The sequence below is a fragment of the Macrosteles quadrilineatus genome, unplaced genomic scaffold, assembly GCF_028750875.1.
Source record: "Macrosteles quadrilineatus isolate MER2022 unplaced genomic scaffold, UCM_ALF_1.0 Scaffold_1__1_contigs__length_201487025, whole genome shotgun sequence".
Taxonomy (NCBI): domain Eukaryota; kingdom Metazoa; phylum Arthropoda; class Insecta; order Hemiptera; family Cicadellidae; genus Macrosteles; species Macrosteles quadrilineatus.
The window spans coordinates 15,032,720-15,104,808 of record NW_026542594.1 but is presented as its reverse complement, the minus strand read 5'-3'; the positions used below and the strand labels follow the sequence as shown (position 1 = coordinate 15,104,808).

Here is a 72,089-nt window from a genome sequence, read left to right as displayed (position 1 = left end):
ATAATGTTACTTCAAAAATCTACCCTGCTTCAATGTTAAGATTAACATCTAAAAGTAGATTCCCAAAATTTACATTGAAATAATGAATTGTTTTCTATTCTAATATTCGGAAAAGTACTTGAGCTGACTGCTCTTAATGTTCTTTATTAATAGCATCGAACTTTATGGCAAAAATATGATATTATTGAACATATAGTGAGGGTATTTATTTTGAAAATTATATTTTAACGTTCCTTCCAGATTACATGATTTTATTTATCTCTTAGAATATGGACGACCAAGTTGATATACCTAAATAAGACTGTTTTCAAAGTGTTAGATTTCATTTTCCTATTTAAGGGATTTTACGGTCAGAAAATTGTTTGGTAAGGATAGATTCTGAACTAAATATTTTAAACAGAAAATGCACCAAGGTTTACTTTACAGATATGGAACATACAACAGATGCAGCTATATTTCCAGTAACAACACATAGCCTTGTATCACTATAATAGTGTTCATCTAGTTTGGCACCCTGATGATCTATCAAAGTCGACCAATTAACCAAACGTGCTTTTGATTGGCGGTAATTGGAAGCTTGAGGGTTGAGGATCATGATAGGCTGTTTGGCGTGGGAAGCATATTGCAATATATCCACTCCATCGTGACAAGAGGAGTCATTTCTAGGAGATTTCTTTTTGCAATTTCTCTTATTTTAAATCAAGTTTTAAAAACGAAACACAATTTAAGTTTAACAATTTTTGTCACTGGTTTTATATCAGAACAGTACAACACAAATCAGAAAACAACAAAAACAAGAAATCCATGTTTTCAACACTTGCATTAACGTCACCAAGCTTCTGATTTTAAAATAGGATTCAAAGTCAAAGATATCGTTTACTGGTACATTTGCTGGTATAACTGCTATTTACAGATTATAGCTGTACGTACAAGACAACATAACCGAATGGATTATCTATGTATATTTACATTCCATTATAATATATATTTTTTAAGCTTTAGTTAAGTACCTCTGATCTGGTGTAACTTTACCAAACTCTAGTGGTCTGGGTTTGAATATGAACCACAAATGGCTTTTAACACTGGAATAAAGCCATGAACTTGTGGTTTATACCCCATCTCAACCATGAGGTGAACTGACTATGTATTTCAAAAGTTTCTTCACTGTAAGTCCTAAGACTGATAAGATCATCATGACAAACAAATACGACAACAAACATAATTATATAATTTGAGAATTCAACATATACGGGATTCAACCAATATGAAAATGATAAATACAATAATTTATAACCTGTATGTATTTATTATTATTGTTATTTTTAAAATAATACAAAAACTTTTTTTATATTTTATCATCCCACCTAGGAAGCAAGGTTCGCTAGGCTCAAGAATGCAGATAACAATGCAACGAAAACTCTATAAAATGTACAAAATAAGCGTTGCCAAACTATTCCCTCTAAAGTACAAAATTTAAATTTCCGGCACAAAATGAAAACCATTCATAGTATCAAAATCATCTTATAGAAAGTTATATTGCCTGTGCTGAATTCGCGGATTGTCATTTTCATTTTAAACCTTTGAAGCTCACTCTGTTAAATTATAATGATTAGTTAGTAGAAAATTTACATTTAGGCAAAACCAGTTTTTCTCATTTGTGAATAAAATTAAATAAACACGATTAAATATACAATCGTGGTGAGGTTGATACAAGACTATATTTCGTCAATATTACGAAGAAAATGTTTGAAACTTAATCCTATCCTTTTAATAGAATACATATTCCTTGTAAATATCTACCACATTTGGAGCAAATAAAACCTTTGGGTAAAAGTAGCCAGGAAATAAATATATAAAACCCATTTTAGAACCATCTTAGGTAAGTTGTTGTATGTATAATAGAAAATAAACGCTATAAATTGGTTATAAAACCACTATAATTAATTTTGATTATGTCTAAGTAATAACGTAAAACAATTTTTTTTCATTCTAAAGGAACTACAGCTCTAGAACTGTCTGCTAGTTCTACCCTATGTATTTCAATATCCACCAAACGCCAATCCCTAAAACTCTAGCTTAAAATTACTGCCAATCAAACACACAGTAAAGTGGTTGACTTTGATGGATCATTAGGGTTTTTAATATGACAAAACATAATACATTAGTGATAAAGAAAACTACAAATAATAGTAAAAATAAAAGATAACTGATTCTGAAAAGCAAATACATAGAATATATTAACGCATGAATAAAACGTATACATCACCGTGATAATAAAAAAAATAAGTTATTTAAAAGCGAAATTAATTCTATTCTTAAACCCTTAAATGTTTGAAGGGATGCTGACACGTAAAGTAAACACTTTTAAGGTGTAATCCATAATTTCACTAGTATGTTAAGACTCTTAACACTCTATTAAATTTCATATGGTCTTAATTAGCAATTTATACAATTTCACAAAGAATAAAGACCACAAGTCTACTACTGATGTAGGCATATTTGTTATGATCAATTTAATACCTAATAAAAAAATGGAAAAAAACACTATGAAATACTTATTTCCCATGAATAAATTGCACTCTTTAAGTTGTTGATTATAAAATATACCTGAATGATTACCAAGTAAGTACATTTTTAAATGGGTACTGACTATTAAGTTTTTAATATATAATTTTTTTAACCACGATGAACTAAGATGTTTTACTGCTTTACTAAAAAAAGAACATTAATGTTCTACCCAGCTCGGAAATGACATATAATGGACTTTGTTCATGCTAAGGAGTCCTTAGTTTTTAATGCACAGCTTTGTTGTTGGATATAAATTACACATAGAAACAGATTTACGAAAAACAACAAACGACATATTAAGATCAAACCTTAAATATCAGCTAATTATTGTCATTTTGCATGGTTAAAAGTTCTGACCTATTTGGAATTGGCATGATAAAACGCTTGTTAAACGTAACAATGACACTAAAACTAAGAACTAAGAATACTTCCTTTTATCTCTATAAACATCTATTCCTATTTATTAATGGAGAGTGCTAAGGCCCAACCAATATAGATAAATCAATTGATCAAAAACAGAGAGTAACTGTTTTTTTTATGTAAACTTTTAAAGGTTTAATTTTGATAAAATGTATTCTATGCTATTTATTACTGTGTTTAATTAATTAATTATACTTTGATACTATTAGAGGTGTTGTCAGCAATGAGTATTATTTTAAACTGAGATAAATTAAATTATAAAGAAATATCTAAACCTAATTAATTTGAATTCACGTGACAAATAGCTGGTAGTTTATGCTTTCGTCCCTCTGGAGTAGGATGAAATAGACAATGTTATAGTCCAATGAAATGTTTTATTGTTTTAGCAAATGTTCAAAATATCAATTGCTTTATCGCGTAGAGTTGGTGTGATCTACAATCGTTGTGGTGATGTTGGTATTCAACATTGCGTAGGTAACTTGAGGTAACTTTTAATTGGGAAAGTTGGCAGGTGTGGTCAAATGTGAATTGTGAAACAGCTAGTGTTTCAATTAAGGGAAACAACTGATTTGAATTTTCATTTCGACGTTGCCTTCAAAGAGTTTTGTAATCTATGCTTAGTAAACTACATCCCTTCATCATTGATTTAAAAATATAAATATGATATAGAAAATACTGTATGTTTAACGGATTTCTTTATATTAAAACCTCAAGCGTTCGTCAGCATGGACCTTATCCCTAAATCGTCAATCGGAAAAAAATTATATCCCCGCCACAGAAAACCTGCAGGATACGCGAATTTCGGTTTGTATGATTATATTTTTAAATCAAATACTTCGATGTAGCTGTCATAATGTTTATCCACAGTTTCAATGCCTTTAGATTTAACGAATACCTAGGTTTGTTCAAACAACTTCATGTTTTCATTTTTTCTCAATCAGCTCAGCTCGGCACTGCTTATTGAACTGTTTGTTGCAGTGCAAACAAAGGGTTCAAACATGGTCTACGGACAATGAAAAACAAAGAGGATATAAGCAATCCAAATCGTATTCCGTAGATTATAAAGCAATTACTTATGTCATTACATTTAGATTTTGTAGTGTGCTACCAATTACTTTGTTTCAAGTTTAAGTACCTGAAACAAACCACCATAGATATAGTATATTTATAAATCTCTGTCCTATAAAAAAGTAAGAAAATTTAACATCTTGTATGTTAGCTTTATGCATCAATTGGACCTCGCCGACAAGTTTTTTTTTACTTAGTGAGACCAAGCTGTTGTAATTTATAATAAATATATTTCAATATTTGAATTTGTTTCTACGGAGAAGGAGCAAAGTGTGGGTAAAATAGATCAAATAAAGTGGATAGTTTGTTAAGGATTCAAGGCTAAAATATCCTCGCCCAACTTGATTTCAATTTTAATACGACCATTTTGTGTTTAGGAGTTTTGTTGAATTGGATTCATAAACACAATGTTTTTTTAATAAAATCGGCAATGTTAATATTACAAATTTACCGGTATTATGTGTACAAAATAACCGTTAAGTAGTTAATACACATGGATGAATGTAAAGAAAATACCGAACATGCTTTTTTACAGCATTATTACGGCGTTATTAGTTTCAGTTAATATAATTCTTTAAAAGGATGTTTCATTGTATATAACTATTGACAACAGTTGATTAAGCAACCGAATCTGTTAAGAGGGAGAATTTACTGCCAATTAACTAACTGTGGCTCATTGCTGCATCGTAGTTGTTTTGATTGTGGTTAATTGTTTCATCTGAGTCCAATTGACACAATAACCATGTTCTGGGGATTTACACCAGCTAAAATGGTGTATTTCCGTTTTACCTGATGTATTATATCTGTGATAAATCCAGGGTTACTTTAATTGATCAATCATCTGCTTTACGGTTAACATGTTTAGGCTTAATTTAATGAAACACAAATATCAAAGGTAAAAATGTGTTTAAATAAACTTATAAACCGCAATTGTCATCAAGCAGCAAAAAGGATGATTATGCTTCATTATTTATTATTATGATATTTACCTTTTGTGAAGTTGACCATTCCATATAAAACAGATAAAATGTTCATATATATAATGAAATATGTATAAACTATTTAGTGAATTGCAATTAAAAAGTGGTTCGAACTTTAAAGACACTAAGTTTGACTCCGACAGTTTTGACGGTTTACAAACTAATCCTCTCTATGGATCTTTCTGTAAGAATGATACGGGAACGTGGGAGTTACCGCCAAAGGGAATCACACCACAGTGATTACAAACTGACAAAGAGATACGAGGAAACTGTACATGCTGAAAATATTGCCAGTAACTAACTGTCGCGCCATAGTTGAGGAAACTGTACATGCTGAAAATATTGCCAGTAACGGTTGTGCCATAGTTGAGGAAACTGTACATGCTGAAAATATTGCCAGTAACGGTTGTGCCATAGTTGAGGAAACTGTACATGTTGAAAATATTGCCAGTAACGGTTGTGCCATAGTTGAGGAAACTTTACATGCTGAAAATATTGCCAGTAACGGTTGTGCCATAGTTGAGGAAACTGTACATGCTGAAAATATTGCCAGTAACGGTTGTACCATAGTTAAATACCCCCGCCGCAGAAAACCTGTAGACTAATCGAATTTCAACTTGTCTGATTACATTTTTACTAAATATTTCAATAAATAAGACATTTTTATTCCCAATTTAAATAACATTAGATTTAACGAGTGCTTAGGTTTTCTGCTACGGGGAAGGTAAAAAGTGTTTTTGACCATACATCAACAGCATAGGATGAAAAAAGTTTACCAAATTTATCAATATATATCCATAAACAAGTAAACTACAACAGTTTTCATTTACTCCATAAGAATAACATAGGAATTTTTAATTACAATATTTTTGAATTTTCTCCGTTACCATTAGACATACAACAGCGCTTAAATATACTAAATTGTTTCTTTTTTTAAGCCCTACAAAACGGTTTGAAAATAAATTGAACATATTTTCGTTTTTAGGGTCAAAAATGAGAAAACCAAATTTTTACCCCATAAAACCCCCTATAAACCCCCGTTCCCATAGTCCGATTATGCTGGTTCGCGAACTCGTTAAACGCAGGTTTACATGTTTGTACCAAATTTCATCAAAATCGGATCATTTTTGCTCGAGTTATCGCGCTAACGGTCACACATATAAATATAAATATATAAATTTGATTGGATGGTGTTTTTGGCCTCTAGGGACCTCAAAACGAAAAATTAAATCGGTCCCGGGTCCAGGTCTTACCATAAGTACTACGGTAATATTCACTAAAAACTACGTGTATTTTAGGAACTTTCTTATTACTTTTGATGAAATGAGGGAATAAAATACATTAAATACTTTATTAATAATTGATGTAAAAAGGAAAGATATTAAAACATTAACACTTCAAACTGTGAACATATTAGGACAACAACAAAATATAATCAAGCAGCTGATATTAAAAGACACATTAAAAAGATATTTGATTATATAGCATTAAGCAAAGCAATACTAAAACGCAATACTAAAGTAAAATCAAAACGTAAATGAGAGGTATAAGAAGATCAAAGTTTTTCATTAAAGCTATAAATTAATTTTATATTTAAGAGAATCTCAGGTTGTTATTATAAAAACAATATTATATATTTAATTAATTATGGAAATTGTATCAATAAGTTTGCGGAATACAATAAACCCATCAAAAATATCCATACCTATTTGTATTTGGTAAATCAACTAAGATTTCTATCAATGGTCTCGACAGACAGCCTTTGGATTACTCTGGCAGATCCAGGTAACATTATACCTTTTATAATCTAAAAACAGTAGGCCCTAATCCTGAGACAAGAAACAACCTGAAAAAAAAACAAAAAAAAATATTAAACATTGAATTTGACAATCAGCTTTTGGCCATGCTACAGCGTGGGGTTGCGTTTCACAAAATAGGAATCCATTAACTGAGGCTTTGTGTTATCAAATGTCGCTTCTTTCCGTTCCTCCAACCCCTAAAACAGGACGTTTAATATTTCTTTTATGTTCTTTTATATTATACTAGAGGACCCATGCTGCTCCACAGTTTAAAATAAATATAATATCCGAGAAATAATCAAATTTATGATTTTGTAATAGAGTAATACTGATTAACTCATGAGCTTAACTGATTTACACGATTGATAGCTCAAATTGAAGCCTATACTTTACTGATTATTTTGAGCCTAAAATATATAAAAAACATGAACGATACTGGAGCCATTGATTTTTAATCATAGAAAAACCATATGAAAAATAATTTTTATGTCGGTTGTTCACCTTGCGTTTGCTTGAAACTCGTCCAATTTGAATAACTAATAGCTTAAATGAAAGCTGGTATTTCACTGAAGGTTCTTACACCAAAATATGTATAATTATATATAACTGGTGAGATACATCTTAAAATTAAGTAAGAATTCGAAAATGAATCAAATTATGTTTTTTGGTCGAATAATACAATAGGTAAATATAAATTCCGATACTTGATGTGAAATCTATGCGTGAATGTCTTCAATTTGACACCTCAATCATAAAAATCGGTCGGGTAAAAGAGCCAAATGAACTCGGAAAAGAGAAACTAAATTCAACTCCCATAAGAAATACATGGAGAGCAAATTTCGTTTATGTATAAGCCGAGTGGGACTGTAGATAAATATATGCCAATGCTTGATGGCAAATCTCTGCGCGCATACCTTCAATTTGAGACCTCAATGATGAAAATCAGTCTGGTAGAAGAGCCAAACGAACTCGGAAAATAAAACCCAATTTTTTTTAAAGATTTTATTTATCTAATATGTAAATATTTTGTTTTTGTATTTGCAATATCATCATTATAACGGTTTCTTAAACTCTTTTGTTTTCACAACCACTTGTATATAGGCTACAATCGCTTAAACACGATGTCTTAAACACTTTTAAGACAAGTAGCGATTGCCATAAAGTTAAACAAGTCACTTTATTTTAGCATTTACATCATTAGATCATAAACTATTACGCATCAAAGATATATTTTAAATGCAGATAGTTTATTGTTTTACGTTGGTTGTTACCGCTTATAGTAAAAACCCCTATGTCTACTTCAGTATATCAATAGTCAATGGTATTAGTAAAATATGGGATATAAGAAAACTTATTGTACTAATGGTAAACATAAGCATTTTCAGTCCAAAGGAACCTAAAGTATAAATACTAAAAGCACTAAAAGACTAGTCAAACTTTTTACAGAAACCAAATTAAAATGTATATTTGACCGGAACTTATTTTTAAATGGCATTTTCATTATACTTTTCTAACTGCAGTTATAGTTGTCTACCTTAGATTTAAACCGGTTTCAAAACATAAAAGAGGAAATTGCCACTCAAGAGACGACATTCCTCTCCTGGCTGAATCTTATCAATTTCCGTTTGGAGTTCCTCGCATTTGTAGACAATTATACGGTTGAGTAAAATCTTTCAGAATTGTGCGATGGAGAGCTTTTTTAGAAACTAAATGTGTTGTTTGTATTGATGCCATTATTTTATGATAAATATATTGTTTCTTCCAGTTTAATTCTAGAGTAGCCAAATATATTGTGCATTTGCATAGTAGATACGAATACTTTCGTTTTAAAAGTTATGAGTACAAAATGTGGAATTTTTTGAAAGAATAGTTGATTTATAATCTACGTTTAACCATAAATATCCATCTACATCGATGGGTCTAACTGCATTAGAATTAAAGATAGAACATTCAGTTTTATAAATAATTATTGAAATCTAGTTCTCTCATATCATTTTGGTTTATACAGTGTTTTACTTTTCTTTAGGCTAACTAAGGTTTTATGATATTTTGTATACGTCATACGTACGAACATCGCTCAAATCAAGTGTATGACATTTTTGTCCTAGGATGCTAGGCACGAGCCCGGGATTGTTTTTTCACATTACTTCAGGCTAACATAGGGGTTGCGGCATTGCCAAATCCATTGGTGATTTGGCGGGATTTGAACCCGGGATCTCAGACACCGAAGTCCAACGCTCTAACCACTAGACCAGCTCGCTCCATCCAATCAAGTGTATGATAGAAACATGTTTGAAATTGTCGGAATATTTAAATAATTGCAACCCGTAATTATTTAAATCAATTCTCTTAGTTCTTAATTTCTGTTATACATTTTACTACATTCAATAAAAGCCAGTATCAATAAATAAAGTGTAGTTAATTTTAGTTCACCAACAGCATGTGCTGTAGTGAAATACAGATTTTGTTGCTTAAAATAAAACTGTTAATAGCACCAAACCAAAATTGCTACTAAATACATAAGGACACAGTTTTATATCCATATAAACTACTAATGAGCTAAATAAACACATACATTAGTTTAGACATAATTTAGTTTTTGGAGCTTCGCCAAATGCAATTTCCGTTTCACTGACGCAAAATCAATTCCTTCCTAATGAACAAACACAAATAGCTGAGCTTTGAGCTTTGTGGGAGATAATTGTGTTATTAAATAAACCACATGACCAATTTGTGTTTTACTTTTCACACATTTATACTTGTATTAAAGTTCGGTTGTGTAATTTATAACAAACATAGATTGTTACGATTAGAGGAAAGACCTACGATGTACTTAATAATACCTGACTCAACATATCATCTTTTTCTAACCACTGCATGGAAATTATTACGTTGCCACAGCTGCAAACAGTACACAAAATAGCTTATTTACGCTCTTGAACAGGAATGGATCAGTCCCCCTCGTTAATCAGCTGATTTCACTGTTGGCGTATCTACACCAATCACAGCACGGATCAAGTGCGTTAACAACCGGTTAACAAAGCAAATAACATAACAAAAAAGCAGCCATAACTTAAATAACTTATGAACGGCAATGACGTACTTTGCGCTCTTAATATATATAAAAAAAAAAACTTGTTTTTGGTTAGAAAACAAAGTTCTAGTTATGGCTTGCTAAATAAATTACTATCATCAATATTTTTGTAACATTGAAATTTGAGGAAAGTATTGTGCTATTTAAAATAATTATACTTTTTATTTGGTAACCATTTAGAAGTTCAGTTTGAAAATAAATTCAGTTTTCAGTTTTTACTCATAATCTTCCAGGTGTGTTCATCAAAGTTAACACTCTCTGTAAAGTAACCATAACACAACTTCGTAGCAGCATAGACAACGCTAAACTAGCATATCTTACAATACGTACGTACAAAGTCATAATCGAGACTCACTTAACCCATTCCGTTTGGTAACTAAATTATTTATTGTGTCAGTTATTTTTTTGAATTTAGTTGAAATGTCAAGGGCAGATGGATGTATCTGTCCTTTTAGGGTTTTAGAAAGGTGGAACGTTCATTTTAATTGGGTTAAAGACTATTGTAACACTAAATCAAAACACTGTTACCGGAAAATGATTAATTATAGACAGCATCGGAACCCAAGTCTTCATGAAAATCCTACCACTCTCTAAACCAGCCACTTCCTAGTAATTGATAATACATATATTAATTGAATAACATAAATTTATAACTATCTAAAACAATCCAACTAAAAAAATTTAAAGACATAAATAATACTGCACTTTTCATTAGTAGTTTCATTAGAGTTTCATTATTAGCTGATTTTCAATTGAGCGCAAACAAATACACAATATTCTTCCTTTGATGTTCTGCAAGAGATGGGTTAGGATTCAGATCACTGCTGGAGAGATAATCTAGTTTTTCTCGCATAACCAAACTCAATTTCCTTTTCATTGTCACGAAATCGGGTTTTCTTCCTGATAAACAGATACTACGTGCTGTGCTACATAGAAGGCCTGCTCAATTCCTCCAGATACTCTTTTTCCCAGTCAACTTTTATAATTTCACTAAAATGAGCTGTTCCAGATTTCATACTAATTAATTTAAATTCTAAGAAACTTATAGAGTGATTTCAAAGTTTAAACAGTGCTAGAATATTTGTTGTTTTATATAAACAATAAACCTCTGAAGATTGAGAACATAAGTAAAACTATTAAAAGCCAGTTATTCAGGCCTATGATACGACTTTTTACTCCGTAAATTGTTAGTTAACTTAATTTTTTAAATACTTTTTCCTCAATTAGTTTTGAAACAATATGAGAGCTCGAATTACATGATAGAACCACTTACAGAAAGATTTTGTTACGTTGAGCTAATTGGCTTTTGCTAAACAAATAGATATGGAATAAAAAATCAGGAACCAGAAATACAGTTTTTAACGTATTTTAATGTTCAACTTACGCTCATAAAATTTCAAATGGTATTTTTCAAATTAATGTTTGACATTATATAGAATTTTGATTTATATAACGGTAATAACATCTAACTGGATCAACATTATCAAAGATAATGGCAATGAATACTTTACATGGAAATAAAAAAAAAAAAATAAACTTTGTAGAATAAGTTTAAGACTGTAAAAAAGGAATTTGATTCCATTAAATTTGAATAAAGGAACGAATCTCACGTATCACATTGACTCGAAAAGACATTTTCCACTTGACATGAATATCAAGGAAGAAAAGACCGACTCAATTGACACCAGATTGATGGCTTCTTTTGTAAAGTTGACTTGAGTGCTCTTGGCTACTCCAGCTCCTTAGGCAAAACTTTTAAATATACTTGGACGTTCAGGTACGATGGATATAACCTTTTCTAGGTTGCACTTGGTGTAAATTTAGAGGACTATTTAAACCGCTAATTTGATTTCTTCGATGTTCAGCCAAGAATAAATATTATTGGAAGTGATCTATGTATAACAGCGAATTTCATAATGGTTTCAAATAGTAATATGAACAATTAGTATTGTTTATATTTGTGTAACAACTAGGTTTTCTGACGTCTATTAGTAATTTATTTAAGTTTCACTGTTCTTGTGTCAACTATCAGAGGGTGGAGAGAATTTCAAAGCTGTTTAAAGTCATGCTTTCTTCAGCCATTTGAAAACGGAACTATATTGGTGGTTTGGGCATGATTGAGGCTCAATTATCTTCATAGAAGGAAAATATATTTTGTAAAGCTGGGGTAGTAGATTCTGTTGTAGAAGATATGTGATAGGCCATATTTTAAATGTGCAAAGATTCAACGTAAGCATGCATACAATTTAAACGTAAAACAATACATAACGGGATAAATTTCGCGTACATACTGGGTCCCAGCATACATAATTCAAAAATTACCAAACAATCTTAAAGCATTTTGTAACCCACTGCCACAACCTTTACTACATAGTCATTGAATATTTACTGAAACGAATATCACTTCTCTTATAAAATAAAATGTGTAAGCTAAGAAATGGGCAAGCTAAGTGTCCACTTAATCACTCGAAGGAAATATATATTAGATAATTGTATCAGAGGGTAAATTCATATTTAAATCAACCATAGCATTTAAACATATATCCTTACAAAACACGCCAAACATAGGATTGGTAAAACAAACATAAACTCCGAGCAGTAAAAGCCAAACTAGCCGTGTTTCTGTACAACATAAAAGAGCATCAAAGTGCTGACTAAATTGAAAAGGACGACACCTTTCAACTGGCGCAGTGTAAAGAATCACGTAGAGCAAAGGTTGCGGAAATTCTCTCAATACGAGTCAACAGAGGTACAGACCGAGGGGCAAATGTGATTAAACGTGTGAGAGCTAGCAGCAGCATGTGGTGTTGGGTGGTTGAGGGTGTCGATGGGAGGGAAGGTGGTGGAGTGGTCAGAAACGCGGGACAGTTTGGTTACAGTTTGATGAGCGACGCCGCGAACGTTGGACGTGTTTTTACTTGACATACGTGAAAGAACGTTACGTGTAGCATTCCACCTGTGTTGTGAAACACGCCTATGCTCCGCTGTGGAGTGCTACAGGGTGAGTTGTTAAATCCGGTGTTATGTTGCTCACTGGCTTGGGTTGTAAAATGTTTGTTCCTGGATACAATGCATAGCTCTCTAAACAAGCACAGTATTAATTAACTAGCCGTTTATGATTTAAAATAATGTTTAATGTTTGCTAGTTTTCAAAGCCTTGAAGGTATCCAACATTATTATTTCTGTTTGTTGTATAATTTTCCAAATTAAGCTTTCAGACCTCTTAATTTTAAATTGTTATCATATTGCATTTTTACATTGCATTGTATTCATAACCCCGGAGTTATATGCATTCAGGTAAGGGATTTATTTGGATACCTGAGATTGTTCATTATTTACATATAGATGTTTATTTTTTATCTATCACCAAAAATCATCGTCTAACATTCGTATTTTTATTCTGTGCTACAACACATGTATATGGCCCTCACAAACAGTGTTTTAAAGATCTTTATAACACCGTTTGTTACCTTATAGAGCTACATTGCCATATCAATATAAGCAATGCATTATTTTTCGATTAAATTCAATAAATCGAGTATTATAATTACTATAGAATCACATAGCAGCAAAAATAAATCATTATACTTTCAATTATATTTTATAGTTTTTTTTTAGTTTCTTTAAGATTTGAACATAAACCTACATAACAGATTTGAACATAAAAGACGTAAAAGATTTGAAAAATAATAATAATAATAATTTGGAACTTCTGAGTTTGAACGCGTGCCCTTGTGAACAAATTGATTGAATATAATTTAAAATAGTTTTGCATTTTTGATGTATGATTATTAGATAAACCTTAAAATTAATTTAAAAATTATAACATGTAAACTAAATTTAAAGATTAAGAGTATTTTTTTCAGAACGGTAGATTTTTAATACCATCCCACCTTCACATCCAAGGACGCTATTTCTATTCCATGACTGTTTACACATTACTACAGGCTAGTCCTAGAGGGTTGTGACATTTTTACATCGATAAAATCCATTGGTGATTAGTGGGATTTGAACCGGCAACCTTGGACACCGAAGCGCTCCGTGCTCTATCCCTAGACCAGCACTAACCAGCACTAACCTTAGCAAAATTTATAATATTTTTTTAACAAAAGCTACCTCCAAACAATTGTCTTGCTGTTCCAAACTGTATGATAACCTTTTATTACGATATTTAAATATAAAAAAAAATCACAAATAGAGTACATAATACATATCATGTACATATAAGCGAATTTATATAAACACACGTATAGGAAACAGATGTTGTTCACCAATAACAAGTGTGGTTAGTTTCTTCTTCCTTTTCCTTGTTATTTTAGAGGAGAACTATATATTCAGAATACCATGTCTGTGATCGAAATGTCAACCTATTTGGTAGACTGTGACGTCGCCCCGGCTGTCGGAATGTGCAGACAGCACGCTAACTCCACCTTCCGTTATACGATTGTATAAAAATATCGTTATATGATCTTTCTTTTGACTTTTTTACACGAATAATAGAACGCACACAACTTATGAGGGATATTTCCATCTATGTTAGTAACATGGAAGTAGCAACAATCGTTTTAGTTGTACATAAGGCCTAACTCTTTATACAGACCCACGACACTTAAGTTTATTTACAAAACAAGTATTGATTCAGAATTTGTTACCTACTCTTTTTTTAATTTTGTTGAAAATAACTTTTAAATAGAGATACAAACATGTACGAAATTCCATTATTTATTCATTGTTATATAGAGTATCACATACTATACAACAGTGAATAACAGGCTACTTCTTTAAAGTAATTAGCTTTTTTAAATAATTAATCAAGTTAATACACATTTGGTATACACAAACGACTTTAAGTGAACACTGTTCTTAAATTAAATCTATCTGGCAAAATGATTAAAATGTATAAAGTTTAGGGTTTTAAGAGTATGCCTTATAAGTTTTAAAAAGTTTCGTATTCATTGTTTTGTCGTATAAATAATCATTGCATGTCTAATTCTTAAATGTGCAGTAGCGTATTATACGTACTACTTAATTTAAATGTTAAATAAGAATACAGTATGTATTTATCGTCACAAGACCCAACATTGGTTCTGGTATTTACGGAAATGTTAAAACTGCAACTTTATAAAAATTTTATCGTTACATAGTTTAAGTTATGGTCCATTATAAATAATAGAGAGATAAATTTCATCTTAAAATCAGATTTATTTAAAGTTTTAGAGGAAGTAATACAAAGAGGAAGTGACGTAAATAAAAAAAAAATATATTGGAATATGTATCTGGTGTGATGATTTTGATAAACTTTAATTGGTTTTTCGTTCACATTAAACAAAAAAGAATGAATGTTTTAATATCTCAGACATTTGCGTAAGTACAGGAAAGTATAACAAGTTCTCTAGCTTGTGAATTACATAGGTGCTAAATTATACTATGATCAACTATTACGATTAAATGCTTGTACCGTATATCGAAAGTTTATTTGGATAAAAAAAGACACGTTTTGTCATATACTTTAGTAGAATACTTTCTTAAACTAAGCGAATTAATTAATTAATTAATTAATACAGTGATAACACCAAATTGACAAACTCCTTTTTATATAGGCCTACTGTTGTAAATAAAATAGAAGATTAGGCCTGGATGGCGTGGTTCTTTAAGAATTGTATGTCAGTCTAAAGTGAGAAAGCAAGAAACTTTTGATCCCAGACCTGTCGTCGATTGTACCTTAAACTCTAGAGGTGCAAGTTTGTTGGTTGAGTCAAACTTTGAGCTGAATATAGAAACTTGTGATTGTGGTGGCAGTATCTTCGTTAGCCCTTTTGTTGGTGAACACTGTTTGGGGATCATTTTACCTATAAACCCTTTTAAAAGACTTATACTTGCTTTCCATGGTGCTTCCTAAGAAATGTATAAACATATTTACTAAGTACTAAGTAAGTGTATTTACATATTTACTAAGTCTGTTCCATGAACTTTAGTGTTTAGTAATATCAGCTAAACATAATAGTTCATAATAACATAATAGTAGTCAGCTAAACATGCATAATAGTTCACAAACAGTCTGGTTAATATACAACTGAAATTAAATCTAGCCTATGCAATTTGACTTTACAGTAAAGGAAAAGTTTTCCCTTTTATATAATTTGATGTATATAATTGAATCAAATCATATATATATATTACTTTGTCAATCATTTTTGGAAGACTTGTTTGAACTCAACTATATAAATTCGTAAAAGGTGTTTTTAATTGTCTCTGCATTATTTAGACGCATTATATATACCTTATTGCATGTATTGTTTAATATATTATATTTATGTTTCCTAATAATTATTTACCTGAACACATTACTTATATGAAATAACTTAATATCTGCACATAATTAGTTTGGATAATTCACCTAATAAACCACTAGGTCTTATAAAACTAATAGAAATAATTATGTACTTTAAAGAAACTAATGATTTTACCCACAGCAATTCACAACAAACATTTCTAAAATAAAAACCTAATAGTTAAACGAAGTTGCATTGTTAAATCGTATTGGAAAAGTTACTAAGCAGATCTCAAGTAATAACAAATGAAGAGTTTTAATTGAGCAAGCTGCAGATAAACTTAGATTACATAATTAAAGAGTTGTATAGCAAACGAAACATTATCAGAAAATAATGTGAAATAATTACTCGTACTTTGTATTTGGTTTGATTTAAAATCATTCGTTTCATCACCATGGTTAGCTGAAATAGCGATCAAATTACCTCATAATTAGCCAAGTAGAATTGTTTTTATTGATTTTATAATATGGAATAGCTGTTAAACAATGAGTTATTGTTACTCGTTTTACTATGTTATGTTTAATGTTTGTTTGGTCAATATTTTGGATTGGCTACTGTGCACATTATTTACTTTTAAAAATTAGTATAGCAAGTACCTTTTTCTTGAATAAAGCACAATAAATAACAAACAATTATTTTTATAAAAATGTTTGTTGTATTGTTCTTTATGTTTACGTACTAATCCTTAATGTTACATTTCTTCCTCACTATTGATTCGTACAAGAATACTATGTAATCATAGTTTTACATCTATACTATTATATAAAAATCTAATGGTGTATGTCTGTACGTGTGTTACTAATAGGTGCAAAAACTACTGAACCAACTGGGCTTAAATGTTACAAAAATATAGCTACTATACCAAGGACCATTATAGGACTATTCACATTTCGCCCCTTTTTTTGCCCCTTTGGCTTTAAAATTTCTGATGTGAACATTTTAAAAGTTGATTGGTCTCCATGGCTGCGATGAAAACACTAAAAATGTTTGTTTATATTTGCTTTGACAATTAAATGTAAACAAGAAGAACTGCTAAACTGCATATTTCACAATTTCAGACAGCTGATACAAAGAAATCAAAAATAATATTTTCCATAACTATAAGGTAGGTTTATTTTAATCTAACCTTTTATCATGGATTATTTATTCTGAAACTAAGTCAATGATTATTTTTTTTTTTTTTTTTACTTTAGAAAAAAAATTCTATAACCGTTGCTGTATCAACTCCGGCTCTAATTTGGATTTTTTAAAGCGTCTAAGCTATGAAAATAATGTTATTGATATGTTTTCATGGAAACAGTATAAAAATTATAATGTATAGATGTTTTGTATGAATTTGCTTAAATTAAACTAAAGAATATCATTAATAACTAAATTATACGTCGTTGATTATTGTTTTTTAAAAATCTATTGCATATGTCTAACTATATTTAATTATCAAATGGTAATACAAAATACTCATATTTTATTTTTAACATAGCTCTTAGTTCACATTTACTCTATTTGATACATTTATTATTTGTGTTTCCACACCACTGATTAAATTAAACCAAGGAAAATATCATAAAACTAAGCAGTACACAGTGTTCTTTTGTTTCGAAAATCAATGGAATCTCTGTTACTATATTAACTTAATGGTAAGTGTGAAAATGTAAAGGCAATGGACGATGGAACTGATAAAAAGAACTGGTTTGTATATTAAGTTGTTCATTGATATTTTTGTAGAGTATAATCAGCAGAGATGCAATGAAGCATATACTGTATTTGCTATTAAATTTTTTAGACCTTGATGCTTTGATAATCATACTAATTTTGTCTGCTGTCTTTAATGCTAAATTATATGTATAAATTTTTTTATAGTACCTATAGATATAGTTCTTTAATATTTTAAAAGAGTGTATTGATAAGGCACAGCAATATTTCTAAAGTTTATAACAGCGTACTTTGTTTTGCTAATGATTTATTGTGAGTGAAGAAAATAAAGATGGAAGGATTTGTGATTTAATATAAAGAAAAGTGAAATTAAAAAAACTTTATTTAAATTTAATAATTAGTGTTTTTGCAACTTCAAAATTGAAATTTAAAATAGCAATAATAAATTAAAAGATATGTAATTAAGGGAGATGAAGGTAAATCATGTATGTCAAAGTTTTATTCGAAGATTTGGTCAGTTTTTTTCATATCAGCCTACACAAGATTTAAAATTAATCAAAACCAAAATGGTGGTATCTACTAATTACCAGATTTAAAAGTCATAACTTAAAAGATTATATTAAGGCCATGAGAGTTGAATTTTGTTTTTAAAGCGTTGGCGGATGTATAACTTTTGTATGCAACAGATGTAAATATTAAAATGTTTCTATTTTGTGTCCTCTTCCCGTTGCAAAGCACGGGTACAACAGCTAGTAGGTTGATACATTTGAATAAATCTTCAATGATATTATTAATATTTTTTTTTGTTATTTCATTGGCAAATATATTTAAGATAGATTAAGATTAGGTGATTTTATTTCTATTCATGAACAGGACAGTCTATGGGTTCTTAAAATAAAACTAAAAATATACTTATAAGATTTCTCATTAAGGATCATACATTATTCTAAAACAACATCACTAACAACTTGTTACGTGTTTTACTATTTTCTGCACGGAAATGTTACATTAAATTACATTTCATAACATTGTTAACGTTCATAAACGTTTACTGGTGATAGTTTAGTATTTTCTCTTCGACTACAATGGACAAAGTTTAAAGGTCAGTATTTTGCGTTCGTCCACCTCATAACATAATAACGAACAAACGAGAACTCGTTATATTATAACGACGCCCAGTGCTGCTCTCGCCCTTAATTTTACCTCTGATAATATCGTTTAATGTTTCTGTCCTAGTAAAAGACAAACATGATAGACAATTTATCATTCGAGAGTCATACTATTTTTTTATATTTTGTATACCAACTGATTTAATGAAATTACTTTCTCATATAACTTACCCATTAACTTTCATTAACTTTCTCTTTGTGTTAATGGGGAGGAATTACCAGTTCTTGGAGGTTTTCTATTTATTCCACTACGTTGTTTCCCGTCTTCATGCTTTACACTTCAGTCACAAAACTGGTAATTTTACGATTTTATCCTGTTTTGAATTAATGTAAAACTTTAAAATGTCTGCATATGCTTAGTGTGATTATAAGGAACCTCCAATATTCGTGGTCAATGATAACATTGTATTATTTAAAGACTTAGGCCTATATATACCTATCTGGTCTTAATCGGAAATACTATTATTTTGTTAATAATTTAAAAATGTGATGGATGGCAAGAATGCTTTTAGGATGCTCTCAAATTCGTTGATCAAATTATTTATCTGAGTTTTCATTTCATTTAACTTCATGTTATGTAAAATATAAAAATGGAACTGGAATAACTTTGGTGTTTACCGCATACAAAATGCACCTTTATAAACATGAACCGGAAAACATAGTTAGCAGTATTCCAGTTTCGGTACAAATATACACACAATTTATAAAGAAGTTAAAACTAACTTACTGCTCATCTGAGTTAAGTCTATATTTTTAAGCATAAATCTACAGTAGAAGTCTGATAATAGTTTAGGTACATATTTTTGTTATTTAGTTGTGATATAAAAAAACAGTTTTCTTTGATATATATTTTTTTTATTTCTCGTCAATAATGGTATGCAAAAAACATTTTGTAAAAAGGGTGTGATATTTGTATTTTTTAAAATATATTTATACTAAAATGATTGCACTTAAGTTTGAACACAACTGACTTACTCTGTTGTGGACATTGGATAAACATACTAGTATAGAAGTTCTCCCACGAGCTCGTGTTTTATTGATAAATACATTTAAACCCAGTCAAGTAGAGTTGCCAGTTGGGCTAGCGACTCGCGAAGGCTGTGCAGCATATTGCACTGCTCGTGTTATGGCATATCGATATCCCAATAGAATAGCAACATCGACTGTTGGTGTCTGAATAAACCTGCTTCATAAAAATATCGTTTGAATGGTCTTTAGTTTGTACAAATAGTTTCAAAGAGGTTAGTTGTTAAATATTTATGGATTTAGTCATTTTAAAAATTATTATAATTTGTCTCGAGAAGACATAATTTTTAAATTGGTTACAATATTAAACATTAATACACCAAGCACTCGTTGTTACATAATTATATTACCAGTAATAACTCGCAAAACAGATCATCATGATTCAACTAAGTAAAATCCCTATAAATACGTATTTTAAAAATGGAAGTAAAAATAAAACCTAAGCTTAATACATAGCACCAGCTGGAAATTCTTCGGTTAAAATATTTCATATTGTTTACAATCCCCAACCAAAAACCTTTGATGTTTTGTTTTCTTCTTCTCTGCGCTAAGTAAGCACTTACTTTGACAATGTTTTGTGAGAGGCCCTTGTAAAACATAGCATTTATTCAGTAAATAATAATTGCATTCAAAAACGATTTTATTAAAATATAGCCTAATGAATATATTAAACATTATTGAGCGAGTTCTGAGTTTACAGTAAAAGTAATAAGGATCAGGCAGTGTTTGAAAACGAAGATATTAAAATGGTAGGTATGAGACGCAGCTTTACCTGAGTTAATATCTTCCTTCATTTCGATGCTGCTCATACTCCCCCTGGAATGTTCAGGCCACGTCTTGCTCATATTAAACATTTTAATACTCTGATAATGAAACAGTTATATGAGTTTAAAACTATTTTGTAATTTAAAAACTGTACAGCTAAAAAAATTATGGCAGTATTTTTATGCGATAAAATTGTACGCCAATTTAAAGACATGGTATGTAAAATCACCATAAGGTTTGTGTTATATTTTAATATGCATTCTAAACGTTAAGAATTTAGTCAAAACAACCAAAATCTTATGATAATTTCTTAAGTGTGCACATGAGCCTTAAGCTGTGGAATTAGTGAATGTCGTACAGCGAAGTATCGGAGTTAGAAGTTTAGGTGGTGTTCAGAGAGGCGTCCAAAGAATAAAGCGGAGTTATCGGGGTGTTATTTTAATTTCATTGGCCCTCAACATCAAACTTCATCATTATTTTTCACCTCACTATTATATGTTTTTAGTCGTTTTCAAACGTTTATAACGTATATACAGGGTGTTCTTAAAAGGTGGGGACATATTTGGCCTAGTGATTCCTTGGATCAAAATAAAGAGAAAATCACGAATAACATTTTTTCCAAAATCGCTTCGTTAACCAGATATCCGCCATTTTGTATTTTTTACATAAACTTTTTTATCTTCTAATTTTTTCAACCGATCATTATGAAACTTGGTATGTAGGTTAAGGTAGAAGAGACTCGTGTTCGAACAATATTTCATCTTGATTCAACCTAAAATTTCAAAATGGCGGCCATTTAAAACTTTTAAACTTAAAAAACTAAAGAATAGCTGATTTTATGAACAAATGTCAAGAGCACTTTTATTTAGCATTTTTAATTACCTATCAAACGATACTAAGTTCAAAAAGATCAAATAATAAATAGCTGAAATATTACAATTTTTATTTGTAAAATGGGGTAGAATAAGGCAGAAGCTAGTCAGGTTTGCCCCATTTTACAACAAAAATTTTTAATAATTCAGCTATTTCTTATTCGATCTTTATGAACTTGGTATTGTTTGATAGGTAATTAAAAATGCTAAATAAAAGCGCACGTGACATTTTTTCATAAAATCAGTCATTCTTTAGTAATTTAAGTTTAAATGTTTTAAATGGCCATCATTTTGAAATTTTAGGTTGAATCAAGATGAAATATTTTTCGAACACGGGTCTCTTCTACCTTAACATACATACCAAGTTTCATAAAGATCGGTTGAAAAAATTAGAAGATAAAAAAGTGTATGTAAAAAATACAAAATGGCGGATATCTGGTTAACGAAGCGATTTTGGAAAAAATGTTATTCGTGATTTTCTCTTTACTTTGACCCAAGGAATCACTAGGTAAAATATGTCCCCACCTTTTATGAACACCCTGTATATACAGGGTGTTTGTGAACTCTCTCGAAAAAATTCACAGGATTATTCCTTGGGTTAATACATTAATATTTTACATTATAAACATGGGTCGCCGGAGCCTCGTTTTCTGTCTGTCTGTATGTGTTTTTTATAAATAACTTTATAACTCGAGTTTGAATCGAGGTACAAACTTTAAATTTGACATACTTGTGTATTTTAACGTGTTACACAAACATGCAAAATTTCATTTCGTTGACTATAGCCGTTTCAAAATGGCGGCCATCTAAAATCTTTGACCTCAAATTACATAAAAACCGCAATAGTTACAAAAAAAAAAACAAAAAAAAACACAAGAATAACGAAATGTGGGAAGTTTTATGCCAAATCAAATGAACCCTAGATGATAAAGATCGGACAAGAAATAGCTGAGTTATTAACTTTTTAAATAATTAATAATTTCTTTACTGGCTTTTAATTGTTATTGTTTATTCTTAAAAATCATTTGATCCTTTCTAAATTGTCACAACAATGTAAGACAGCTGGTTGGACAGATGATTTTGAGATGATGATCACATGATTATTTTGAGTTATTAATTTGTTTAATAATTAATAATTTCTTTACTGGATTTTAATTGTTATTGTCTATTCGTTAAAATCATCTGATCCTTTTTAAATTGTTACAACAATGTAAGACAGCTGGTTTGCCCTTACAACAACATTTAGTTTTTTTACTAGATGGTAAATGTATTAAGTGTCCTATTTTTACCTTAACTATTGAGATCTGTTTAAGGTTACGTAATGTACTCAGATGATTTTAAAATCAAATGATTTTAAAGAAAAAACAATAACAACTAAAAGCCAGTAAAGAAATTAATAATTATTTAAAAAAATATAATATTATAACTCAGCTGTTTGTTGTTCGATCTTTAAGATCTAGGTGTCATTTGATTTGACATTACATTTCCTAAATTTTGTTATTTCTGTGTCTTTTTTTGTAACTCTAGTGGTTTTCATGTAATTTGAGGTCAAAGATTTTAGATGGCCGCCATTTTGAAACGGCTATAATCATCGAAATGAAATTTTGCATGTTTGTGTACCACGTTAATATACACAAGTTTGTCAAATTTAAAGTTTGTACCTTGATTCAAACTCGAGTTATAAAGTTATTTATAAAAAACACATACAGACAGACGGACGGAAAACGAGGCTCCGGCGACCCATGTTTATAATGTAAAATATTCATGTATTAACCCAAGGAATAATTCTGTGAATTATTTCGAGAGAGTTCACAAACACCCTGATTTTTAATTTTGTATAGTGAGGTGAAAATTAGCATTCGTACCACGGGCCGAAAGGGGTTTGCAGCTGATCGCTTTAAGTTCTCGAATTCGTCTCGAACTTATACAATGATCTCGAGCCAGCAAAGCCTCATTTTTGGCTCTAGGAATGAAATATGCCGTTTAACCACATCATAAAACTGAGACAGTAATTTTTTAGAGTAATAATTATTTTAATGATTAAAATAGTTACATATTTTTCCCAGTAAAAGGAAGTAAAAAAATACAGCGATTTCATTACAGTATATGTATTTTCAGAGATCTGGATTTACATTCTTAGCTTAAAACCTCCTGGGTGATATATCATATATTGCCCAGAGTGATACGGATCAAACTACTGATGACGTAGAACATAACCGAAGTATTTTCGGCTTCTAAAATTTTTTTACCGATCCCATAAAAGCTTAACTGTGTGCGATGGTAAGTTTATAAACGTGCATGCATTTACATGTTCTACAATATCAGGTTTACGGATTGGGTAATTAACTTTAATGAATATGAACATTCCAAACTAAACTTTGATATTACACGTTGATTATCGACTTGTGTATGTGTCCAGACAGAGCTTTTTTTAATGGTCATTAGTCATTCCTTTGGAAATTTTGGGTTGAAAAATAGCCCATCTATCGATCGAACCTGGCCCTAACGTAAAATGGGTGTCATTCAAACTAATTCATTACTAATAAATGGGGATACTATAAAAACTTCCAATAAAATGTTATCACGTAAGCATATAACATTTCAAAAACACAAATTTTAGCTGAAATACTATTTTTTTAGGAATTCTCTGTTTGATATGTAAACCGACAACTTTGTCTATGTTAAAACATGTCATCCAACCCCGTCCGACTGATATTTAACGTGAACGTGACTTTATCATTTAGCTTTCATTTACACCAACACATCGCTAATATGAGGGCTACTAAAAATGAAACAATCAAATATACCTTTCCCAAGTAAGCTTGGGGAATTTCAAACAAATCATCTTAACCATTAGTTAATGATAAATAATATTGTTTATATTAAAACACGTGGTTCTGTTAAATTTAAATCTTACTAGATTTTTATTCGAATCAATTTATCCCTAATATATACTCATATAAAAAAATCAAATAATTTTTTCCCAAGTAAGTCTGGAGCAGGTGTATGAAATTGTATTTTATTCTTATGACGCACAATGTGAGGCAAGGAACTTAAATTTTCTTCTACAGCACTAAACATGTTTAGTTTGTAAGATAAAAGAAATTGAACATTGCCACAAACACGCAATAATTAACTTGTTCCGGTGTAACGTAATAAATAGTAAATCATGTTCAAATTAAAACCAAGAATTAACGGACTAAAATAATACATAACAAGATGAGAAACAGCACGAATATTAGAACATAAACGGTATTGATCATAAACAAAAACAAATTAAGTCACTAGCTCGAAAGTAAATATGATTGTATTATTATTTAAATGGAACTTTCAAAAACCACCTACACCACATTCTGGCGACTTTAATGATCTTAGTAGTAAAGAGAAAATGACGTAATTTTTTAATGTTTATGATCCATACCGTTACTGTTTTAATATCCTTGATTAACAATAATTCTATGAGCTGTTTTCTTATGAACTGCATGTCAATAGCTAATGATATTCCTTTGTATATATAATGTGTCAAATACTGCTTCCATAAGAATTACATTAGAAATTTAAGACCCCATGGGGTGGATTCCTGGGAGAATTTTTTATCTCCATATAGATGTTGGCACTCATCAATATGGTCTTAATCACCATGCAAAACTTTAAAATAATCGCTTCAGCCGTCTAGGAGGAGTTTGCGTTATGACGAAAGCACATAAGTCGACGAATAAGAGTTTCGCTCGCTCCACTCAATAATAGTTCTATGAATTTATGCTTATAGCAAAGGTAGAAAAATTATAAGCTGCAGAGTTTTTAGTTTTTAAATTAACGAATAAGTTAATTCTATAAAATAATACAACATCATTGAATTACTTTAAATCTCGTAATTGAGTAAAATCATCCACTCTTTTGATTAACTTAACAGCTCTGTACAAATCGATCTTTGACTTTTTAGGCATCAACTTTTTTGCATCTTTAGGCAAAGGTCAAAATGTTTAAACCTTGATATAACTACACATCCTCACAGCTAGCCTGGTACTAGTATTGCCAAGGGAACCCCAACTCCAGCATGGGCCCAGACCCGTCGTAGCCATAGAACAGCTTTCATAAGAAAGCATAGGTTAAGGCTTAGAATATATTCTAATTAACATGTTCTATATATGCAGGATAGGGTGGCTGCGGGAGGACGTCCATGCCCTCTGGAGGGGTCCACGGCGTCCCCACGCGCTGCCTCTCCACCCTCCTTGTCCAGAACCTCGCCCTCACGGTGCTCGTCCTCGGCTACGTCCTCCTCGGAGGTGTGGTCTTCCAGAGGTTGGAGTCAGGTCACGAGTTTAGACAGAGAGCCGCCGTCCGTCATTTCAGGGACGAGTGTCTTAGAGAACTCTGGCTCATAACAGGTAGCGTAAATTAGGTTCGGTTAAGTCGAGCTAGGGGTATTAAAGGTATATTTTTTAGGTTCATTCTGGTATGGCTGGTAGCTTGGATAGGTTATAGTTGTCAGTCATAGAAGGCTTATTTAAACCCCTATTAAATTATTAGGGTTTTTGAAGGAATGTTGAAAGTTTATGTAGGGTAAAGCCCACTCTCAAATAAATTGTCTTTATGAGATAAAACTTTACAGGATATCTTTAGTCAGACTAAGTTGTGATGGCATATTAAGGATGGAACACATTTCTTAGAGTTAAATTAGAAGCACGTTTTGGGAAGAGAGTCTGCAAACCTACTGGTGTATAAACTGGTGTTATAAATTAGGCAAACATAGGCTAAGTTATGATAGGTTGTATCTTCTAACGTAAACATTGTGTGGATTTAGGACATTGATGGATCTTTGACAACTGATTTGTCTTAAATATACAATTGTTTACTTGAGTGAAATCGGTGTAGGCTTGCATAGTTGTGAGCCAGTTTATAGACAACGTAGACAAACGTTTAGTTGAATGTGAGTTTACAAGCACAGATAGAACACAACATAGTGTCAAAGAGATTTCGGATATCGGGCAGTCTTAGAGCAATTATTGATATTGGATAGTACGTGGCTACGGAAGCCTAGCTGGAATGTCTTTGATACGTTCTCGTATTACATCACTACTCGAAGGCAACAAGAACAATCGCCTGTTATGTCGCTACTGAATTAAACACTGAGAAAATCAATTGACTGGACCTAAAATAATCTTATCCTTTTCTCTTGATAAACCACTACAAAGGTTTTTTTTTATTATTACTTTTATGGAAAACATTAAACGAGTATGAAATGCAGTTTCAAAGTTAAATCTCTTTACATGTGTCATAGTGAATTAAGGTAACCAACTCAACAAATACAAATAAAGAAATATGGTTATATTGAAAAGTTGTTGGAATGCTCAAATTTCTGTTCAAGAGCGTCTAAATGTCTTGTACGAGCAGAACTGGACTCACCTTGTCGACGCGCAGCTGCGGAAATTCGAGCGAAGTGTCGTCGAAGCAACAAAAAATAGCGGAATGGAGCTGAGAGAAAGAGAGCTCCACTGGACTTTCAGTGGGGCAGTGCTCTACAGTGTAACTATAATTACGACCATAGGTGGGTAGAGTATCTAATATTACTGCTGTAGTTTGATAGAACTCGTAGTTTTACTATTATTACTCATACGGGAAACATGATGTGGGGGGGGGGGGGGTTCTAACATAACCATAAAAAGTAAGGGGAACTAATAGTGCAAATTATAACCTGTTTATGCATGTTGAGCTAGAATAGAAACTATTATAGCTTCTACATAGTAATTCTAACTACATAGTTAGACTTTGTGTTTGTGTAGTTGGAGTATTAAAATTGGCTGCTATAAAAATAGGTAGCAAAGCAACTGGCGTATATGGCGTAAACTTGAGAATAATGTAGTTGTGTGTGTGAATCAAGAATATATTTGCCGTTAGATACCACAGTTACAATAGGCTTCGTCAACATATCCTTTTTTATAAATAAAAAGTCAAAGTAAATCAACATTAAAATACAAGTTTTAAAAATTCCTCAGTCGAATAAAATGCCTTATCTTTAAGCAACTTACAAACATTGGTAAAACTTTTCGTAAATGGTAACATTTTTATATCTAAAGGCAATTTGTTGTAAAATAAAATCTGATGGTAACTATGAATATCGAAATATTTTTGCAATCTAATACTAGGCCTAGCTATGTGGTCTCTTGTCCTAGTGTTGTTATAGGAATGGACAGAAGAATTTGTACTCACATCAAGGCTATTGTTTTGCTCTGTAGAAATATGACTAGGTACATTAACAAAATATTAATTAAATTGCTTAGATGTAATAGGAATCGTAACATTTGAGTTTATTTCAAAGTTCCCTTCTTTTTTAGTGACTGCCCAAGCAGCTTTACTCTGGTTTCCGGAACTAGGTAGGCCTATAAACTTGCTGTTAGCTGCAATGTTGGCCTTGGTAATCTCTTTTTTGTACTGGTTTATAAACTTTTTAAGATTCAATTTATCCTACAAACCTTTAGAAATCTTCCATCTGTCATTCATAAGCAGAAGGAGTCTACGCATATTAATCAACTCAGGAGTAAACCAGTTTATAACCTTAACCTTGCTCTTAGGACTAACAGAGATCTTAGGACAACTTATTTAAATAAAAAGAGAAAATATTTAAAAATACATTCACTGAGCTATTAACTTCAATGGTGTATACTCTTCCCCACCCATTATCCACCAGAAATTGCTTGAGACAGTTAATTTTACCCTCAGAAAGAAATCGGAATTTTTTAATTTTATTCTCACCTGATTTTTTACGTTTTCCCCCTATACCATAGTATATGGAGAAAGTATTGTTTTCGTCAAAATGTTCGAGTTTGAGTTTTGAGTGGATATATTTGTTTTGGGCCCCCCTGGACCCAAAAAAGTGGTTTTCGAAGTGATGTCTGTCGGTGTGTGTGTGTGTGTGTGTGTGCGTGTGTGTGTGTGTGTGTGTGTGTGTGTGGATGTGTACAGAGCTAGGGACTACACCTGTGGTCCGATTTCGATGAAATGTAGTATGTAGGTTCTAATCCATGGTATCTCCAGGTGTTTCTTCATTTTTAAAAATTCTGATTTTTAATGGGGATTTTCCCATAAAAAACCGGAAAATAGGATTTTCCCAAAAACGGCCCGAACGATTTTGAAAAAAAAAATTATGTTATAGTCCTTTATATTCTGAACAAAAGGGTACAAATCCCATTTCTGTAAAAATTACGGTTTAAAAGTTATTGTAAATTATGTTATTTTCCCATAAAAACCCCATAAAATAACGGAAAAATCGGATTTTCCCAAAATTGGCTCGAATTTTGATAAAAATTTAGTATGTTATAGTCCTTTAAATTCTGAACAAAATTGTTCAAATCCCATTTCCGTATATTTACTCTCACCGCTTACACATGATAAAGGTTGTTGACAAACTTATGGGAAATAGTATGTTTCAGAATGCTGATACCGTTTATTTAAATTGTTTATACTCAGGTCAGTGCCGAGACTAAAGGTAGTCCATACACCTGCATGGTCAGATAGAATATACAGTTCCAGCAAGCTAACCTCCACCTGGTCAGACATGACATTAGAGGCTACAACATCAAGACATTAATTGAACCTGGTGAATTCTTCATAAATAAAAATATCTTAAGATATAACTTAATTCTAAGGTTTCATTGCCATTGGATTTGAGAATATCAACATTCAGGTCACCTGCAAGAATTACATATCTAAAAGGCTAAAGGGCTAGCAGTGAGATCAGTTAATAATTTATCTTAATTGGCAATAAAACTCTTAAAGTTAGACACATGGGGACGATATAAACATAATATTATAACATTTAGCTTGTTAGCCTAACCGCAGAAGCTTCACAGGTGGAACTGAGGCAATACTTGGTAATGTCTAGTTGCTCAAACAATGTATCATTTTACACCAAGATAGAAGAACCCCCAAAATGAGAAAGTCTACAGTAGAGGGAAGCTAAGATATAACCTTCAGGTACATACAGTGAAATATCGTCTTTCAGCAGCCAATGTTCATTTACACAGATAACATCAGTTGGGTTTTCATTTAAAATAATCTCCAGTTCATATAGTTTATTACGTAGCGACTGCATGTTAATAGTTAAAATGCTAAGACATTCTTTAGATTGGTCTAGGGTACATTGTCTTGTGTTGGTGGAGAGACGTTTCCCGATAGAGATTCAATGCCTGGTGGGGGAGTTTGTACATCATGTGCACTCCTTGGACGCTCATACTCCATAGCAGCAACAGCTCCAGCTATCCTATCGGCAAATCCTTGTGTGTGGGTGAATATAGCATAGGTTACGGCAACATAGCCCCCCGGACAGCCAAGGGGAAAGTCGTGACTATGGTGTATTCCTTAGTGCTAGTAACTGACGTACTTGATAAATGCATATTTTCTCCTAGGTTACGGCAACATAGCCCCACGGACAGCCGAGAGGAAAGTCGTGACTATGGTGTATGCCTTAGTGTTAGTAACTGACGTACTTATTAAACACATATTTTCTCCTAGGTTACGGCAACATAGTCCCACGGACAGCCGAAGGGAAAGTCGTGACTATGGTGTATGCCTTAGTGTTAGTAACTGACGTACTTGATAAACGCATATTTTCTCCTAGGTTACGGCAACATAGCTCCCCGGACAGCCGAGGAGAAAGTCGTGACTATGGTGTATGCCTTAGTGTTAGTAACTGACGTACTTGATAAACACATATTTTCTCCTAGGTTACGGCAACATAGCCCCACGGACAGCCGAGGGGAAGGTCGTGACTATGGTGTATGCCTTAGTTGGAGTGCCTCTGATGCTTGTGTGTCTGTCAAACCTGGGAACGACGTTAGCCCACACCTTCCAGATTGGCTACTCACGTCTGTGCTGTTCCGCCCCTGTACAAAGGAACAGCAAGGGTAGGTAGTTATAATGTTTGATTCAGTTAGTAAAACTATGTCATGGTGGCTTAAACAAAATGCGTGAACACAATTTAAAACATTTAACAGATAATACTTATGTTGATTAGGTTATTTTAGGAAAAACTAGAAGAAGAGTGGAATAAGACTGGTGATCTTATTAATTATTAAGGAAAATTAATTGAGCTCGCTTCTACATATTCTATTAGTGCTTGTCTAAAATTTAAAATACCAAACAAAATTTGAACTTAGTACTTCTAAAACCATTACGTAGTTTCATCCATTGTCAACTCTGGAATATGTTTCAGACCTAAGATATATGAAATAGTGAGATATTTCATATTTATACTATAAGTTGTTACAAACCCCCCACTTTTCCTCCTTAAGAACAACATGGGAAGGGAATTTTGAAGGCCGCTGGGGCAGCGTCTCAAGGAAAATAACCCATTTTCTTCTTTGATGGCTCATCTACAGACCAAGACCTTTATTTAGACACCCCTACCAATTTCTACGCCCTTCTCTCAAATAAGTTGCCACAAGAAAAAACAAGTAGCGTCTTAAATATATAGATTATTCAGTTGTGAGAGATTTAGTAATACTATTATTCTAAATTGTCTCCATTTACATAGTAGTTTGATTAATAAATAAAAAGTAAAAGCGTTGTATGGTAATTCTTGATTGAGGCCTAATAGTAAAATATGTAGACTAATAATATCTGATCCCAAATAAACGAGTATAAGAAAATCTTGAATTTTTTAATAATTTATCATCTTGGAAGAAATTGGTTATAAAATACAAAATGACTTTACGAAAGGTGTATTAACAATGATACACGTACCAAAGGTAAGGTCTAACAAGTTATACACAGACGCAATAAAGTACAAAATACCTTTTTATTGTCTTTGAAACTGGAATTACAGCCTTACGTTCTTGTTAGACATTTCACCTCTCAACTTCGCTACTTATGAAGGAGCGAACACCAACCTGGGAAATCCTACTTTATTGTTCTTTCCTTGAGAGTAAAGATTGATAACACTTTACCTTCCTTGATATAACTTTACAAGTTTGAGATTTAAATTGACTTTGTATTCTATGCTAAATAACACTGAAGTATGAATATATATCGTAAACTATTTGCAACACAAGACTAATCATATTTTATCTTGAGTTTTATGATAATGTAGATTAGGAACCCTTTCTTTGTTTTATATTTAATTACAAAAACATGTTTATAACTAAGGCCCAAATAGGAATCAAAAATATGTTGTTTATAGCTTAGGATGTATAAAAATGTAATACCTACTCTTTCCATAGTTCATTTTATCAGGATTAAAGGCTAAATTATCTTTTAGTGAATTTACCTATAGGGAAGTCTAATATTACCGTCGACTTACTCCTTGGACTGATTTACTTTTTCATTTTGATTTCCCTAGAGGTCAAAAAACACTATTTCTTCAAATTTATATATATATTTGTCTGGTTTTTATTAAATTTGGCTTGAAGGTGTATGGTGGGATAAACTTAAGTGAGTTGAAGAAACAGCAAGATCGGACCATGGTAACGGGGGTAAACATTGGTTTTTCCAATTGTTGACCCTAAAAACATAACATTTTTCAACTTCTTTCCAAACCATTTTGTAGAACTTAAAAAAAAACAAAAAAAATTGTAAATTGTAGTGTTTTTCTTACAATTATTGGTTAAGGAAACAAAAAAAAATTAAATTAAAGTAAATTTTAATGTTTGGTTTTTTATTGATGTATTTTGATCAAACTTGGCAAATTTATTTATTTTACACTAAGCTATTATATTTTACAAAAAAACCCACTTTTTACCCTCCCTGTAGCAGCAAAACTAGTTACTCATTAAACCTAATTTTATTTATATATATATTTAAATGAAAATCTAATCAGACAATTAGGAATTCGCTCAGTCTGCAGGTTTGCTTCGGCAGGGTATTTACTTTTTGAAAACAATATTCTTTATTTGTCTGATTAAAGTATTCCCATATACAAGTCATATTTACTCCCCTTTAGTGAGTACCATCATCTGCTGCTTTGGGGAATGGAGGAATAGGTTTTTGATAAAATGTTAACGGAATAGAATTAAATAAATAAATTTAACAAACTGGGGAACCGTTTTCCTTTTAATTTTACGTTGAAAATTACATAGGGATGTCAAATATACAGTTTTTATTATGATTTTTCTTTGTAACCTTTAAATTGTACAATAATGTAACCGTAAAACATTTAACAGTTTGAAAACCAAACAGTTTTTCATAAGCTTGAACGCCCCATTCCCATTACCCGATCTTGGTTGTTCGCGAAATAATCAAGCTCTTCATATGCATGTCAAATTTCATCAGAATCACATCAAAATAGCTCAAGTTAGGCCTATATACATTTAAAAGCATATGAACGAATAGAGTTTTCTCCTCTGGGCACATCAAAATGAAAACATAAATCAGTTAGTACCGGGTGTAGATCTGTGTAGATGTTGGATGTTGCAAATTTCAGGACTAATTACAACGTTAAGCACCGTTCATGCACCAAGAGCGGGAGCGGTAGCGACACCGGTAGCGATTTCTAACACCATTGAGTTAAAAGGGGCTGTTTATGCACCAAGAGAGCGATAGCGATAGCGGTTGACCTCCAGCTGCGGTTTCTAATTCGCCAGCTGTGTAGTTAGAAATCGCAGCGGTTGCTTGGGATAGAGCGGTTTTCAACTACATTGAGTCAAATGGGACTCTTTATGCACGGCGGGAGCGGGAGCGGCTGAAGCCAGGGTTGCCAACTTGACCCACGCGCACGTGCACTTAGGACAAATAGTTGTGTTAATTATTTGGCAGAGTTTGAGTTGGCAAGACTGTGTCCCCCTTCCATTCTCCTTTAACCAACCGCTACCGCTATCGCTCTTCGTGCATAAACAGCCACATTCACAGCGGGAGCGGGCCCGCTACCGCCGCGCTCCCGCTCTTGGTGCATAAACGGGGCCTTAGGCATACCTGTTCTGAAAATATTGCACATAAATGTACGCGAAGTCATTAGGAAAAGTGTTTTTATAAAGGTCTTAACCTAGTCATAAAATCATTTCTAAACACATCATGGCGATGGACCGTTTCAATGAAAATGGCGTGTGGAAGAGATGAGAGAAAGGCTCTTAACGCTACAATAGTAGTATTCAACTAAACCAATGGCATTCAATTGCCTGGTCACGGTACAAAATAACTAGCGAAGGCAGTAGAAAAGGAGTTCTACTTGTCCTCATGCGTAATTCCACTCGCTATGGTGTTTGACACGATCTACATCTCCCACAAAGGACACCCCCCCACAGTAAAATGATCAACACGCTTCAACTACTTGTTTGTAGCAAGTAGTCGGCCAGCTCGCCACCACAAGGCCGAGGCTAGAGGGACCCTAGTGGCTGTGGCGACAGACAACGGCAAGCCTGTTTGCTCCCTCACACCAGAGGCAAGACAGCTGCTGAGGAAACACCAGCCTCACGAGAGGGAGTCGGACGATGACGACCCGGAACACGCTAAAAGGTGAGAGGTCTAATCAGGAATATTATTTGGTGGATTTACTATAGCAATTGCGGATAATTTAAACATCTTAAAAAGAAAGAAGACTTTTATCAACCTTTATAAACATAAAAAAAACCTATTTAAAACATTAATATACAAATGCCCCCACCGCAGCAAACCTGGAGACTAAGCTAATCTCCAATAAACAATATTCCAAACAATTTTGTTTGGAATAGTTTGGAATTTTGTTAACACTTGAAGATGTCATTATAGACGAAACATGCTGTGTAATATTATTAAATAAAAAAGTAGAAAAAAGGGTATATATGTTCCTTTACATATTAGTTATTAATATATTACATTTTGAACGAATGGCGTTTTTAGCCTTTGGGGACATCAAAATGAAAAAGTAAACCGGCCCGGGCCTAGGTCTTACCGTGCCACCTACGGTAATAGCTACTTAGAGTATTCGCTAAAACGCAATGGTGATACACTTTAGCTTACATATATAACATTGCTTAAACAACGTTAGGTAGGTTCTGTCTCATAATATCTTTGAGATGTAGGTGGGTTCTCACAAACTGTGTTTACCAATTATTAATATAACAATATTGAAGTTCATAAAGTACAAACATTAAATTATACATAATTTCATATGTCACAAGATAGGTAGACTAAAAATATATAGCAGTAGACTTTGAAGATAGTTTTAAACTATTTAAACCCTCTATGGCCATTATAGAGTTTCACTCAGGACTTCAACCCTGTGGTTTTGTTTGACGTCCGCCACTTGTAGCTCTGGTGTCAAACTCGATGAGAGCAGTTGTTGGTCACTAATGTAGGCACTCTTTCTATGGCTTAGTAACAATGTACTTCCACTATAAACCCCGGTTTACCTAACAGCCGTATATGTTACAACAATACTAAAATGGCTTCTTGCAAAATAAATTTCACACATTACTTGTATATATTACGGTAGATGAATTTGACAATAGGTTGACATAATTTTTAAATATTCCATTTTATCAAGCTAAGGAGCAATGCATTTTATCAGGTTGGACATCCTTTGGGATATAGATCCTACAGATTAATTGATCCAAACACACTAAATTCAACCGGCCAGTAATAATTTGTTTAAATAAAGTTGACTTGTCGTTTATTAACAACTTACCACCGTTTCAGTAAATAGAGTAATTTATTCTCTGTTGGGAATAACTATTGCAAAATATTTGTATTTGTACGGGGGAAAACTAGGTTGTTATTAGGTATAATGATTTCAAAAAGTATAATCGAATTACCTATATATACAGTAGAATGAGCTACTGGTGTAGTTTTCATGGTAAGACCTATACACGGGACCACTATAGTTTTTGATGTCCCCAAAGTACTTCTCATTCGTTTAAATTCATTTATTTATATACAGGGTGTTGAAAATGTCTGGAACCAGCATTATATCTGGTGAGTGGTTAAAGAAATACAACTGATATTTTGTGTACGGATATACTATCGTTTTACCTATCTTTTGGTGCCTTATGACATTTTTTACCACTTATAGGGAACGTCCTGTGGAGGATGCAGTAAAAAGTTTTAATGGAAGCCTATGGTAAATGATACATCATTTAAAAGGCCATTTTTTTCTGAGTAAGGAGCCACAAGTTTCATCTCAAAAGGACCACCCTAGCGAAAATGGTGACTGTTTGAAGTTTTTGAAAATAATTGAATTTTAAATTTCAAACAGTCGCCATTTTTGCTAGGGTGGTCCTTTTGAGATGAAACTTGTGGCTCCTTACTCAGAAAAAAATGACCTTTAAAATGATGTATCATTTACCATAGGCTTCCTTTAAAACTTTTTACTGCATCCTCCACAGGACGTTCCCTATAAGTGGGTTTTTAAATTTCAAACCGTCGCCATTTTTGCTAGGATGGTCCTTTTGAGATGAAACTTGTGGCTCCTTACTCAGAAAAAAATGACCTTTAAAATGATGTATCATTTACCATAGGCTTCCATTAAAACTTTTTACTGCATCCTCTACGGGACATCCCCTATAAGTGGTAAAAAATTTCATAAGGCACCAAAAGATAGGTAAAACCATAGTATATCCGTATACAAAATATCAGTTGTTTTTCTTTAACCACTCACCAGATATAATGTTGGTTCCAGACATTTTCAACACCCTGTATGTGTGCGTGTGTGTCAGGTTACACAACACTCGGGTGAAATTAGTATAATTTTAATGAAATTTGGTTTAAAGAAATAAAACTACGTTTATTCGAATGAGTTCAGGAATTAGCTTGATCGGACTTTGGAAACGGAATTTTGAGTTGTTTTATGGGAAAGAAATTAATTTTTCCCATTTCTAACCCCAAAACGTAGAATTTTTACAACTTCTTTCCACACAATTTTAGTACATAATTTTAGACTTTTCCTATTGGCACTTTGTCTATTGGCAAAGGTCTATTGGACCTTTTGCCTTTACACTTATTGTCACAACACTCAATCACATATACAGGGTGAGTTTTAATTGTCCCCCCCCAACCTTTTTCTACATTGTTTCAAATATCAATCCCAGACCACTTCCAAACATTGTTGGGTAGGAAGTACTTCATTTTGACAAGGTGGACATTTCCGGCCGCCATCTTGGATCCGCCATATTGGATGCAAAATATTTTTTTCAAATGTAAAGGTGGGATTGTGACCCATTATTTGGAACTAGATTTTTACCCTGATTACAATGCCGCAAACCGTTTTTAAAAATCTTGATTCATTCTAAAGTTATGAGGCCTTTTTAAAACTAAATTTTTAGCCCATTTTAACATTGTGCTTGTACAAACTAAGACCATAATCTCAAGGCTAGATAATGATAAGTATACACTACCAGTCATTGTCGACCTATTTTCACTTGGTTATGACTGATGATTTTTTTCGGCCGCCATCTTGAATCCGCCATTTTGAAATGGGATAAATTATTTTAAATATGAAGGGTGTGTTGTGACCCATCATTTTGAACTACTTTTTTAAGCTAAACTCAATGCCGCAATCCATTATTTGTTATCAAGTTTTATTTATGAAACATTGCAATATCTTTGTTAAAAATGTTAATATTTCAAAATCAAAATATGAAAATAAAAAATGGAGCATGGAATTGAGTTCAGCTTAAAAAAGTAATCCGAAATGATGGGTCACAACACCCCTTTTATATTTAAAATAATTTATAACATTTCAAAATGGCGTATCCAAGATGGCGGCCGAAAAAATACATCATTCATAACCAAGTGGAAATAGGTTGGCAATGACTGGTAGTGTATACTTATCTTTATCTAGCACTATTTTGAGATTATGGTCTTAGTTTGTACAAGCACAATGTTAAAATGGGCTAAAAATTAAGTTTTAAAAAGGCCTCATAACTTTAGAATGAATCAAGATTTTTAAAAACGGTTTACGGCATTGTAATCAGGGTAAAAATCTAGTTCGAAATAATGGGTCACAACCCCACTTTTACATTTGAAAAAAATATTTTGCATCCAATATGGCGGATCCAAGATGGCGGCCGGAAATGACCACCTTGTCAAAATGAAGTACTTACTACCCAACAATGTTTGGAAGTGGTCTGGCATTGATATTTGAAAAAATGTAGAAAAAAGTTGGGGGGGGGGACAATTAAAACTCACCCTGTATAATTAAATCCCTTTCTCTACTATCGAACCACATTTTTTTATAGGAAATACAGCTTTACGGTACGTCCAGAGTGCACGCCGATTCAGATTCAGCATCAGATTTTTGGTGCTTGGTTAATCTGAGTCAGATATTTTGTTGGTGACCACAGTAGAATCAAAACATACGCCACGGGTACTGACTCGAATAGCAAAGAAACAAGTCAGTTGTTGTTATGAAATTGTCAGATGAGAAATTAACGTGTAAAATAATAGCGTCTGAATCTGTTGTGAAGTTACAGCCAGTGAAAAATGGTATATTCATTCCGGTAAGCAGGTGCCTGCGCACCGGCTCAGAAACCGGCGGCCACTATGACCACTTCCATTTAAATGCATGTGCCATTCCTGCCGCCGAAAATCTGAATCTGAATCGGCGCGTACTCTGGACGTACCGTTAGTTTTTTCCATAGGGGCAAGCCACGAACAAATCAAAATAGAACCCACTGCGCGAATACACGGTACTGAAAAAAACTACGTGACCACCCACTCGCCAAAACAAAGATATGAGTAATAATGCTGTTTTTTATATATACATACAGTATATGCCATGGTGAGGTGCCCTGATGCAAAACACCTGTAAATAGTGTGCGATAACCTCCAAACACTGTTGCATGTGGACCTGGCTCAAGAACCACACGATAACTAAACGTAATTTAATGTTAAAAATCACACCAAAATATTTGCACTGTATTACCTTTTTTACTTATGGAAGATGATTTCCCTCAGGCGTCGTCCCTCTACGTCCACACATGCCTCCCATCTTTTCTGCATCCTTGCAGCAATCCTTCGCAACATTGAGGAATCGCAGTGATATTGTTCCTTATGCACTGCTCCAGTTCGACAATGTTGTGGGGCTTAGAAACAAAGACTTAACTCTTCAGATAACCCCACAGCCAACAGTCACAAGAGGTCAAGTCCGGGGATCGCGCGGACCATGAAACATCAGCAAACCGGGAAATCAAATGTCCCGGGAATAGTTGTTGTAAAACGGACATCGAATCATCTGATGTGTGGCATGTATCGTTTAGGCTACATTTGTTTAAATCGTTCTCAAAAAATGTGGACCAATAATCCAAAACCGGGCAACTGCGCACCAAACAGTAACTCTTTTAGGATGAAGTGGTCGTTCATGAATTTCTCTGGGATTTTCGTCAGACCAATACCGGAAATTCTACATATTAACTTTACCGAAGAGTTCAAAATGAGCCTCATCTGACATAATGAAGACTTGAAGAAGATTCTCCGATTCCACAAGCTGCAATAGTCATTTACACATGGTTTGGCATGCACAAAATCCCTCTCTTTTGTGTCATTACTATATTATAGGGATGGAAATTTCAATCTAAATACAATATTCTGCAAACGGATAATTTCGAAAATTGGAAAGCTATTGACTGTCTTCGAGCTGATCGCTTAGGACTACGCAGCACACTCACACGAACCATTTCAACGTTTCCCGGCATTCGAACAGTCCGAGGTCTCCCACTAGGTTTGATTTTGAGTGCAGAAGCCATGTTCCAGAAATTACTTACCCATCTTTGAATAGTTTTTCGGTCTGGGGTTGCACCATGACGACCGATGTTGAAGTAAACACGAAACTAACGACGAGTAAAAATTTCTGAAACTGACTCTAGAAAAAGGTCTCTATTCGATGTTGCGGTAACTATTGATGATCCATGGCAACTATACACCAATGACATCAAATAAACATTCATTTGCCGCAACAATGAACTATCCAGCTGTTATACCAGCTGATAAATAACATTTTAAAATTGTGTCCCTGTTTTTTTTTTTGTCACCCCGTATATAGGCTCATGCCACACATACTATTATTTTACTTAGATTAGTTAGCACTAGCGTTATCCCAGTAAAGCCAAGGGTGGAATTTCATAAAATAGATTATATAAAAAAAACATATATTAGACGCAATATGAGTTTATCTTGCATGATGTATTTGGTGTATTTGGAGAAATACTAAAATAGTAAGAGGAATTTGAGGCCAAAGGAGTTTTTATCAAATCAACTGCACTAGGTGGTTGCGTTTTCCAGTCAGATAATGGATGAACATATTTTAAATATTAGAAGTACTTGATACGAAGCCTTCTATACTAAAGATATTTTTTACCATGCCAAAAAAAATGTAAGCCTATGCAATGCCTTTATTTGACTGCAAAATTTAACGTTATAAAGTTCGATTTTATTTTTCTCAAGGCCGTCTCAGCATGACACACCCTCAAGAGTGCCTCTTATTTGGCGGGCCCCTGGAGAGTCTCGACGAGCCCCAACCCCGCCTCCACGCAAGACTCCTCCCCTGAGGAAGACAACTCCTCAGAGAGTTCCTCCAGTAGTGGTCCTACTGCTACTCGGGCTCTACTTCGGCCTGGGAGCGTTTGCCTTCGCTTCCTGGGAGTCGTGGAGTTTCCTGGACGGAGCTTATTTCTGCTTTGTCGCACTGAGTACCATCGGGTTCGGTGACATGGCCCCAGTGAGGCTTCAAGACGGAGCGTGGCAGACTGGGGCTTGTTGTACCTACCTGGTCCTGGGACTGGTCATCATCGCCATGTCCTTCTCACTACTACAGAATGAGGTGAGCAGGGAGGATGATGATTACACTTAATTTTGTATTTGGATGTGTTATATATACACAATTCTTGCAGGTACAGTAAGTGCCTGCAGCAAAATATTTTATTTATACATTATAAAACTTTATATTTAAACAGTCGCTATATAATAAAAATCAAAGGATATAATCTGCAAAAGAATAACGTTCAAACACAGCTTGCTTTGTGGAAAAAAGGTTTTGTTTTATTTCTGTCTCTCTAAAACTATTAGTCATATAACTACCATGAATTTCGGGTTTATATAAATCTATAATAATGTATTCGTACACAGGTGGTCACGAGGGGAAGGCACTTCGCCAGTGCCGTAGGTCTCGTCAAACGTGAAGACCTCAGTGTATGACGTCACGCCAAGGCTAACTCTGTCTAATCTGGTTGGCCATTCTTGTCAAGTCGCTTGCACAGCTGGATCATTGGGGTTTGGAAACATCGTCTTCTCCACATCTTTACTACTTCGTGGGCGTACAAGAGTAGTACAAGCTAGACCAGGTCTGATCCGTCGGAATCTCACTAATTCCATCTCTGATCACAGAAACGTATTGAAGAAATATCTAACATTTTCCCAAGTTCCTTTAAGAATTTAAAGAAGAAGGAAATTATTGCCAGCGGCGTGAAAGTTTTTTTTAATTGGTCGATTTTGAACCTAGAAGGAAAACTCAACCAAACATGGATTCAATTAGCATTTTTATACACCCCCCCTTCAAACACTGATGGGTGACTTAGTATCGTATGGTTACGTGAAGTAACCATGCTAATTTTAGAAGCATCAAAGCTTAATCACAGGTATGTCACAGCCTGTAATCCTATAAGAGAACAATATTTAAAAACATCACTATAGTTTTGTTACGTTGTGGAAAACATTATCCCATGATATTGTACAGTAACGATGGTATTTTCTTATGGATTTCCAGTTTTGTAATGTATATTGTGTATATTGGTTTATTGAATAAATAATTGTTTCGGTGTATCTTTTTGAGTTTTTGTAACCTATAGCTCAACTTATTACAAAAACCATTACTTTATATGGGTTTAGCCTACCTGTTAGCTGACTGAGAGCCTTTAAATAACGATAAAAAAATTTAATAGAAACTGTACCCTACTTTTAATATCAAATTTATGGCCTTATATACTTGATATTGTAAAATAAACCCTAAGGATGACCTAATATATTTACCTCAGGTTTAACAACAAGCAAAATCCGATTCCTAAACAAAAACATTCTATACCCTTTCACAAACGAATAAAAACATACTAGAAAACATTTGAGGTAAATATACTTATTTTTACTGTTTGCGCTCTTGGATCCTGGAATAGAACTATTCGATATCATGAGTCGGTCGGACTTATTTTTTTAATCCATGGTGTAAAGTAAAATACTTAACGGCCAACGAGTGATATGTAATAATACTTAACAAGAGTATATGATGTAATTTATCAATGGTTGAAGCTAAAAAAAATAAAATCGACCCCTATCTTGAACACACTACTTAATAACATTTGTATTTTAATAAGCTTATTTAGTTTTGCCCCCCAAATTTTTAAAGTAAATACTCGGTGTCTAGGTAAGAATTGAGCATTCTTTAAACATGAAGTGGATGTAAGTGAAAAATACACACCGTGTAGAAAAATATGTGATTTTGGAAAGTACCTTCAAATGATTTAAAATAAAATGTAACTTTAATGTGCCTTTTAAAATTTAAGGTTTGCAGAAAGTAGCAAAAGGTTAAAGCTCAGAGGGAACTGCGTTGACGTTAACGTTTGCCACTTTAATTTGTTGCCGGAAATAATTGTTTGAGGGTCGGGAAGGTTAAAGTGGGAAAATTACGTCATCTAGAGATATGAAGGTCCATGATATTACGTTTTGTAATTGGGAAAGGATGAGAATGTGCTTAATTGAGGTGTTACTAATGTGGTGCACTATTTCAAAGCCCTAGTTTTGATATAACCTGCGTTTTTTTACGTTTTAAGCATATTTGAGGAACGTTTCAAGGTAGTTTTTTTAATACACATAGGAATAAAGTATCTTTTTTTACTCGTAAGATAAACAATGTTAACTGTATATTTGTCCTTCCTGTTTTAATTGTGTTAAATAAAATAATATATCTCTTCATGAAACCTCTACTAAAAAGACTTGAATAGTAAAATACACGGAGTTTAACGTTCTATCGCAGTTTTTACAATAATTACGCTTTTTGGATCCCCTAGGTAATAAACATGATTTCTTGTGTTTAAATAAACATTATTATCATATTTTACAAAACACTATAATTCAAACTATGTACTCTTTTAGATTAAAATTTTAAATATCGTGTCTCAGACTGCACTAAATTTCTTTCTTTTCATTATCATTGAATAAAATTCCATTAAGTTAGGTAAATGAGATCAATAAGTAAGATTAATTCAAAGAATATCGTTTTCAGAATATGTTTATGCGAAGAAGCTAAAAAATTACATTGTTTGTCGTCTCCCCGACATCGTTAATTTTAAACGATTTCTACCAGACTAAAGAAAATTATCAATTCACTATGCAAACCATTAATACTGATTTAACATTCATTTATTGCATAGCTTTTTATTCTGAATCCATATAACTTTTATTGATATACAACATTTAACAAAATTATAACCATGTTAACAATTAATTAATAATAGTACAGAAAGCAGTTAATAATAATTTGCACCAAATTCTCTGTTTAATGAAGCTTTTCATAGCTTTACAAAATAACTAGTCCAAGACTGTTTTGGCTAGTACACCAACACGTTAAAAAATACAATTAAAAGCAAATTTAATTCATCATTGAGTACAAAATCGAGAGAAAAGCTTAGAACCGTAAAATGTTGAAACAATTGAAGCACAGCGGTCGAGACCGGCGGACTGTGAAAGTAATGGTAATATAATGTAAACACACTCGCTGGTGATTCGTGTAGCAGTTCAACGGTTTTCTGCGTTCTGGTAAAAACTATTACCTCAGAACGTTGTAATTCTCTTACTATTCGTATTACTGTACACGAGTTTTTATATGCACTAGCAATCATTTTTTTTATATTAAAAATAAAAGATGACAGTTACAAGCCATGGAAATGCAATTTGGATTTCACCAATTTTTCGAAATAAAATGAATGAACATATACAACCATTATTATCAGTATGAACACGATTTTTCATTATAAATCAAAAAGTGCTGCTTAAAATAGTTTGTAGAATATTTTAACCCTACGAATTGTTCATATATTTATCACGATAAAACTGTATCCAATACGATGTAAATGACAAACTAATCCGATCATCCGATCATCATCCGATCAGCAAAGCCTATATCATGGGTTATCTGTTTTCTGTTGAACTGAACTGTACCTAGCCGCTCTCTCTCCGACGCTTCTATTGTTGGATGATGCATGTTTTTTTCGTTGTAGAGTACTGTCACTTATTGCATTAATATTTCTTAACTGCTGAAAGTCATTTAAATATACTTTCCACTCATACACATGTAATAAAACTAAATTGCACCACTTAATTTCATTTAATCTTTATAGCAACTTAGCAGACGCACAGGCACATCCTATGTCTGCTAATTCCAGGACTAAATAGATAGGAACAACCTTTGACACATGTATAGTTAATTAGTTATAGTTAATTAGTTTAGTTTTGCATGAAACTCTTTTTCTTTTTTTGTATATTTGGTTGTGTAATTTCATATGTGTGACTCTTTTCTTTAAATTTAGAAGTATTTATTTATGGATGAAAATTCATAACCTGTGAACTCTGTTTACGATTAGAGGATTATTAAGCAAATAGCAGAGTACCCGTCCTTCGTACAGGGTTGGCGTATAAGCATGAAATTGTTATTGCAGCTATACTCGTATTTGCGTTTGCAATGGGAGGGGACACGGTTTAAGAAAATTTTGTTCTTTTATTTTACGGTATACTATAGTATAGCACATATCCCATAGCTATAATATGTTCTACCACTGCACCTAAACAATAGAAAAAAGAAAAGTTCTCTTTGTGTATCACATCTTTTTGTTTTCTGCTTGGTTCAAATTAACTGTTGTCATTAATTCAAAAACGTTAATAGTGCTGCACCCTGTTGGCAAACTTTATAACTTTATAATGCTATTGAATATCATAGAACCAACTTTTGTCGTTGAAACAGCTGACTAAAGTCTTTAAATCCTTTAAAATATGAATGCTCATAAGGTTAACATGGGAAACTTTAGAGCCACTGGGGCAGAGCCCTAAAGGGGTTTTGAGACAAGAATATGTCTATATGCTAATTGGGAACGTGATCTATCATCATACCAAATTTCAGCCCAATCCGACCAGTATTTAATGTGTGATTGAACTTCAAACAAACAAACAAATAAACAAACGAACAAACACACAAACTTTCGCATTTATAATATTAGTAAGATAAAATTAGGTCTAAATCTTTTTTGTTTAATACGTATACATTTGAGCAAATTTTCTATGTAGGAAATAAAGTAATTACCGTAGGTATCAATATTGATATTGATAAATAATAATGATTGTCCTAGACCCGTGGCCACTTTGCATTTTCGTTTTGATTTATCCAGAGGCTAAAAACACCATCTATCTAAATTCCTACATACAATATAGGAAAATACCGTCAGAACGATAACTCTAGTAAAGATCCGATGTTGATGAAATATAAAAAATATAAGTGATGAAATTCAGTTGCACAATACAAGTAATGTTTAAAAACTAACAGCATACCATTGCAGGCAGTGAGTTACTATTGGGGTGGCTGTGTATCTCAGTAACAAACTTACAGATAATTTATAAACCTTTTGGCTTAAGTGGATTCTCTGAGAATCTCCAGGTTGAATTTGAAAGCGCAGTGCTGTCTAGTCTTTTAATGGTGGTAATAAGCATGTATCACTCTCCTAGTGGTAATGTATGTAGATTTTTGAATTACTTGAACTTTGTCTAAGTTACCTTATAAGCTTTGTAGTGTTTATAACTAATCATAATATAAATTTTCTTGGCTCTGACAACCACACTTCTGACGTTGTAAATACGATACCAACTGTTATATATTTCCTTCAATCATCAAATCAACTAGGGGTCCTGAATCTTTGGAAAATTTTCTAACCAATTTGGACGGATGGAACTACGTGGCTGCGGTAAGTGTGGACATGATTGTGGATCTTAAGCATGTTCTGCTTTCGGTGACTGCTCCGAATGTTGATTAACATCAACATTCGTGCCATCAAAAGTGGTATCCTTCAGAGTCTTCAGTGAGGAGGCAGAATTTAAACATATGCAATATCTAGAACTGAATGCACATTTATGGTTTGATGAAATCAAAGCATTGACGGCAAGCAAAGATGTGTATGGCACGACACCTATACTAGCCCATTTGGTCAATGTATGCTTTTTAGTAGGTAATATTCATGCTCCATTGAAAAAGTCTTTAGAGCTGTACCTCTTAATAAAAAAGGGTCCCGTGACAATGTTACCAGTCATCGTCCAATAAAGTTGATTCCTGTGTTTTTGAACTGTGTTTAGCTATTATGTTTGCTCAATTGTACGACCACCTTGAAGCACATGACTTCTGGTGACTGGTTAATTTGGCTTCAGGAAAGCCAAATCCACCATATTGGCTGTTGATTTTATTGTACAATTAATTGTTGATGCGTTCCAGTCTAAGAAACCAACTTCCGTAATACTTTGTGACCTCTCTCGAGCATGTCACATAAAATTTTGCTCATGAAATAGGAAAAACATAGAAAACACTAGTTCTAGGGTTTATTTTCCCTACAGTTACCTAACAATGTACATGTTCTCTCACTGATTTGAGAAAGCAAAGTGACCAATTCGCTCATCAGTGAGACAATGTCAACATTGTATCACTCTAATTACTTTGTCTCACTCCAGATTTGTAACGTGAAGGCACGAAATAGTGAGCGCGTAACATGCAGACAAGGTCGTATGCGCGCGAAATACGCTGGCAGCACTGGCTGTAAATCAGCTGGTCAGCTGTTGTAATGTGTTGTATTAGTCACGGCATTGTCTTATTAAAAGTCCACTTCTGTGTAAAAATATGTTAAGTTTCTTTACCAATTTATTTGTTTTATGGTAACTGTAGGAAAAATATAATGTGCAACTCCACTCGAGAAACCCTTCCGCACTCGCCTACGGCTCGTGAGTAAGGATTTCTCTCGAGTGAGTCAATTGCTCCCTTTGCTCACTAGTTGCACGAATATCTATTCTCTACATATTTATAAATTATTTTCTACTTTTCAGTGCGTTAAAAACGTGGAATTTTCAAAAGTATTTTTATTTATAAATTATTTTCTACTTTTTAGCCTTAAATGTGTAAATATGTTAAATCTATTTTATATGGCCTGTAAATACACAAACAAAACCTTTACATCTGTAATCAGATGTTTTATCTTTACTTTGAAATAATTAGAATCTCTCGGGAGCAGAACTTATACCTCTTAACCTCTGCTCTTCGAACTGTCAAATTTAAGTATTTACATCTGACTTCAACTGATATATTTACATTCTTCCAAAATTTAAACATGGAAAATTTGAAAGTAAGGCCTGCGATGTAACTTAGTGTTTTGTCTCGTACATCTTAAGAACGTATACTTTGTGTATCAGCCTCATTAAGAAACTCCATAATCATTTTTTAAAAACTTTAAAATATGTTTTCCTTATAAACTACATAAAGTTTACAATTTAATGCCATGCTATTTCTACAATGATAAAACAAGGAAAATTCCAAATGTATCAACAGGCATTACAATAAAATCTGTGACAGAAGTGAGAAGAACAACTGTAAACTCATAATTATAATATTTGTAATACCACGAAAACAAGAAATGGAAGTTAACCATAATGAAAGTAGGATTTACTGATGAGGATTGAGAGAACTGATCAAACAAGAGTGAATAGCGGTGATCAACGTGAGCCGAAAACTCTGCCTCTGATGATCGTGAAGATGTTCCGTTAATCACTCTAGCTTACAGCGATCAATGTTTATTACATTCACTTTATCTCAACATAAACAAACATTATCTTATTTAATTTAGCTACTTAAATATATTAAGTCAACTTTCAATTTTGGGATCACACTTCACTCATACTTAAGGCAGTCTCAGACAGTTAGTTTTTGTGTTTATTTTATTTTGTACACACTACTATGCCATTTTAATTGATACAAAATAATATTCACTTTGATGTCTCAAAACCGTGCCACACCACACTAGACAGTAAGGTTCTTTCGACGAAGTGATGTTTCACCAAACATAACCTAAAAATATCATAACATAAGCAATCGTTTACTACAACAATGAGGTCTCTAGCTTGTATAACAGCTGACTTATTACAAAACAGAAACCGTCAGGTTTTTTTGCACACCCTTTATTTCTCAGCTGTAGAGTTTGTCCCCTCACAGAACTATCAGCATTTATAACATAAATGTTATAAATTTATTAATGTTATTAATGTTATGAATTCCCTTTCCGAAATATCTGAATATTATAAATTTTGTGATTTAAATATTAAGCCCCAGAAACATTTAACTGCATCCAAATCAAAATTATAATTATGTTATAATTTAGTCACGTTATATCATGAGTATGCTAGTTAAAGCCTTAATTTATCATCCTCATAACTCCTAAACACACCTTGTTATTAACATACATTTGATGATATATTTATTTGTTAACTTTTAAACTTAAGTAAAAAAGCCTATATTATTAAGTTTATAATTATGTCATTGTTACTAAGCTAAATTATTTATCTAAAACCAAATTACTTGGTTATATTAGGCATGCAATATCATATTTAACTTATATTAATTTAAAATACGACACTATGTATTTTGTCGAAGACTATACGTGAGAATTACAGTTTATTACTATTAAGTGTGTTTCCAATCATTAAATTACCGATTCCAATTAACTATTTGAAATTCATTGCAAGCAAACTTTTTAAAAGAAAAATAATAAGTTGACATATCACCCTAAGGTATAGCTTTGTTCCCATTTTTTCAGCCGAAGTAAAATGTCAAGAAACATAGTTTGTATTATGCATGATTTTAAAAATATTGCAGCGATGGGTATAAACAGGAACTGTGTTGTTTTCAATACAAACTTGTTCTCATTACTCTTTGGTGTTAAAAGTAATAACGTAGTTTTAAAATATAATTTAATTTAACTACGTCTCCTATTATCACCCCCCCCCCCCATATTTCCACGAAGGCAATCCGAGAAATCTTATTAAACGTGTTTTCCCGTTAGCCGCCAGCTTCTTTTGGTTGATTGAGAAAAGTTTACCTGAACTGATTTCATTTTACTTATTGCTGGAGTCGTGCATGAAGAAGTAATGTTATGCAAATATTCTTGCACACCAATGTGTAAGTATTGTGATATAATTTATTAGGTTCTGATATCAGGAACATAATTAAAAAAACTATTGCTCTCGGAAATAAATGAATAAAAACTAGAATTTGAAGACATATTGAACATCTCTAGATAATATTATTCAGAGGAAACTAATTGTGTACATTCATTAAGTAAGTGTGCACTTGAATCAATCAAGGTATATCAATCAACTCTATGTTTCTTTACAAAACATTAATAGCTATTACGAAACAAGCATTATCAATTACCGTTTATCAATTATTGTAAAACGTATATTCTGATTAAGTAATTTAATCGCATGTCAAATTATCTATATTAATTAGTTCTATGTAAGAATGATTGAATCTAAAATCAAACTAAGATAAAAATGTATAAGAATACACATGCACCGCATGAAGCAATATCTACATTATGAATTCATACTCAACATGTCAAGTTTCAATTTCCCAGTACTCTATTTTCAAAGAATCTCATGCCCGTACAAATTTAACACTTGTGTTTATTCTCTGATTCAAAAACGCATCACAGGGAAATAATTAATATACAGTATAATAATAATAATATACCAAACATTAAAATTGTGCATGACCAATTTTTTTAATTTAAGTTTGAAACAAATTGTGTTTCTTATACTCGTAATTACGCCATACTTAACTGTTAAAGAATTTAGAAATGTTTATAGTTATATTATAATGTCTGCAGGCCATTGCATTACATCCATAATCATAATTATAATTCTTACAGCAAATCAAATTTATTTTTACATTCTAGTTTAGTTGTAAAGTTGGCACTTTTGTAAATGTATAGTACACACTGCATGCCGAGGGCAGATAATGTAAGAGAAGAGGCTTGCACAAAAAACGTACACAAAAATATTACGCTTTAATAGATTGCTATTGCATGTCACAACACACTATTTAAAGACATTTAAAGACTGGTTATAATATTATTAGTTAATAATGTGTAGGTATTTCACATAATTTACAAAAAATATTAGTTAAGATCAAAAATGATCTTAATAATAATCAAATTTTTTTTATCATTAGTGTATGTGATTATGTTGTATATTTGCTACGAATATGTAAACTAAATTAGGTTCAATATTAGGTTTTATCTAGTTATTTATGGGAGTACTTAAAGTGTTTTTAGCGTCGAATCATTCATAAAACACATTTAACCGTCGTTTTGTTAAATAATGTAAAAATACATTTTGACCAAACGTTACAAAAATGTAACAAAAGTCAATATAAACAAAACGAGATTGATATAATATATTTTTATTATAGTTATTACTTGTAAGCAATGTTATGTTATGCATCTATTATGTTATAACGGATGCTTTGATGACTAACTTTAACATTAAAACTAAGAATATTGTTGTATTTTAGCTATTTTACTCAGTGACAACCCGACAAAATATCCTAACATGTATATTCTAAACCCAACGATTAATCCAACCTTGCATAATACATGATCTCATCTCGAGTAATTTTCTCGCTTTACCCTTCTCAGAGGGTCAGACAAAACTTCCGGTTATATATTTTGGTAACACACAATTTATCTTACTAGCACTTTATGTAGGGGCACACTAAATTATTTCTACTGATCTATTTTACAGCGGCTTCATACTATCACCACGGTCAATTCTTAAAAAATCTTTATCCGCATTATAAATCCTTTACTTTGGCATTCATTTTGAATTGTTTGGCTCAATTTACCTTCTGATTTAATAATTCTTTAGATAGAAGTTTCCGCGTGGTTTTATAAATATGTACTAGTAGGACGTCCAGTAGTCGAAAACTCAACCAAAAATATGTAATGTAGAGACTTCTCTATTTTCACTCCACACTGTAAATAAAACATGAAAAGGAATTTATTCCATTTGTTTGGATTTTATGTTTATATTTCGTTATTATTTTATCATCAACATGGCAACCCATAAGGCTAATGCAATTGTTTATTTTTAGCGAATTTCCCATATACGGAATAAGCTATTACCGTAGTACTCATGGTAAGACCTGGACCCGGGACCGAATTTTTTTTCCTTTTGAGGTCCCTAGAGGTCAAAAACACCATCCGTTCAAATTCATATATATATATATATATATATATATATATATATTTATATTTTTTTCTTGCATTTTTAGGTCTACTAATATAATAAAATTAAAACATATATAACAAAGTACCCTTTTAGTAATTATTTTATTTATATTTATATATATATATATATTTATTTATATATATATATGTGTGTGTGTCCGTTAGCGCGATAACTCAAGCAAAAATGATCCGATTTTGATGAAATTTGGTACAAACGTGTAAACCTACGTTTACTCGAACGAGTTCGCGAACCAGCATGATCGGACCATGGGAACGGGGGTTTATGGGGGCTTTTATGGGGTAAAAATGGGTTTTTCCCATTTTTGATCCAAAAAACATAAAATTTTGCAATTTCTTTCCAAAAAGTTTTGTAGAGCTTAAAAAAACAAATAATTTAGTATATTGAAGCGTTATAATGCGCCTAATGGTTACGGAGAAAATTCCAAAAAATTGTAAGTTTAAAATTCTCATGTTATTCTTATGGAGAATAAGTAAACTGTTGTAGTTTGCTTGTTTATTAACATATTTTGCCCAAATTTGGAAAATGTTTTTATTTCTTACAAACTATTAACATTTTACATATAAAAACACTTTTACCCTCCCTGTTGCAGCAAACCTAAGTATGTATTAAACTGATTCTATTTTAATAGGGAATAAATGTGATATTTTTAAGGAGACATTTTAGTGTAAATCCAATCAGGCAAATGGAAATTCGCTTAGTCTGCAGGTTTGCTGTGGCGGGGGTATTTTATTCTTTTTTCGTTCTTATTGTTGAGCCTATCTTAATTTATAAAGGGATTCTGCACACCAACAGGAAAATATCTTTCTACCAACATAAGTAGATTCTCCCTTCAATGAACAAGACCTGAGAAAAAAGGTTTTAAAGAATCATGCTTGCCTATAATAATATATAGATTATTCCTTACTACGTTTAAATCAACTCATTATGAATATTTCTTGATATACATAAATTACATAAGGAATTACCGATATCCTAAAAACTGTATCCTTTAAAAATGAGTGATTATTGTTAAATACCTTTCATTGAAACACTAGTTGATTTTAAAATAATTGTGTTTGTATACTTGTTGAAATAGAATAAACCTGAGGTCATAAAATGAAATTTGTGTTTATTTGCATCGTTCGTCAACTGTAGCCCGATCGTTGTGAAGTTTGTAAAGAAGAAACTTCAAAACAACGTTTGTCAAAGCAAATCATCTAAGGCATCTGGTTTGGCGCTTAAATAAATATGAATAGAATGACGTTGAAGTGAGGTTTTGTAAATGTGCAGTGCTGTATAAGTGCAGCTCCGTTGCATTACAATACTTAGTTCTTTTACTCATATAAAAAGAAAGAAGATGTCTTACGGGATTCGAGTTTCTTTAGCAAAGGTAAACGGCTCTTGTTAAAGAAAAATAATTTGTCCATGTGGTACTGTAAAACACGGTAAATTCATGGTGCGGCAAAACCTATCTATTTTCTGCCCCACACTGTTCAGCGACAGGTAGTCTATAGTGCGTTCAAACAGCCGTGGCACCTGACGGATTAGGAGAGCTCATGGAAACCCTTGGGGCCTCCTAATCCCTCAGGTGCCACGGCTGTTTGAACGTACTATAAGGCAAGGATTTATTTACTTCCACCATGGTCTAAGGATGGTGGGGTTAGGCTCACTATAAAGCCTACACAATGCCATCATTTGTAGGCATAGAGCAGTGGACGCCTGGGCTACGTGCGTTTGTTAAACTCGAGTAGTTTTTTTAAAGTCATGATTTGGTCATTACAACTCAGCGGCAGTTCTGTGAATTTGTTCAATTAGGGAGACATGGAGAGGCTCCGTCGCGATTATCTGTATGGACAATAACCAAAAGTAAACAGATTAATTCAATTTATCTGTAGGTATGAAAATTAAGTCTGGTTTTGTTAGTATTTTCACAGCCACATTAGTGCTATGATGCCTTCGGTTTGGGTACAGAAAAATGACATCAGTCGTCACAAGCCACCTTGAATCGTCTCAACCTCTTATGAAGTTACGTTAGAAGAAATTTATCTTCTTTTCGTACCATCATTTGCTACAAGGAACAGCAGAGATTTCTCTTCATCATTAAGAAGTTTATGGGAGTTTGGAAGTATTCACAATTAAAGTTTTATTTAGTCCAGGGTTGTTTTGTTTGTCGACAATTATTTTAGTTTTTCCTTAAAGCTTTGACTGTTTTCAACTTTGAACATGTGCCTTTTGCAAACTTGGACAGGTTCGTCAAACCTCAAAAAATATATCATAAGAAGGTCTTATATTGTATGGATGTACTGTGGGATTATCTATATTTTATTATTTATTAGAGTTACAGCTTAAGTAATTTTATTGTGTAGTCCAGTATTCATTTTGAATTAATTGTGTCAATATGGTAAAATTTCAACCAGTCATGCTGATGTAGTTTGGTTTTCACATTCAAGAGTTTTCTAATTTAAGTTTCAATGTCAATTTAACGTATTAAAATCAAAACCTTGCCAACTAAATGTTTATGTTAACTTACTCAACTGTGAATAAGGCATAGCTTATGTTATTTTATTCAGGATTTTATGTCACTTAATGTTTCTAATAGCCTATGTTAGTTTAAAGGTACGAAGACCTGTTGTCTGTTGTAAGTAGCCTACTTTGGCAAGATTTTACTCAGTTTTTTTGATGGATCAGTATTAATCAATAATCAGGTTGTCTAGAGCAAAATTTAGTTTTAATTTCGATTCGCTGAAGGATCAGAATTCATAGACTCACCTTTGAGAAACCTTTTTGGTTTCTATTTTGGTTTCTACCTTTATGGCCTAGGCCTAGTATTAATTTTAACGTTACCAATTGTTGTCCTTTTGTTAAGATATATTCAACTATTTAAAGTATTGTTGTAGCCTATTGCATGTAGGCTTATGCTATCGAAGTGACCTATGAAGCAAGGAAATAAGTAAAGTGCTGGAGAGACACTACAATCTTGCTGTGATAAACTATAGTTGGTAAGTGGGCTAGCCTTGCCCTTCGACACTACAATCTTGCTGTGATAAACTATAGTTAGTGGGTCTAGCCTTGTCAACATTAAATTCGAGTGATAAACACTTAAATCAAATTCATAAACGTTTACCAAGCCTTGTTATGTAAATTATTGTGCTTTTGAATGTATACTGCATTTGCAAAATCTCTACCAACTAGGGAACTGTACAGGGTTTTGGTGCTGGTGCAGTCATGGGTGAATCTACACAGATAGTAGCTGGCAACCTAACTTGTGAGATCTGGGACCTACTACGGATGGGGCGACCACACTCGAACGCCATCCCACCAATTTGCCTGATGTCTCTGTCTACCGCAACTGCCACCGAACGACAATGCTTGGCCTAGTAAGTGATGCGGATGTCTACTGCAGCGACAAACCCAATAATTGATAGAATAATAACCAGGGAAGCTTCAAATTGTTTTAAGCCTACATTGACACTTAACATGGAAATGTTTGTAACTTCGTTCAATTCAATTAATAAGAGAAGGACTCGATCCACTGACCTAGATGAAGAGTGTTTAGGTTAGGTTAAGCCAGATTTTGTCACGTATAATTTAATAGTTATTCCAACCATTATATTAAATTCGTTGTTATTTATGTGTTTCTGTTGTTAAGGGTGGCAACCTAACTTAAATGTTTTCATATCTTAACACTTTTGTAATTTTGTCATATCTTAATTTTTTTATATCCTAAATTTGAAATGTTGTCAATTCAACGAAACATGTAGTTTTCTCTTTATAGTTTAATTACATTTTGTTGCAGCCTATTTGTACAACCTATTTTGTCTTTTGGGGTTTTTGGAAATAACTTGGATTTCATAAGAGCAAAGTTAAATTTTGCTCTAAGTTGAATTCTTTTATTTTTATTGTCACGTAGGTTACATCTTGCCACTTCTAGATGGTTCGAGTTGAAGCTCAAATTTCTTTTTGTCAGCTTATTTGATAATAAAAGCTTGCCTATTTTAAACTCTGCTTACTTAAAAAATTTACTTATTTGGATTGAAATCTGGATTACTTGTTGCTGAATTACAATTTTTTGTTAAAATTAGTTTTCTCACCAATTAACAAGTGTTTATCTTTGTCTAATTTTGGCCTAATAATATAAGCCTTAAGTGAACATTTATGTCACCATTCACTAGATTTTACGTCGAGTCTATGAAGTTAAAGATAAATCTGTCTTGAGCTCAATCTAGGCCTCTAGGCTTAGTAAGAACTGTCCAATTTTCTTGTAACACATACACAAGTTCAAGAGGGTTTTAAGAGTGTCCCCCTTTTTTATTGTGGGCATTCCCAAATTCTCCCGAGTCTTTTTACAATATATAAAATCGCAATGCATCATGCTGAGGCCCTCTCATCCTCGCTGGTGGAGGTCTGCATACAACAAACAGCCAATGAGGCGACGCCCTCTAAGACTCAGCGAGTATTTGTTCAAATATCACCTACGACCCAAACCAATTGAAGCTGACCAGACACTGGCGCCTTATACAGTAGTTGTAGTAAAAGCGTAAATACTTCTCATGTAAAGGTAACCTTGCAAAACGACTTGTGACTTGTTTTGATTTTGCAAATTACAAACAAGTAGCTGTTTAACAAGTGATTCATTCATTTTGTCTATTAAAATTTTTTAGTGTACATTATACTACCAATATCTCAAAATAATAGCAGGAATGCTAAAACAATCCAAACAAATTAAATATCTTTGCAATTAAATAAACGCTACATAACTTAGATACATGATTATAATCGAATTTTACAGCAGCTTACTTTTACTCCCTAGGGGGAAAGGTTTTTATTCCCAAAGGAGTACAACTGCTACTTTAGACCCGTAACACATGCTTTAAAAACGACTGTTTTTTGCTGCAGTGTGACGAAAAACAGATGAAATATATTTCGTTAAATCTATTATAACCGATGACCACATATATTAAAAGTATAACAAATTAACGCAATTTCCTAGCGTATGAGCCTAATTTATGGCCCTCATAACACAATCACACATTTTGCTAATCCGTTAATACATAGCAACATTATATCATTTGTTTAATATGGCTATTGTACATGTACAAAGATATGTTTGAAAATCAGCAATTATTAAGGTATACAATATATTCTGCAGGATCGTATTCTAAACTATTAAATTACCTTTTGTATATATAAAAACAAAATTGTAATTCTGAAATAAACACTTCATTGATTTACATTGCGTTTATCCAGGCATCTATTTATCTAATGTACTATTTATTATTTATTATCTAAGTGATTGCTTGAACAATGTTATTTTATTTTAGAGTTATTTTTCAACTTAGAAAAATAAGTCGTCCTTTTATACAAAAGAAAGTAAATTAGTTTAAAACATATTTAGCTGTTTAAATTGTTGTTTTTTTCACGTTGCTAACAATATCCACAGGTTGTAATTAAAACTCAAATACATTTGAACAAAAGACCTCGTCTTGTAGACACACAATACACCATCTTGTCTCAACACGCACAGCTTCTCTCTGCGGGGAAATCTTTGGAGTAAGGTGGCTCAAAGTATCACAACCTAATTAGGAGTTTTGTATCGAATTCTGTGTATATAAAGGTCCTTTTTAATCTAGTAATCTCCGTTAAATCCGTTAGAAAATTGTGTTTTAGCGAATTTCCCTATAGGGAAGTAGCTATTACCGTAGGTCTCATGGTAAGACCTAAGCCCGGGACAGATTTACTTTTTCATTTTGATGTCCCCAGAGGCCAAAAACACCATTCGTTCAAATTGTTATATATCTATGTATATATATATATATATATATATATATATATATGTATACAGTATATATATATATATGTGTCCATCCGCACGATAACTTGAGTAATTTTTGTCCGATTTTGATCAAATTTGGTTTGAAGGTGTAAGGCGGGATAAACTTGAATGAGTTCGCGAACCAGCATGATCGGACTATGGGAACGGGGGTTTATGGGAGGTTTTATGGGGTAAAAATAGGTTTTTCCCATTTTTGACCCTAAAAACACAAAATTTCACAATTTCTTTTTAAACCAATTTGTAGAGCTTAAAAAAAACAAATAATTTAGTATATTGAAGCATTATTATGCGCCTAATTGTTAAGGAGAAAATTCAAAAAATGGTAATTTTAAAATTCCCATGTTATTCTTATCGAGAATAAGTCAACTGTTGTAGTTTGCTTGTTTATGAACATATTTTGATAAAAGTTGGAAAATACTTTAATTTCTTACTAAACCACAGTACCTTTTAATATTCTACATAAAAAAAACTTTTTACCCTCCCTGTTGCAGCAAACCTAAGTACTCATTAAACTAATTCTGTTTAAATAGGGAATATATGTGATATTTTTAAGGAGACATTTTAGTTTAAATCCAATCAGGAAAAAGGAAATTCGCTAAGTCGGCAGGTTTGCTGCGGCTGGGGTATTATATTAATTAAAATATTAGTCACATTCTTTCTAATAAACAAACAAATTTGGCTATTCTCTAACGTCAATCATATAAGAATATATAATATTTATTTAAAATTTGTATTACTAGTTTTGGAATGTTTGCTTAAAAAACTTTGAGAAATACTAATAACGTTTAGATACAAATGAAAAAAAAATAACTTCAGTATTTTTAGTGCTTATAAAGATCCTAAATTTAAGTCCCATTCTAATCGTTCGATTACACAAAAAAAAAAACAACATTGTCAGAAATAGTATTTAATATAATAAAGTATATAAATATCCGATCAATAAGATTTGTGTTACATTTTAGGTCCTTTGTTAGCCTTACGTCCTATTTTTCTCTAAACAGGAATTGTATTTGAATTTGTCAAGATGGGCCATTAATTTATCTTGTCATATTATTCATGTCATATTATTGGTTAGCAAATATTATATTTTAATCACCTTGTATTTATTATACTTGTAACTCCTACGTGCGAACAGGAAAATCTTTTCCTAGCAAGTTAGTATTTTATTACCATGTATAGAATAAGTTGTAGCTAAGATTTAAATTGTAATTGTGTATCTAAGTGTGTAACTTAGTATGTGTCTAAGTATGTATTTTATTATCTAATACATGCTAAGAAATAGTTTTATGTTTCAATCAAATTTGAAATATATTTTTTGGAAATAAAAAATACTTTGACATATTAAAACCTTCAACTGATTTATAATTTGATTTGTTCAAAGACTTGAGATATAGATTCTTAAGTTAATCACAATAGTCAGGTTTGCCCAAGATCTAATACTTTGAGTACAACTATTATTTATTGAGATAAACTAACTTATTTATTACATATAATATATTGTAAAAATTATTATTTTGGGCAAATATTTATTAGTTATAACATGAAGACAAGCCAAAACAACACACAACGATAACCAAGAACATGCTTGTATTTTGCATGTGTCCCAAAACACAGACAATAAGAAAAAACATTGTACTTAACATTGTACATAATACTTAAAGGAGTATTTAAAATTAAATGCAATAAAATAAATGCATTAGTAAATATAATTGCAGACAAACTAGTTTTAAATATCAGCTTTGTATTGGTGTATTTTTTTATAATCAATTATTGTAATACACTTATTAAAAAGAACAATGATCCACAGTTTTTTTTTCAAAATATGTAGATTTTTCTCTCTGATATTATGATTGTAAATTACAATGGTCATATTTGGGTTTAATTGCCATTTAAGAAAATATATGTAAACTTCAGAATTTAGAAAGATCTCTCTAAAGCCAAGTAAGGTGATAATGACATTGACATAGCTCCAGTTCATCTTATATAAACTCCACTTAGCAAAATATCAATTGATGTGAATTGATAACTGAGTCTTAATTTTCCTAAATTAATATAATGTTTTTTAGGTATACGATATCCTCCAATCTTTGTTCAATAGAAAAGTCCTTAATATCTACTGGAATTACACCAATAATTTTATTTGCATGAACGTATTTTATACAGTTTGAATAACCTAAACCTACAAGATTGGTATAGTATTATTATTTTCTATAGTCAAACTCCTTTTAAAAGTTTATGTATCGATGGTAACTTATTAGAAATCCCACCAAAGAATAAAACGATTAGACTATAATTTAAGATAGTATTTTTTTTTTTTTAACAAACAAATCTAACTTCTTCAATCTGACGGTACATTTATAAAAAAGTATCAAAAAAAGTATAAAATAGTATCAATGTTTTATATTCATTATACCATCTTAATACATATCTACTCAGAGAGGTAAATATGTTGTAACCTGAATATTTTTTTATAACAGTATGGATTTAAAAAAGTTTAGGTGCATAAAAGTTTTTTTAGCTACTATAAGCATGTAAAAATAACCAAATGTGTTTTACGAATAAAATCATTCCATGTAAAGACAGGAAATTTATGGCTAAGTTTAGCCTATATTCTCTGTGTTTAGTTGTTGCAGGAAATAAGTGTTGGAGACGGTAATCATTATTAAACATTTGAAATAGAGATTTTAATGCTAACATAACTGTAATGAGATTTCTTGTATAGTAAAATAATCAACATTTTATGGCCTACATTTATCTTTGTACTTTTTAGCTTGTATTTTGCATCGTTATATTTTGCATTGTAATCGAAACCACGAAATGTATAACACCAATATTTCATTTTTATTTTGTAAAAGATCCAAGTGACCATGGTTGTTTTAACATAGGTTTCAACCGATTAACAGACAGGGACCATTCAAATCAGAGCGAATTGCATCTATGATACTAAAAACTCTACCTCTAATGATCGTGAAGGACTTGCTGATAATCACTTTAACTTGATAATAATTGAAAACTCTGTTTTTTCAAGGTTGCAAGCTTAAACATTATTTATTGACATATAAGACTTTGTATTACTGAGTCTTTACATGAAACTTTCTTTATTGCTATAACTAAAAAAAAATTGAACTCTTTTTATCAGACGAATTACTAATTATATTTCCGTTAGCAAAAAAAAATCATGGATTTAAATTACATGTTATTAAATTTAACGAATTAAAAGGTATTACTCCACTGATCCCACAGAACCATTTGCGTTGATAAAAGGATTTCCGTTTCCATGTATTTGCATTTTATAAATGACGGAATTTAATATCCGAATCCTCTAAAAAATCATTCAATCGCTTTAAATTATTAGTAGTTATAACACTAATTTTGCATTTTGAAAAAAAATTCTAACTTATTCAAGTAAATTTTCTTATACAATATGAATAAGTTATAATGTAATCTAAAAGTACTGAAACTAATATAATAAACGTTACTATAATAAAGTAATCAATTATATTTAGCTTATGTTCATTTTTACGAGTAAATTCTAGTTTTTTGATAAAGATATCTTTCAATTCAGGTATTACTATCTACTTAACACAACACAATAATACAATATGTATATCACCAAACAATATTATGGTATACAGGTTGATGGTTTTGATCAATTTTGTAATTATTGTGAGTTATATTATTGTGGAAATGAGATTAACTGATTTCAACCGTCTACAAATGTGTAGACCCATTTCAAAACCTCAAATTCGATTCCAATCAACAAAACAATATAATTCACAATCTACCCCTACTTTTAAATGTTAAATAGTTTTAATGTCGAATGATGACAGTTTTATTTAACTATAAACGATTTTATATTTTAGGACCCGAAATATTTTCATGTCAGCATCTAAGCTTATAAAATAGTTTTGAAAGGTTATTCAATCCGGAATAAATAATAAAATCCTTACAAGGTTCAGGTAAGCGCCTTACAATCAACTTAATGATGTACTAATGAGGCTGGGGCAAACCATTATCCTTTGGTAGGCAGAGTTTATCGCTTATGTAAAGTCAAGACCTGTCTAAGCTGCAAAGGAAAATTTTATGGTTTTAATAAATTAAACCTATAACAAATAAAAATTACTATATTCCAATGGAAAATACATAACTGTCATTATATTGATTTAAGCCTAGAGTTAAAATGCCTATTGATATATTCAACTTTCTAAATAAGTGACCTATTGTTTAAATATTTTAGTGTAAAGCCCATTATTCATTTCGAATCCTAGTCTTAAAGAGATTTTATCTTACGCCAATTCATCCTGACCAATGTTTTTAGTCCTAAATCATGGATCTTTAGATAATTTATATATAACCTAAGACCATAAATATTGAAAGTAAAGCCATTATCCTGGTTACCATAAGTGAGACTGATATACTACCCTCATATCATCAACATGACAATTTTGTTTAGTCGATGATACATTACACCTATCAGGGGATTAATTTTCAAAAGCCAAATTAAAGTGTCATAAAAAAGTTAATAATTCAATAATAAACAAAGTAATGTGTGAAATTTGTCAAGTTTAATATTGAATAGCGTTTACATTATTAAATTAATTTTATATATGTTAATCCAATATACACTGCTCTAAACGTAAGTTCTAGTTGTGTGTACCTAGTATTTCGTAATTCTGAAGCAAAAACAGATGTTTTCCATACGTCCGTTGAGGTTCAAAAGTAGCTTCTCTTTCCTAGACATTTTACTCATCAGGTAGTTAAAGTCATTGATTTTGTTTAGATTAGTACTCTGTTACAATTTTATTATGATCAAATGGATGTAAAGAAAACATTTCTCGATTGTTTTCAATAAAATGCAGCTCATTGTAACAAAATTCCAGACGGCTGGATTATAATTTTTCCATATAGTCTTAGAAGATAAATCTTAGAAGATAGATGACGCGGCGAACAGGGTTGTTCCACTTAAAGCCTATCAAATCCAAGAAAGCTTAGGATCAACTCTATTATTAAATATTTTTTCGTACAATCTAATTCGTCACTTGTGATTAAGCTATTTTTATTTTAACCGATTAATTCATATTTTATATTAGGCTATTACTGTAATTTTTTAACCTGTTTAAAACATTTCAAAACGTGAACTATACCTTGAATAGAAAATATCAATAATTGATTGAGTTACTTTTCCAATATCAATGATCAATTATTGCTGATTGATATTGTAAAAGTAACTGTTCTCCAGAAGCAATAATATAACATATTTAGCTTTGCCCAATATAAAATAAGTAAAGAAATAAAACTATGTTCTCGTCGAAAAGCTCGTCAGTTCACTCGTTCTTTAGTTTATAACCAGCTGCTTGAAAATGTTTTTGTTGGTGTTATATTTATATTGTGGAAATTTGCGAGTTATTTAGTAAAAAGGCTGTGTATGGTTAAAAAAGTAGTAAAAGGTCTGTAGATTTTCTTGTCTGTAAAATCATTTAAGGTAAAATTTAGTAAAGGTAAAATAAATTGGAAAAATATATAAAATTATGCGGAAAAATCTATATTTTACTGAAACATTAAATCAGTAAGGTTTATTGCTACGCAGGTCTTTTAAATCATCACTGACTTAAAATTGAAATAGAGATGTAAAAATAAGCAGGACGTTACTTTTAAAAAGGGCAATAAAAAAAATTATACAGTTGTTTTTAAAGCACGAAATAGCATAGCTTATACACCGTACTAGTCTATCCACGAAATACTGTATAAACCTACTTAAATTTAAATAGAGGGATTTGCATAGCTCTTAGTGGTGACTTAGTAAATAATTTATTCTGATGGCATTCCTGCGGAAATCCTCAAGCTCTTCGTTGAGTACAATCCAAATCTATTGTTGGATATGTTGAACGCCTGTTTGGTAAACGACGTTTTCCCGACGGCGTGGAAGATGGCTCCCCTTGGCTTGATCCCTAAGGCGAAGAGTGTACCGGGGACCCCTCCTGCTTTCTGCCCACTTTGTATGCTTGAAGCCATCGGTAAAAGTAAATTCGTGTCAGACTGACCGAGGCTGTCGTCTCAGCGTGTAATTTCCCCCGCAGCAGCACGGATTTCGTTCCGGTTACTCGACCATTGACGATATCCAAGAGGTAGTTGAGGCTTTGCAGAGTGTATAGAACCACAACCACTGGTCGTGCCGTTTGGTTCTCCTCGTCACTCTTCATGTGAAGAATGCTTTCAACTCCGTCAGGTGGAGCGATATGTTACGGACGCTCAAGCATACATTCCGCGTTCCTCCTTACATCCTTCGAATGATCGAGTCCTACCTTTAGGACCGTGTCTTGATTTTTGACACAACCGAAGGTCAGCAACGGATCTTTGTCACGTCTGGAGTTGCACAGGGATCAAAATCCTTCCTCTCCTTGGACTTGATCTCTGGAACTTTTCTTACGACAGTCTGCTTAGACTCAAAGTGCCAGACGAGACCTGCCTCGTTGGTTATGCCGACACGTCGCAGGCAGAAACGTCGAAGAAGCAGAGCTAAACATTATTGAGATGCTCCGTGCCAACGAGTGGATGCAGGACCACGGCTTATCGCTGGTGGTCGAAAATACCAGGATTGTGGTCCTAACCAAGAAGAGAATTCCAACGGTCCTTCCTGTGCAAGTAGGCTATGCCTAAATGAAAACCAAGTCATGTGCAAATACCTTGGTGTTTTGATTGATCGAAATATGTCGTTTTTTGAGCAGATTAAGTTGACAAAGCCGCTAAGGGAGTGGCTGCCCTTAGTAGGCTTATGCCAAACGTAAGCTGTCCCAGCCCTTGCAAACACCTTCTACTGATTTCTGTTGTACAGTACAAACATTGCTCTTGTACGGTGCTGAGGTCAAGGCCCATGTGCTGGAGAGGCGTTTCTTCCGTTACAGGCTCTCCCGAGTTCAGCGTCGAGTCGTCTCTCAGCCTGCAGTCATGGTGATAGCAAGTGTCATCCACGTCTTCCATCTTGCAAGGGAAGCGACAGGTGATCTACCGCAGGAGATCTGAAGTAGACAGAGATACTGCTGCCAAAGAAGAACAAAACGGCAGTTTCAACCGCTGGCAGCGCGAATGCAAAACATCGAGTCTCGAGGACGTTGGACCGCCAGGCTCGTTCCTAGCATCCGTCCAAGGCGAAAACCGGAGTATGGTGAGGTTGGGTATTTCGTGACGCAGTTTTTGTCTGGTCACGGTTACTTCCGGGTTTTTTTACAGAATGGGGAAGGCCACTAGCCCGAACTGTCTGTACTCTCCCGGCATTGCAGACAAGAGCGGACATACCGCATTCTTCTTTTGTGACAGGTGTCATGTCCACTGATCCTCCTTGATCTCTGGGATCGGTGTCGACATTACTCCCGACAACATCGCATCGTTGGAGCTATGCTCCAGGGGAAGGGAACCTGGAACTCTGTAAATCAGTTCACCGAGGCCATACTTTGGGCTAAGAAGGTCAATCTTGACCGGCTTTAGTTTTAGAAAAATTAGAAGGAAAAACCTAGTGGTATAGTTTAAACTATACCTACAGTCATGTACGATAATAAGGCCATTAAGATATTTACTAGTTTTACCAAGCAATCTTTCTTCAAATTGGTTGTTTTGTGGGTATATATTATATAAAATATCTTCAAGCTATTTGTCTAAATTGTTATTGTTTGAATAAAATTTAATTCCCTAATTTTAGTTCAATGAATGAATAATTATGTGTTAAGTTCCTCAGAAAATATTACTTAAACAATATCTCTGATCATTTTTGTAATAAAAAATAACGTCTTGAACAAACCAAGTTATAAAGGATCAGAGGCTAACGGATAGGTGCGATTATGATAAGTTCTGCTCAAATGTGGAACTTGGAAGTAATGATCTCTTACCTTCAGATCCGGATAGACTTAGACTTGATATGACGAGTTGAGCTTACGATGTTGATATTATACAGCTCATTTACTTTGTATTTTCAACTCCAAACAATGCCAGGTGTCTATATGCTTTCGTTACATTCTCCTTTTACTATTTGATATAAAAAAAAAAAAAAATGTGCATTCGTACATTAACTGTTAATGAAATATATCATAGATAAAATAAGCAATCATTACTAAGCATTAAATAATGGATATTAACCATTGTATTATGATGAATTATGTCATTTTGTGATACTTATAGAACATTTTTACTATTAATGGTTTGCACGAAATATTAATGTGGTTTGTTGTCCAAACAAGACATTGATGTATTTTGTAAAGAACTAGTTTAGTATCTTATATTGCTCACAATATACCTGATAACAATACTTAAAATGATTCAATTGTTAAAGATAAGAACATTATTTACCTAGTTAATTATTATGGTGAGTCGGTGGCTCAGTTGGACTTCGGATCCATTCGGATTCTGGCACCTTTCACTACATTTGTTCATTGCAGTTAAACTCTTCTGAAACGCGTACACATTATGCTTTGCTGTACTGGTATACTTTTTACTTGCAGGCCTGTGGCTCATAGATGGGTAAATATAATGTTAAAAGAGAACACCGACGTCTTTAAAAACATGTTTCGAAACCATTGTAACCATTAGAGCGGAATATTTGATTTTCCTTCGAGAAAAATTCTTCAAAATGTAAAAAGAGCCATTATATTTTTTACAGCTACCATAATTGTAGGAGTGAATCAAACTCTACCTTGAGATTGTGCTTTTAATCAGCTAGGGGCATACCACTAATATAGAGTGTTGGATTTTGTACGTCAAAAAATGAATATATAGCGAACATATAGTGATATATATACAGAGTTAGTAAAAAGTCTGAAGACCCCCTGTTAATTTTTTACCGGCCCATACTAGAAAAACTAAACTTGGCACACCTTTATGGCATGTTATGAAGTACATTTTGGGCATAACCGCCACTTGGTGTACATTCCCAAAATGGGGGATTTTGGGGGAAACTAAAACATTTCAAATGGTAAGACCCGTCGAATGTACCCTTATTTTTAAGGTCATGATAAAGGAAAACCAGCAGCGAAAATTAGAGGTCTATATCTCAATCCAGTAAAAATTGCTGCCAATTGAAATTCACAGAAGTTGAATTTAACTTACAGCTTTCCAAGTCTGGAGACCCCCTGTAAATTTTTAACGGCTCATACTAGAAAAACTAAACTTTGCACACCTTTATGGCATGTTATGAAGTACTTTACGGGCATAACCGCCACTTGGTGTACATCCCCAAAACGGGAGATTTCGGGGGTAACTCAAAACTTTTACACGGTAAGACCCATAGAGTGATCACTCATTTTGAAGGTCCTGAAAAAATAAAATTAACAACGCAAACTAGAGGTCTCTATTTTAATCCAGTAAAAAATGGCAGCTGATTGTAATCTTTAGAAATCAGAATCAACTTGCAATTTCATATTCAATTGGCTGCCATATTTTACTGTGTTAAGATAGAGACCTCTAGTTTACTTTGTTAGTTTTATTTTATCAAGAACTTCAAAATTAAGGGTCACTTGATGGGGCTTAACTTTTAAAATTGTTTAGTTTACCCCAAAATTCCCTATTTTGGGTTTTGGAACCAAGTAGCAATTAGGCTCAAAAAATGCTTCATAACATGCCATAAAGGTGTGTGGAGTTTAAATTTTCTAGTGTGAGCCGTTACAAAATTTACAGGGGGTCTACTTGGAAAGCTGTAAGTTAAATTTCACTACTGAGAATTTCAATTGGCTGCCATTTTTAACCGACTTCCCCACTACCAACAAAGGAGGAGGTTCTCAATTTGTTTGTGGCGATGTTTTTTTTTTCTATGTATGTTCACCAATTTCTCTGTGATTCTTTTACCGATCAGTGTGGTTCCACCACCAAAATAACCAGGATAATTTCTATTTGGTACCTCATATATTATGTTTAAGTATAATATTTGTTTCGGTGAAATATTCTGAAAACCTTAAATATTCAACATTTGTTTTTGATGTAGATTTTTGTGGGCTTCACTCACCTTTATTTTTGTTCGTGATGTCCGGGACTCGTCAAAACACATAAACACACATATGTACAACACAAAATCGTCCACGGCATCAATGTCCGACGTTTCGCGGAACTCAAACAACGTTCCGCTTCTTCAGGGTATTAAACTATTTTTAGCCCGCACGCGGGTCGAACGCCTAACCACGACTGCCGGATCAGCTGAGCTTGGAGGAGGACGGGCGGGGGCGGGGGTAGGCGTTCGACCCGCGTGCGGGCTAAAAATAGTTTAATACCCTGAAGAAGCGGAACGTTGTTTGAGTTCCGCGAAACGTCGGACATTGATGCCGTGGACGATTTTGTGTTGTACATATGTGTGTTTATGTGTTTTGACGAGTCCCGGACATCACGAACAAAAATAAAGGTGAGTGAAGCCCACAAAAATCTACATCAATAATAACACCTCACCTAAAAAGCATGTCGTTCAAAAACAACATTTGTTTTGTTTACATTTGTGCAGATTGTTTACATTTGTGCAGAGAAGGCAATAAATAATAATAACATTCCTACAGCTGTTAGTTGAAACCATTTAAATGAAGCTACAGACAATTCTTCACAAAACAGTTGCTTCATACTGATCAATAAACTATTTCTTGCCATGGAGCCTTTGAATTACATTGAGAAAAATGCATTTTGTTTTGGTTACTATAAAAAATGTATTTTAACGTTTGACCTGATTTGTGTATACAGTAATTCTGTTATTAGTATTGAATATTCTGACTTACAAAAACATATATGTTTCAGTGAATAGCTGTATGATATTGACAAATAAAGGTGTATTGTGAAAACCAAAGCATTCGTAAAACAGGTCTAAATATAAATTAAATGCAATTATTCCTTACACGACCGAAGAAGTGTGACAGTGCATAATCGTCAATTGTCTTAAAAGTGATAAATATTTTAATTACTAAACACGCATTTGCAGATGTGGAATGTTTATTGGTATTCTCTACCCAGTTACTATATCATATCAATACTATTATGCCTGCTTCGGAAAGTCCTAGAGGAAGATGATTTGCAATTTCGACTAGGCTATATCTTGAGCAAACAAAACCCCCTACATGACTTACACCACTGAACCAATCAACAACACAATGCTGAACCAATCATTTATATAATATTTTCCAAAGGTACTATACGTGTTAACGACCAATTTTCCACTTTTGAGAGATTTTTTAGTGCTGGTAGCTGAGGAATAACTTTCATTCCAAAAGGCTTGAGACGTTACTGTATTTCTTTTTATAATGTAGAAGTACACCGATTGCAGGAAACGATGATGTCTGACATGTCAATGTATCTAGAAAAGACAATTAGTTTTTCATTAGGCCTAATGTAATGGACAACTCTTTCCTTCTTAAGGGATATCTAAAAATGTTTATTTTCATACCAATTGCAGATTATGTAACCTGAACAGGTGACTCAAGCAGTTTTAAAATAATGATTGTTCTGTGGAACTTTTGATTGTGTCAAACAGTTTTGCTTATCAAAAATCCTCAAGTAAATAATATATAAAAAATTATACAGTCACTAAAAATCATGAAATAATTTATTTTTGTAAAAATATACAACCGACTTCAAACGCTCTAAAAAGAATGAAATAATTTCAATTAAGTAAACTTTTGTATTAGGCAAGCTCACGTATTTAAAGTCGGTGCGGCTCTATGATGATTTTTGATACAAAATTTAAAGAGGGTGTCCATATTGCAGGTGACTATCTATAACTAAAGGTGTTAATCTGTCTTTTTCATAGTTATGCGGTAGTGTTATTTTATTACCGTAATCAGAGATCGGCATTATAGTGGTATTAACGAGTATCTTTAAAAATATTATAACGCATTTAAATGTTTCTAACTTGGAAAAGTAACGTTTTAATACTAAACTAGCTTCTTTTCCCTATCATAATATCAAACTAAATTATTTTCCTATTCATATAGAACATTTGTGTGTGTTATTTTCATAATGCATTTATTCTGAAGTAAACATAAAATACAAGAAAATATTTCCTTTAATATATAAACAAAACAGTTCAGTATGTTTTTTATTGATTTTCAAAATACACACACAATATTTAATTTCAATCATATTGCAGTTTGAGCCGCGCCGACTTGAAATACTTGAGCTTGCCTAATACAAAAGTTTACTTAATTGAAATTATTTCATTCTTTTTAGAGCGTTTGAAGTCGGTTGTATATTTTTACAAAAATAAATTATTTACTGGATTGAAATAGGGACCTCTAGTTTGAGTTGTTGGTTTTCTTTTACCAAGACCTTAAGAATGAGGGGTCGCTTGATGGGTCTTACCATTTAAAAACTTTGAGTTTCCCCCAAAAAGGGGGATTTTGGGGATGTACACCACGTGGCGGCTATGCCCATAAAGTACTTCATAATATGCCATAAAGGTGTGCCGAGTTTAGTTTTTTTATATATGGGCCGTTAAAAAATTAACAGGGGGTCTCCAGCCTTTTACTAACCCTGTATGTATAGTGGATATATATATATAGTGAATACTGTATATGAATATATAGCGTTATTTGTAAGTTAGCTTTCCAATAGTCAATGACATAAGTTTCTGAGTTTTACTATAAATTAAAAAAAAACTGTATTAATGCTTAATATACTTTTGGACTTAAAGTCTATGGCTTTTAAAACAATAACACATAGATAGGTTTACTAATTTATAAAAAAAAACTGTATCATCTCAACTATACCTACCTACCTACTTTACCATGGGTTAAAACTTACATTTTATTCGGAATATTATTTTTAACACAGTTCTCTACTCAGTAACTGAGAGATGTACAAAAACATTTTCCAACATTTTAATGATTAGAAGAAACGTTTGGGCTTCTCATATGGTATCATATACATCACTCCAAGGTCTTAAACTTAAACACACACGTATTGAATTACGTTTTTTGTGTCCAGAGACGGAAGACTAATAGCTTTGTACTTGGTTAAATAATACGTGTTTGGTTAACCAAAAGAAAATTATCTCAAATAAATAATTGTTCACACTAGTTGACACATTATTCTAAAAGTAGAATGTGTAATATTTAGCTTAAATTCGCGCTTAAAATAGTACATTCTCAATAGTCAGGGTAGGATATTGGTACCGTTCAGTATAACTAGGGAGCTATGATATAGTTTTTACATAACACAAAATATTTTAGCTTAACATTTAGTTGAGATTAGTCTAATCTCTAAGTCAACAAATTAGTGTTTCCATTGTAGTTTAAAGACTTGTGTATGCAATTTATTATGTGAATAGCATTAACACCAAGCACATAAAATCATGTTTAGGTTAGTAGAGCTAATGGTTTGTAATGTTGTATGTTTAAATTGTCTTTTTTTTATAAATGATCTTTTCCCATAGTGGTATGCTACGCATTTTATTTCAGGGGCTTTTAGAGTTAGATTTCAAATTCCACGACCAAAGTTAATTGAGTTCACTACAGCAGCAACACTAACATTGTTAACACTGAGCCTATCAGATGTTGATTAATTTGATCAACAATAGCTGTTCAACTGCAGCGGCTGTGGATTGTCCGGTAAATTGGTGAAATTGATCGAATATACAATATATATTTGTGCAACACAAAGTGAGCAATTGCCTAAATCGAGAGAAATCCTTACTCACGATCCAAATCTTCCTCGCCTACGGCTCGTGAGTAAGGATTTCTCTCGAGTGAGGCAATTGCACTTTGCACTCGAGTTGCACATTAGATTCTTCCTACAGTTACCATAAAACAAATAAATTGGTAAAGAAGCGTAACATATTTTTACACAGAAGTTAACTTTTAATATGACATTTAATGATACAACAGTACAACAGTTGACCTGCTGATTTACAGCCAGTGCTGCCAACGTATTTCGCGCGCATTCGACCTTGTCTGCATGTTACGCGATCACTATTTCGTTCCTTCACATTGCATATCTGGAGTGAGACAAAGTAATTAGAGTGAGACAATGTTCCACTTTGCTTTCTCAAATCAGTGAGAGAACATGTACCTTGTTAGGTAACTGTAGGAAAATAACTATTGTGTAACTAGTGGGCAAATTCAGTTTGCACTCGCGTTATACATTATATTTTTCCTACAGTTACTATAAATCATATAAATAATTAGTCTTTCAAACACTGTTCAACACGTTTTTAGGTTAGGTTAAATACAAACATTGAACAAAATGGGAAACGCTGGACCCGCTGATCGTAGTCGTAGTATCTTTAAGTGTTGCCAACCTATTTCCAAGTGTACACGTATTACGTGCATAATAAAAGCACGCCGTTTTGTGTTGTTTGGTTGGAATACTGTTGTAAAATACAAAGTAAAAACTGTGCAACCCAGTAAAAATTGTCCGGCAAAGTAAGAAAATGCAGCAATTAGCAGCTTTCTGTACTATAATCAGTGCAAGGAAGCCCACTTTGTCGGGTGACTGTAGGAAAACATATTTTCTACTATTACACCTTTGTCTCGTTTGTTTTGAGAAATTCTAGTAACACGTTATCGTTATATCCGGAATATAAAAAATTGGCTAGTTTTAAAACGAAAATGAGACAAAATAAATTTTAAAGTTTAGAAAAAAGATAATTATATGTCCTTGTCAAACATTTTAGATGAAATTTGGAATGCAGTTACTAATCTATTGTATCCTAGGGTTTTCTTTTAAATTTTTTTTTGACATTTTTATTTATAATGGTGATTTTCAAATAAAAACCTATAAAATAACGAAAAACCGTATTTTCTCGAAAATAGTCCAATCGGTTTTGATACAAATTTCGTATGTTATAGTTAAATTCCAAACAAAATTGTACAAATTCTATTTTTAATGAAACTACTATAAGAAAATAATTTAACTTATGTTATTTTTCCAATTAAACCATAAAAAAATCTGATTTTAACAAAAAAGCCGGTTTTGATTCAAATTAGTATACTATGGTCCTTTGGGTTCTGAGAAAAACTGTACGAATCCCATTTCCTTAAAAAATTACGGCTCAAAAGTGATTGAAACTTTTGTGATATTCCTATAAAATAGCATAGTAAAAGGACAGTCAACAACCCATGTAAAAGGTTGTTCACAAGCTAATGGTAGAAAGTATGTGTCGGATTGCTGATACCGTTAGTAGTTTTTTAACCCCAAAAAGACTAATGTGAAAAAAACAAGTTCCCAATATGATTTAATAAAAAAGAAACATCAGTAATTATACTTCGAAGTTAAACTACATTAATATTTTTATTCGTTTTATTGAC

General features: G+C 32.6%; 1 protein-coding gene across 1 annotated transcript; it reads left to right on the top strand.

Annotated features, from left to right (window-relative positions):
* Nucleotides 1–12,815: 12,815 nt before the first annotated feature.
* LOC128994785 (potassium channel subfamily K member 15-like) lies at nt 12,816–41,457 on the top strand. The gene is made up of 7 exons (XM_054419556.1): nt 12,816–12,930; nt 25,901–26,134; nt 27,115–27,294; nt 30,470–30,649; nt 34,016–34,190; nt 40,092–40,467; nt 40,773–41,457. The coding sequence occupies exons 2-7, from the start codon at nt 25,927–25,929 to the stop codon at nt 40,839–40,841; spliced, it is 1,188 nt and encodes a 395-aa protein (XP_054275531.1). The 5' UTR covers nt 12,816–12,930; nt 25,901–25,926; the 3' UTR covers nt 40,842–41,457.
* The last annotated feature ends 30,632 nt before the right edge of the window (nt 41,458–72,089 follow it).

Coding starts and splice junctions, on each gene's coding strand:
- LOC128994785 (XM_054419556.1), top strand. CDS start 25,927: ATGCCCTCTGGAGGGGTCCACGGCGTCCCCACGCGCTGCCTCTCCACC. Junction 27,295..30,469: donor AACTATAATTACGACCATAG/GTGGGTAGAGTA, acceptor ATTTTCTCCTAG/GTTACGGCAACATAGCCCCA. Junction 34,191..40,091: donor GACCCGGAACACGCTAAAAG/GTGAGAGGTCTA, acceptor ATTTTTCTCAAG/GCCGTCTCAGCATGACACAC.